Genomic DNA, 71,881 nt, shown 5'->3' on the forward strand with positions numbered 1-71,881 from the left:
ATAGCCCTGCCTCGCTTAAATCCAATTCAGTTGAAAGTCATGGTACCACCATCCTGATGCCATGGTCCTCTTCCAGAATGAAGGACAGACAACAACCTGTGAGTAGTATGGTCTGGTCCACTGGGGACCCAATTGTCCTAGAGGGCACAGGAAGCCCCTGGAGTAGACTGAGTCACAAGGAGTGATCTACACTTAAGGAAAATCACGTCAGCAGCAGGGCATAGGGTGGGCTGGAGTTGGGGGAGACTTGAGACAGAAAATCATTTAGGAGACTATTGCAATCACCTATGCAAGATGTTGCCCAGATTACCGAAAGAAGGTGCCTTTCATAGTAATAGGGACCTTTCAGAAGAAAGAAGGGTTTGGGGGAGAAAGATTATCAGTTCAGTTTTGGACATGTTTGGCTAGGTGGCGCCATAGTGCATAGAGTACCTGGCCTGGTGTTCAAACTGGCCCCAGACACTGATTAGCCGGGTGACCCTGGGCAAGTCACTTAACCCTGTTTACCTCAATTTCAAATGACCTTAGTATGTTTGCCAGATAGGTCACAAAAAGGCGCACATGACCGAAACGACTGACCAATAGTAACAACAAAACGGTTTTCTCAGTAAAATAAGAGACAAGGTCCTCAGCTGTGATAGAGGCAAGAGGTGGAGATGGGGGTGGTTGTTGTTTGTCCTTCATGCCTGAAGAGGACCAATGACATTGTGACGGTGATGTCCTGACTTGCAAATGAATTGGATTTAAGTGAAGCAGAGTAACAAAAAGTTACCAGCCCCTCTCTCTCCTCTCAGGGGAGCTGTGAGGGGCTTGAAGAGGAAAGGAAAGGTTTGGAATAGCTTCTTTGGGCAGTGAATCAGTTAGGGAGGAATGAAAGAACTGAAGGGGGCTAAGGGGAGTAGAATGGTGAGAGTAACGAAGGGCTGAAGTTTGGTAGATGAATTGGGATAGGATGATTCTATGAACACTTATTTAGCACCTACTATGTGCTGGGCATTGTGTTAAGGGCCGGAGATACAAAAAAAAAAAGACAGCCCCTGCTTTCAAAAACGTTCCATGGAGTTGAAACCAACTGTGATAATGGAGAGTTACCTAGAAAGTCCTTTCCCTAGTTAGAGACTTGTGTCAGCGTCTGTAACTAGGGAAGTGGAAGACCCATGGCCAATGATGAGATCTAGAATGGGACCATCTTGATGCAAGAATGAATTGGGAGGTTAGCAAGCTTGAGGAAGAGCATTAATATAAAGCTATTAAAGTTCTTTAATGTAAAGGTAGGAGGGGTATATTAGAAATAGGATGTTATAAAAGATAGCCCTAACATTGTTGACAAGTCTCTACCTGGGGGATAATGTGATGATGGTTCAGGCTATTGTGGATTGGTTATCGGGTTTGCCCTTGGTCTATAGAAAGGGTCAGACAAAGACTATTTAGAAAGATTCAGAGAAAGCTGAGACCAGGATCGTGAGAGCAGACATTGGCTCCTAGGGGTGAAGCCTGAGCTGAGATTGGCGCCTCTTCAGTCCCAGTCATGACAGCTGTGGAAAGGCTCTGGCAGAGCCTCTCAGTCTGTAAGTCAGCAACAGACAGAGCTAATGATTGAGTAACAAGTGTTTCAGCTCCTCAAATTCCCAGAATGAGCTGTGAGGAGCCAGAAACCTGCCCTAGAGCGGGGTGATTAGGGGAGTTCTCAGACTCCAGTCTTCTGAGAAAAGTGTCAAGAGTTCTGGGACTCAGTGTTCTAGAGAGAAGAAGGGGGTATGCCTAGGCTGAGAGATGGAGAGAAGTGGGGAGCAGTGAGGAAAGCACTGAGCATGTGGCCCCAGAGCTGAGGGATGCGGCCAAGGACAGAGCCATGATGTGGGGAAGCAAACCTGACTGTGAACTATTCAAACAGTGCAGATCTGATGGGAAGGAGGGTTGCCTCTTGAGCACCCTCAAGTTCCTGTTCCTTCTGGAAGGCATTCCAAGTCCACAGAATCTGTATTAGTCCCTGGAGTAAAGTTAGGGCCACCTGGAATGACTAGATTTGTATGAGAATGGTGGATCACTGGGATTCCGTTCTGTTTTTTTGTACACAGTGTTGTGGCATGAAGTCAAGGCTGTCCTTTGCAACCAGAGTCAGAGCTTGGGCTTCTTGGCTTCCGGCCACACCTGGAATACATCCTTCTTTCTCACATCAGCCTCTTCAAAACTCAACTCAAGCATCACCTTCTCCTCTGAGCTTTCTCTGATTTCCCCTCCTGTCATCCTTAGCACTTTCCCCTCTCTCAAATTAGCTTGAATTACCGTTTCTGTTTCCGTGCTGGGATATCCTCGGTAGAATAGAAGTTCCCTGAAATCCAGGACTATTTTTCCTTTTAGTCTCTGAAACTCCAGTAGTGAGTGCAATGCCGTCTTTGTTAAAGGCGATTAACAGATGCTTGTAGAATTAAACTGGCTGTCACTTTGTTTGATTCTCAGTTTCTTCCTCTGTAAAAATAACAGGTAACATTTCTATAGACTTTAAAGCCTGCAGAGTGCTTTAAATGTAATCTCATTTGATCCTCACAACAACCTTGGGAAATGTGTGTTGTGACCAGATTATAAGCTCCTTGAGAGCAGGGGACTGGGTTTGTGTTTTTTTGCCTCTTTTTGCATCCCTGATGCTTAGCTCAGTACCTGGAACATAGTAGGCACTTAATAAATGTTTATTGATTGATTATTCCTATTTTACAGATGAGGAAACTGGGGCTGAGAAAGCTTAAGTGACTTCAGAACAACCTGTGAGGTGGGTGCTATACTAAGTGGAGATGTAGGTAACAGTGTTGGAGTCAGGAAGACCTGACTTTGGTCTCAGATACTTTACTAGCTGTATGACTCTGAGCAAGACGCACAACCTTTCTCAGTCTTGGTTTCCTCATCTATAAAATGCGGACAATACCTTACAGCACCGTCAGTCAATAAACATTTTTAAGTGCCCACTATGTGCCAAGGACTGTGCTAAGCCCCGAGGACACAAAAAGAGGCAAAAGACAGCCCCGGTCCTCCTGATGGAGGAGACAACATGCAAAAAAAAAAATGCTTTAAGCAAAATACCAGATAAATAGGAAATAATTAAAAGGAGGAAGGCACTGGAATTATGAGGGCTTGGGCAGAAGGACACTGCACACGGTGATAGCAATATTGTACCATGAGCAATGTGAGTGACTTAGCTATTCTCAGCAATGCAATGATCCAAGACAATACCAAAGGACTCATGATGAAAAATGCCATCCACCTCCAGAGAGAACTGATACAGTCTGAATGCAGATCAAAGCATACTTAAAAAAATTCTTTTTTGTTCCTTTGGTCCGTGTTTTCTATCACAACATGACAAATAGGGAAATGTTTTGCCATGACTGCACGTGTATAACCTATATAAAATTGCTTGCCTTCTCAATGAAGGGGGGAGGGGAGAGAAGAAGAGAATTTTGAACTCAAAAAATTTTTTTAAAAAGAATGTTCAAATTCTGTACATGTAATTGGAAAAAATAAAATATTAAAAAAGAGATTGGGGAAAGCTTTCCGTAGAAAATGGGATTTTAGTTGAGATTTGAAGGAAGGCAGTAGGTGGAGACGAGGAGGGGAGCATTTCAGGCACGTGGGGCAGACAGAAAATTTGTTGAGTGGGTGGGGGGTGACATGATCAGACCTGTATTTTGGGAAAATTATTTTAGTGGCTGAATGGAGGATGGATTGGAGTAAAGAGAAACTTCAGGCAGGCAGGTAGGCTCACCAGCAACTATTGCAATGGACAAGCATAAGGTGATGAAAGTCTGTATTAGGATTGCTGTGTCAGAGAGAAGAGGGGTACTGGAGAGCTGCTGTAGAAGCGAAGTCGACAAGAGATGCAGCAGAGGTGAAACCGACAAGAGATGCTGCACAGGTGAAATCGACAAGCTTTGGCAACAGTTCCGGCATTGGGGGGCGGGGCTGAGAAAGATAGTGAGGAATCCAAGACTCCTAGGTTGTGAGCCCAAGGGACTGAGACAATGGTGTTACCTTTGTAATAATAGGGATGGGGCAGGAAAGGCAGAGAGAGTTTAGGGGGAAAGATGATGAGTTCCGTTTTGGACATACGGTATAAGGTGCCTACTGGACATCCAGTTTGAGATGTCTGGAAGGCAGTTTGAGATGCGAGACTGGAGGGCAGCAGAGAGGTTGGGGCTGGAAAGGTAGATTTGAGAGTTATCAGCATAGAGATGGTAATTAAATCTATGGGAGCTGGTCAAATCACCAAGTAAAACAGTATAGAGGGAGAAGAGGAGAAGGGCCAGGACGGAAAGTAGAGAGAACAGAGCGGAAAGTGCTTTGCAAGGCTTAATGAGCTATCTGGCTATCTACTCGTTATTATTTTACAGCGAAGAAAAGTGGCTGAAAGACGCTCATTACCACCCTGTAAGGTGGGTGTTGTAATCATTCTTATTTCATAGAAGAAACTGAGGCTCAGTGTCTCCCCAAGGCTAATAAGCATCTTAGGTAGGATTGGAACTCAGGTCCTCCCGACTTGGAACTCAGGGGTCTATCCGCCCCGCCACCCGGGGGACGGTCAGACCCTCTCTACTCTAACAGTCTGAAACCCTTCCAGGCTCCCCCAGTCCCTCAGGGCTCTCCTAGCTCCTCCTCCTTCCCTCCCTTTACGCCTTCCCCCCTCCAGGGGGCGTGGCCACCTTGCTCGGGTTGGGAGGAGGTCTTCATCCGCTCCGCTCCCTGTGGTTCCCATGGTACTACGCAGGCGCCGACAACAAACTGTGCCTCCGACAGTCGAGCCGGTCAAATGCCAAAAAAAGTAGTTCCCTGGCAACCGGGCTTCTTTCGCGTGGGGCGGGGCCGGGGGCGGGCCCTCACGTCCTCGGCGATCCCTGGGCGCCGGAAGTCGAGCGGGGCCCGGCGGAAGGATCTCTCTGCGCGGCGCTCCGCCCCACTTGAGCGTTTTTGTCGGTGGCGGGGAGCAGGAGGTGCGACCGGCGGTTGCTGTGGAGGCGGCTTGGAGGAGGCGGCGGAGGCGGAGGCGGAGCGGGAGCAGCGGTTGACGGCTGTGGTGCCGGCAGGGCGAGACGCTGCCGAGGCGGCGGCTGGAGCGGAGGCCCCTGGGAGCCGCGCACGCAGCGTCGCGGCCGCTTGAGCCGCCGGGCACCCAGCTCCCCGCGCGGAGCCGCCTCGGGGCCTAGGCCGGCCCTGGCCCGTGGAGGGCGAGGCCGGAGCGGCCGCCGGCGCGATGTTCAAGAACACTTTCCAGAGCGGCTTCCTCTCCATCCTCTACAGCATCGGGAGCAAGCCCCTTCAGATCTGGGACAAGAAGGTGCGGGACTGCGGGGACCCCCGGCCCCTCCCCCCCAACCCTACCATCCCCCACCAGTCCTATAATCCTCTCCCATCCCTACCACCTCTCCTCTATCTCTACCATTCCCCGCTCCATCTCTACCATTCCCTCCTCCAGCCCTACCATCCCCCTCCATCCTTACCATCCCCCCTCCATCCCAACCATCCCCTCATCTTCCACTCTCTTCTCCATTCTTTTTTACCACCCTCATCCTTCTATTCCTCCATCCTCTCAGTCTCCCTTCTCTCTCTCCATCCTCCTGGCCCCCTTTTTCTGCATCCCCTCCTTCATCCCCCTCCATCCTTCTCACCTCCCTCATCCTGTCCACTCCCCCTTTCCCACAAAAACCTCGCCTTCCCAGAATTCTTTCTGAGGTCTGAGAAAGTCCAGTTTTATAACTAATAACTTCTTAAGTCTATCTATGACCCGTGGTAATTACTTTCTTCATGCCTCGGTTTCCTCATCTGTAAATGAGGATACTTGCTCACTCTGCCTCCCGAAGGGTGGGGATGGAGATGGGCGGAGATAGCATGAAAAGTCGGCGTGTAACTTATCCAGCCTTTGGTAAGGGAGGGAAGATCTTGTGGTCGTGGCATCTTGTGAAGCTTTATAATCCAGATGGTTGGAGAAGATGTGACATACAGCAGTGAGCAGGTAACTGTGGAAGGAGGCATTGTGGTCCAGTGAAGGCAGAAGAGCTCGTTGCACATTCCCCCTCCCTTTAACACCAGTGTGATCTCCACTAAGTACCTTAACTTCTCTGGGCTTCCGTTTCCTCATCTTTAAAATGAAAAGGTTGGACTAGGTGCCTTTTTAAGATCTTTTCCATCTCCAGGTCTCTGATCCTAAGTTACTTATCTTGTCTGACAGTGAAGGGATTAGACCAGAGGATCTTGGAGGCCCCTTCCTATTCCCTGCCTGTCGTGACTAGCATACCCCTTGGGGGAGGGGCTCAGCTTGTGGCCATTTGACATAGTCGAAGACGGCAGTGTTTTTCTCAGCCTTTAGTCATTTTTGGCAGTAGAGTTAGTAGGGGTTAGAGATTGGTCCAGTACCCTAATTTTACAGATCAAGAAAGAGATCCTGAATGGTCACGGTCCAAGTTAGGTGTTTTTCTTAGCCCCCAGTTCCTATTGGGCTTTCTTCTGCATAGCTTTTCCTATCTTTATAAAATTGCAGGTTGGAACCAACTCTCTCCCTTTCTACATAGGGGTTTCAGTTATTTATTCCTTGCTTTTCGCTGATTCTGGAAATAATCCCAAACTATAACTGGAGGCTGACCTGTTTTACGATGAGCAGCTGGGAAGTGCAGTGGAATTAGCCTGAGAAGGGGAGGAGGGGAAGGGGCTGGTTTCTGGGAACGTAGGGCCGGGACCCAGCTCCGCAATTGACTAGCCGAGTAGCCTTGGGCAAGACGAAGTTTGCTCGTCCTTAACTCAAGGGGACTAGAATAGGGGACTCTTAAGGTCTCTTCCGCTGCTATTCGATTGCATGATTCTGTAGGCTGGGGATCTGAACGGAACCATTTGTGCCTTAGTATTGTCTGCATTAAAAAAAAAAAAAGGAAAATGGTGAAAGAAAAAGTCACCAAGGGCGTAAGTTCTGAGCTTAATGCAAGACCCGGTTTGAATGGCTACTGCTTGTTGCATCGGCTTGGGAGGACGGAGCTGGAGGATGTGGAAGAGAAGCTTCAAGCTCCGGCTTTCTTTGGCTGGGTTTTCACAGGGTGGATTTTGTTTTGTTTTGAATATGTGTCCCCAGAATGTCACTCACATATATGCAAACGTAAATACAAAATAAACATCCTGAGGCAAATAAAAATGATTTAGATTATACACAATATGGCCCCCCTCTATTAGCAGGGATCCCTGAGAAGTGAATGTGCACATCCATGGTCTCTGTCCTCACTCAGAAACTTTTCTCATCAAAAATGTGAAACTTATTTTTGTAGTCCTTTTTTTTGTTTTTCTTTAACTTTCTCTGATTTTGCTCAAGCAGAATAATCTTGCTTTTTTCTGTAGATTTGAGCAAACTTCATATTGAAAAGCAACATTTAGGGAGACTGAATATCTACTTTAATATAGTAGGACCACTTTCAAATGCTGTTGTCCACAGACAGGTCTCAGACCGGCTTCACAGGTGTAGGTGCACCTGGTTACATCAGGCTTTCACAGTCCAGTGTTATGCTTTGAGGTATATAATTGGATTTATGTAGCTGAATCCATGGGATGATCCATGCTGGAACAGTATTCTACAGTCTCCTTGATCTGTCTCAGATTTCCTTTCAATTACTGCTATGGTTGTTACTCCCTGGTTGTCTGCATCAGACTGTACTACTGATGAGAGGACGTGCACAGCCTGGGATGGCTTGATGTGACCGAAATTAAGCTTGCAGATTTGTTTCTCATCTGGTTCATTTTGCTTTGCACAGAGGAGAATTCTGGTCCCCTAAGCAAGCAGAACTTGTTAGATACAAATTCTTGGTCACAGAGTGGTTAAAGAAATTAAGTGTAGATGGCCTAGGACAGCTCATTGAACTGTGTACTGTACACATTCTCCTTCACGGTGAGTCAGAGGTATCATCTTTGTATGTGAATGCTAGTTGAGAGGGATTTGAAAAGCTTTAAAAATGATAGGACTGTGCATGTGAAATTTGACCAGCCCCTTTCTTATACTAATGTAAGAATTCATTCCATCGATGCTGCTATTGCTAAAAGTTAGTAGTAAACAGCTGGATGTACCCCTAGTTACCAGTGAATTAGAGAGAGGTAGATGTGAGCCAATAACAGGAAGTAGCTAGGTCTGGTTAGCTTATCCAGCTTAGAAACTGTTGGACTAGAAGTGTGCACATAATGGAATTGAGGGGAAGAATGCAATAAAATTGTGGGAAGGAGAGAGATTCGGATGAATGTCAGGGAGCTTGAGGAAAGTTCCAAGAGCCCTCTTGGTTTTGGAAGTTTCAGCATTTTGGTGGGGGCAAGGCCACAAAAAGCTTTAATGAAATCTTTGTTAGAGAAATGTTTCAGTGTTTTTATTTTGGGCTTGATCCCCTCAGATCCTGTTCCTTTGAGTTTCACTTTTTACATCCTAGTATGTTGACAGTCAACATGTTTACATGTAAATTATAAAAGCTAGTTACCATGGTGCACTGTGCGTCCTGTAACATTGCCACTAGAGGTCAGATAATAATACCCTGACGATATAAACACACACACACACACACACACACACAAAATCTCTACATCCACCAGGATTACAAATGGTAAATTAAACAACAGATGAATGTAATAAATCTAAAATATCCACATTAATAAAAAACTTTTAGAACCACAAAACTTTTTGAAAAAGACCATTACAACAGTAAAAATTTTCAGTGTTTTTACAGTACCCTTTTAAATATACAGGATTTAAAAGTACTTGGGGATTTTTTTTTAAAGCTCTAAGCGTGCAGAGAGCTGAGTGCATAGAATAACCATACTAAGATTATAGAGGATATACGTAATCATTGATTCAGTGCCATGGCCAGAACAGGCTGGATTTCTGGAAGCATGTTGAAATCGAAAACATCTTGAAAATAGTCCTGTATCAGGAATAAGAATGAGATGTGAGGAGCTCATGGAAGAGCTGGTACGTGACCTGAATTTGTACCTGTTTGGTAAATATCCACTTAGATAATTAGAGCATGATTGCAGTTATATTAACATTTAACACTTACATACGTCAACGGACTGAGATCTCACCATCATGGCCACTAGCGCAGATCAGTTACACACTGTCTTCCTCTGTGGTAGCTGATTCACTGAGTGTCAGCATCTTACAGCAAGACATGCTCACCAGAGATGTTTGCCAGTGTCATGGGAGGAGATTCCCCTTGGATGGAGAAGGTGGTTCTGCTTGTGGAGGAAGTTGTGCTCATTATAGTTGAACCCTGATAGACCGTTGAGATCTACTTCTAGTAGAAGCGGGAGGGAACTGGATGGGAATCACACCTTGCCCTTATTAATAGAGCGTGTCCCAGAAGTCTTAGTGCTGTTTTAAGCTGTTCATGGAGTTAGTTTCTCTCTTCCTTTGGTATGGTGTTAGGCCCATCATAGGGAACTGGGTACTTTGGCCTCTGGCTGATAACCTCAATGTGAAGTGTGGAGAGCATTGATAGAATTCATGCTTCATTTAAGGCTTTCTCCAAGATCATCTGTTTCATCTACAAATAACCCCCGCTTGATGGTGTAGCTTTTTCTTGAGGATATTAATAACATCATCATTTTTGTTAGCATTCTTATCTTTGTTACTATGTTTGAGGCGGTTACCTGCCTAGAAGAAGAAACTCAGAAACTTATTTTGGTAACTACTCATAGCTAATCAAGCTAGGACGATGTGTTCTGACTCCTTAAGAGTATTGAGTCTATCTAAGTCCCAGGTGTAAAACCCGAGTTCAGACTCCAGTTAACTGAATCTCAATAAGTGGTCACCATATACATTATTTTTATTGGATAAAAAAAGTTTAAAATATTTTGTTCTAAATTTGCAGAGATTTGTGATCAGAGATCATGTCTTAAACCTCTGAGTCCAACAGAGTTAATTCTTACCTGATAAATAGTGAATAGTTAAGATACTAATTTCATTTAATTGCAGGTGGGAAGTTGAAGGATGCCTGTAGTTGTGAAAGTGCTACATGCTTAACCACAAGATGGAGTTGTTACTCCATGAAGGTCTTTCTGGCCCATTTGCTCCAACTGGGTCTGAGTGTTTTTTCTAATTGGTTTTCCCCCTCTTTTCTTCTCCCTTAGTTGGTCATGATATAGAACAGAAGACCATGGTGGCCTTTTTTTTTTTTGGTCATGCTTAATGAGTAGTGTCTTATATTTTCTGTTTTGCTTCATAAAAGCAGATGCATGGATATTTTAAATATTTTTTTCCAATTCTCTTTTACCTCTAAAGTATAGAAAAAGTTCCCTATTCCACCTTTAAATAGTGATCACTATGTACTTTTAAAAGCAGTTTGCATTTATTGAGTGTTTGACATTTGATCAAATGTTGTACTGATGGGGGGGGGGGTCAGGAATTGGAGTATATTCCCATTTTATAGATGAGGCCGCGGAAGCTCAGAAGGGTTAAGTGACCTGCACAAAGTCACAGGGGAAATAATTGGCCAAATTGGTAAATGAACCAAAATTCCGTATAAACAGGTTTTCAGCAGCCTGTATACAGAGGAAGGCCAGGCACGTTCTAATTATGTGAAAGCAAAATAGATTTCTTTAAGAAACCTACTTCTGCTAAGTTAACACTTATCATTCTAAACTAGGAAGATTTTACCGTAAGTTAACGAGAATCTTGTTAACTGTCACGTGGATATATAACCTCACAAGGCTGGCCTTTACTTTCTGAAGCAAAAATCCAGTTAGCTTCTTTTGCACTGGGTGGTTTATCTGATTATTTATATTTGCTGATTGAAGAGTTGCAAGGTGAAAATGCATGTTAGATTTGTGCCCTGAGTAATTATTAAGTAATGATGCCTAGCTGTCTGCAGAGGTCTCCCTCAGCATGTTTCTTCATTTGAACAGGCTCTAATCTAGGGCTAACTTCTATTGGGACTTTGATTCTGGCTGACCGTGAATCTGAACATGTCATTTAGTTGGCTTGGATGGCTGTGGGGTTCAGCTGCTGGGAGAGTTGGGTGGGGCTAGAAAGAAGAAGCAAGGGGGGGAAAATATGTGGAGTAGATTCAACTGATTTTATTTTTAGAGTACTTTTATAAGTGCAAAGCATTCAACAGATCCTTTTCCTGTTTTTCCCTTCCTACTGACCTCCTTCCTTGGTGGTCAAATTTTTAAAAATCAGTGTTCTCCCACTGTTTGCTCTAGCATAACTTGTTATCCAAAGACGGGACTGTTTGCAAGATATGAGTTTAAAGGTTGTTTTCCTCCCGTACAACTTGACAGAATCTCTTGTTGGCATTAGGAAGGTTGGGTATCACTGTTAAGTGATATTAAATGATTTGAAGACTTGGTTTTAAGATATGTGGGGTATCTCTAATTTATTTCAAAGTGCATCAAAAAGTTAGCAAAGTAAATTTAATTTGCCACACTGCATTTCTGGTCTTGGGGTCTTCAAATTAAATGATGTATGGCAACTCCCCCCCCAAAAAATTCAAAGTCAGTCATTTAGATGGAGGGAGTCAGAAAAACTGCTTCCAGAATGGATAGTTTTAACTGATGAGTGATCTGTCTTTGGTGCAAGTTAACTCAGTGACCTGATCTGTGAAGAGTTTAAGAAAAGAAATAAATATTTTCCAAGAACCAATAGCATATTAGTGCCCCTGAGGGAGATATAAAGGTGTTCTTTGGAAGTTGTTTCCTTATGCGACTCTTAATCTTATTTTTGAATTAACGGGCAAAGCAGGTAACTAATTTTTCCAATTGCTTTGGAGGTCAGTTTAGTTAGTCTTTTGCACAGTTGATAGTAAGATCATAGATTTGGAACTAAAGGAGTCCTTAGCCATGGCTTTGTCCAGCATTTTACAGGTGACAAAAGTGGGGGCGGGGAGGGAGCGGCAATTTGAGTGACTTGAAGTTAGACGAGCTTATTAAGTTAACGGGGTTCAAATCCATGTCTTTGGAACCAAATCCAACCCTCTTTTCCAGTATGTAGAGCAGAGAATAGCAGATACAGTTAAACTAGTAATCCTGGAGAGCTGTCATTTGGTAGGTTTCTTCCTGTTCCTTTTTCTCCTTTCCTCTTACTAGTTAGTACTAATTCACATTCCATAGCACTTTAAGGTGGACAGAAGGCTTTCTTAAAACCACATTGAGCTAGATCATGAGTATGAGTATTCATATTAGACACATCAGAAAGCTCAGGATCTGAAAGGTTAAATGACTTGCCTGTGGTTACACACTTAATGAAGATCTTAGGTGGGATTGGAACCCGGTTTTCCTAACTCCAGGTCCAGTAGTCTTTCCACTTTGCCATGATGGCTGTCTCTCAGGTTAGTCTTAGTCAGTTTTACCTCTGCAGTTCTTGGAATATTTTGAAGTGAGGAAATAAGCTTTCACTAATGAACCTTAGTCATTTGAATTCCGTTTAGAAATCCTTTACTAAGTGGCATCAGCATTCTCCATTTCAGTTGAGCACTCTTGAATTAAATGGGCAGTGGAGAAGGAGGTGCCAGTCTCCCTTCAGAGATGAAACCGAACTCATCAGGACAGGTTGAGGTAACCCTGCCAGCAGCCAGGTTGTATGACTGGGACCTGGGAGATGGTGTCTGGCTCTACCCCCTTCTGCTTGTCCTCAAACAAAAACTCTTCTGCTAGCTTCACTTCCAGAACCTTTCTTGTCTTCAGATCTTGATCAGCTGGATTCTAAGTGTCACTTGTCAGGGTTATCACCCAAAGTCCCTCAGGAAGTTATAGCCAAACCAGAAATATCGGAATGCAGTTGGCTAGCTGTAGCTTCCTGTTTGTTGGCTTCTGTGTGCAGTGGAAGGCATTGCTTTTATTCTGGAAACCCTAGGAGGCTTCAGTGTCCTGGAGGACTCCTGGGAAGTCATCTACTATGAACTTGGGAGTGGGCAAAAGGCAGGGTGTTCTGTGTCCCGAGGATCCTTAAGCCTGACAGCTTTATGTGGGTCAGTGAATCAATAAACATTTATTAAGCACCTTCTGTGTGCCAGGCATAATGCTAAGCTCTAAGTAAGAGAAGCCTTATTGCTTTTGTTGACTTTGGCTCCAGTGGCCAAGGATATCTTACTTAAGTGCTCCCAAAGGCCAAACTTTAAAACCATCTTAGGTGTTTACTTGTTGTTATGGATGTGTTGATTTAAAAAAGAGACATTGGAATACTGGGCTGCTTTTCAGTAGCTAGCTCTAGAAGCCCTGAGGATATAATTCCAATTAGTCCTACCAACTTTACTAATCAGCTGTCAGATAATTTATGTTAACAAAATGTCCAAAAGTTAGGTTGTTAAGAATGATTGTGTTACTTAAATGAAGGTCTCTCTTTCCTTACTGATTTATGAAGGTCTTTGGAAGCATCGATGAGGGGGTAGTTTTCTTGGTGAATGGCACCCCAGCATGTTCCATGATTGTCAAAACAGTCATCCCTCACTCCAGACCCTCTCCTTCCCCTCAAGTCTGCATCTTGAGCTCGACTGTTCCTTATCCAGAGGCAGCCATGGTCCTGAAAGTACAGGAGATCTGGCAATGTTGGTTTGTCCTAAGGAGACTGAACCATTTGTGATTTTAACCAGAAACCTTCAGCAGCTTCATTTTTAGGAGCAATTTGGGGTTTGCTTTTTAGAGAGTGTAGAAAGTGCTGTCTTTGCTGAGGTGGAGGGTCTCTTCTACCTTTCTGTCAATAGAACTGAGCCAAGGGAGTTTTTTAGGAAAACGTGATGATTCTCCATGACACCTCTGAAAGGTTTGGGCGTCTACTAAACATCTCTAACTTCCTTTAATAACTTGTCAGTCTTAGGAGTTTATTTAAACCCCTCTTCTTGAACCCACATATGTGTGTGTATGTATATGTATACACACATATATGTATATATGTGTATATATACACACACACACACACATATATAATTATTTCCTAGAATAACATTTTTAAAATTAGATATTTGTAAAAATACTTTTGTAAACCATAAAGCTCTAAATATTAGCTATTAGTATTATTAGCCATAGGGATTACTATTGACCAAGTGTGTGTGCAAAGAAGTGTGGGAAAGAAGAATATAACTCAATTGCTGCCCATTATTAGTCTTTTGGAGAAGATGATGCTTACGTACATGAAACAGTGTTAAAAAAAAAAGACTAGATGTCGTCAGGTACTAAATTGTACAGTGTACAGACTGGTAACCATACTTGGAGGTATGGAGATGAGATGTGGTATGGTCTGGGAAGACATATCTGGGAATGTATATAGTATGCTTTTTAAGGCATGTCATTTTTTTCTTTTTCCCAAAAAACATCTGTTTTGAACTTTAAGGGTGACCCCATTTCTGCTATTCCGTGACTTGAGTCACATTAACCCTTAGAGATTTTATAAACGTAGTCCCTTTTGACATTCATCTGTGCAGGCCAGGGTCCTGATTTTTTTTAAGAAAATACATCTTCATAGGAAAATCTTTCTGTTTTGATTGTTCTCGATTTTTTATTCGATCCTTTGTTGTGGTACATTGATAAGAATCATTTCAGATATGCCAGGTGTTTACAAAGTCCACTGTGTCTAAAAGAGTGGGATGGTGTTTGCCCTTTTTAAGGTTGGGCTTCTTGACTGGGCTTGTTGCATATAGCTGATCTTCTTGTGACTCCCCAGTCCCTGTCTTGGTGTTTGGGACTCTGTTAGTAGAGGGAGCTGCTCTGTCCTCTTAGCAGTGATGCACGGAAGGCCGGTAAACCATAGATGCGGGCCTCCCTTTGCTCCTCAGAATGCTCCGTGCTTCCTCAAAGGCTCCCCTCACCCTCCTGCCACGTCGTACTGATTTCCTGATATTTCAGTTCTAACCAATTTCGTTTCCTTTCTGTCACTAGGTACGGAATGGCCACATCAAAAGGATCACGGATAATGACATCCAGTCCCTGGTGCTAGAGATTGAAGGGACAAATGTCAGGTAGCTTGCCTGAAGCTACAAATTGGGTACTGTGGGTTCCCTAGCAAAGACCAGGGTTAAGGGAAAGTGTGGGCCCAGCTCCCTGTAGTGTATGACTTGGAGTGTTTAGTGCTGTGGAGATGTCGGGGAAGGGTTTGGTGGCTCTGTGGTTTCAGGTCTGGATGAGGACCTCTATTGAGTATCCCTCTGAGTAAGGTCAATCTTTTTGGTAAGCTGGGCAATTACTTCAAATTTTTTTGGAGCGTAAACCACTTCTCCAAAAGGTTGAAGGGACCTTCTTAAGCACTGGCTTGAGACATCTAGATGAGGTCATTTCCCTTGAGTTTTCCTCAATCTAGTCTCTGGTTTATTTTCTTTGAGTATTGCCTCTGTGCTGCAGAGACACAGGGCTCATCCATCTGGGGACAGATTGAAGAGAATCCGGCCAGCAGTGGGGAAGGACAGTAACCAGGCTTGTTCTCTGTATCCTCTGTTTCCATAGTACTACATATATCACTTGCCCTGCGGACCCAAAGAAGACGCTGGGCATCAAACTTCCCTTCCTGGTCATGATAATTAAAAACTTGAAGAAGTACTTCACTTTTGAAGTGCAGGTGAGTGTGTGTGCATGTGTGTGTGTATGTGTATGTATGTATACATACGTGCATGTGCACAAGAACACAGTGCTTCTACTGCCTTGGGTTAAGGAGAATTATCCTCTCTCCCTTAGCAGCAGCATTGATTAAGCACTCTCTAGGTGCCAGGCACTGTGCTATGCCCTGGAAATAGGAAGAAAAGCAAAAAAGTTCCTGCCTTGGTTCCTTGCTGGAAGAGCTGAAATATCTCACATCAGGAGGGTGTCTCTCTCTTTGTCTTGTCTTATTTCCTCTGAACTATAGAATTTACATGATATTAGTGGTCTGAATGTGGAAATAACAGTCAAGGCATTTAAAGTTTGGTCAGAGGAACTCTAGGAATTAATTGCTGGAGAAGTCAGTGTTCATTCTGTGATTCATAGCTCTTGACTGGGTTACTGATGGCCTCAGCTCTTCACTGGGTGTTCAGTGGAGAGAAGGTTCATGAACTCATCCTGTGGTCTGCGTGCCCCCTCCCATGATGTCACATGCAGATGGTGTTGTCTTGGCCACTTGACAGGATAAACTTCTTGCTACTTCCTGGCCATCTGTATCCAGTATGGACTTTCTCTGGGCTGTTCATTTCTCCTCCACGCTCAGATTGTGGGAAAACCAGTTTTTGTGTTCAGGAGCTCGCCTCACTGGCTTTGGTTCCACTGTTTTAAGAGGCCATTCACTTTCTTCCTCTCCTCTTCCCCTCCCTCCTGCCCCATTCACCTGATGACAGGTTCTGGATGACAAGAATGTGCGTCGACGGTTCCGGGCCAGTAACTACCAGAGCACCACTCGAGTCAAGCCCTTCATCTGCACCATGCCCATGCGGCTGGATGACGGTTGGAACCAGATCCAGTTCAATCTGTCCGACTTCACCCGCAGGGCGTATGGCACAAACTACATAGAAACCCTCAGGGTGCAGGTATGCCCTCTTTTCCCGGGTGTAAATCAGAAAAGCCCCAGGGAAGGAATCTGCTCTGTCTTCTAGGCCTGACTATGGACCCTGAACTAGTGTCAAGCATTTTCAAGGGGCTTCTGCCTTTAAGAGACCCAGACAGTGGGATGGGGGGTGGGGAGAGCAAGCAAGGCAGTTTTGAATTCTCAGGGAAAGCAGAGGGCCTGGAGAGAGACAAGGCCAAGAATAAAAGAAATTAATTTGAGGCCAGGATCTGTTTTAGAGCCAAACTGTTTCCAGAGGAGTAGAAATGTAGCACCCCCACAGAAGGGTTAGGAGTCAGGAAGAGGAAGAAAGAAGAGACAGGGCCACCTTTTTATCCTTTGAAATGAAGTTTTGCATCTGCAGATCCACGCGAACTGTCGTATCCGGCGAGTTTACTTCTCAGACAGACTCTACTCAGAGGATGAGCTCCCAGCTGAGTTCAAGCTCTATCTCCCTGTTCAGAACAAGGCAAAGGTGAGCTGGCCTTCCCCCCCCCCCCCCCCCCCGCAAGAGAACGGAGAAGGAGTTGTGGAAAGGGTATTTTGAGTGTTCAGGCTAGTTTAAGATTCCGCTCCATCAGTGCAAGTATTTCTGCTTCCTGCAGGCCCTCTCCAAACTGATTTTAGTAATAAGAATCTTTACTTTTACTGGTTCTGAATGGCAAAACTGCATTGTGGCATTAAGGCAGCATTATGGCCTCAGGGCCTGGAAGACCTTTTGGGTGACCCCCGGGCAGGTCACTTACCTCTCAGGGCCTTGAGCAGTTGCAGATTTGTCTTGGTGAAGGGTTGGGGGTGGTGCAGGGAGGGTCCTCACCAGGCAATCCCTGTACTAACGAAATCACAGGCATGGCCAAAAAAGGATTCTCAGTGCCCTTTGATCATAAGATTTCAGATGAAGTGATGTGCCAGGGATGGTCTGAGAATCAGGTTTGTTTTAGTAGCATCACTGTCAGGCCACTTCTGACCCTTAAAAGTTGGAACTTGGGGGAGTGGGTGGGAAGGGCGGCTGAGCTTACTGATGTTCAACTCTTGGCCCTCTTCCTCCTCTCCCTCACTTGATGAGGGTCTCCTGTCTCATGCCCAGAAGACAAACGCAGGCATTCTTACCACTCTTTTCAGATGGGGAAAGACTTTTTTCTCTAAAGCCTGGAAAATTTGCCCCTCTCACCAGTATGTAATTTATGTTAACAGCTTAATCCAGAATGAAAAGCATGTGGGTCTCCATATTCCTTCTGTATAGTAGCAGGGGCCCTTCATGCTAAGTCACTTGTCTAGACAAATAAGCTAGGCTTGCCCTCCATGCTCTGGGCAAGTCGCGCCAGAGGTGATGGGGTCAGGCAGCTTGGGTTTTTTAGAACTCTCTATATGCTTGGTCACTTAAATGGTGCTTGTATATGTCATATATGTGTTTTTTCTTTCTTCCCCCAGCAATAACCCAGTACTGGAACACAACATGAGGAATAAGCCCTGGGCCTGATGCTTAATTTAAAAAGGAAAATAGCTGGAGGACAATGTGAAATACAGAAATATTTAGATAAATTCACTGTGATAGGGTCCTTTTATGTAATAATTTGGTGTCCCTTGTTTTAGGACACCAATAACCATGTAATAACTCCGTAATTGCATTGTAAGTGTAGTGGGAGATGAGCAGTTTCTGGACACGGGATGTTTATCCAGCACTTTACTAAAAACCTGCCCACTGTGTGATAACCCAGCACGGGAGTTTACCTTTCTGCCCATCCCAGGACAAGCGGAAGTGGTATTTACCATGAAATTACAGAGTTAAGTGCGCCCTGTAAAGCAAATCCATTCCAATATTTTCTCTTACTGGTTTCTTGTCTTTTTGTTTTATATATTATCTAAATATATATGTATGTCATATGGAATACTTACAATCTTGAAGTGAATAAAATGTTTTATTCTGTTTTTAAGTTTGTTTCTAGCCTGTACCTTTTTGAACGGTGAAATTTTCTCTTCTCTCTGATTTAACCCTCCCCCCCCAAAAAATTCAAAAGCTAATTCCTGAGACCATTGTCAGTGGACATTGTCTGAGGGTTTGGTTTTGCCCTGTGGTGGCCAGATTGGAAGTATTGCATTTAGTCGTTTGGATTTTGGAAAGAAGAAAGAGATACAGATGTCAGACGTTAGCCTCAGCTAACATCATTTCAACCTTGTTGAAAGCCAGAGCATGTAGCCAAAATAAGGCCTCATCCTACCTCTGAAGTGACCCTCGAGAGGGCTCTAGGTAGGCATTAGCTCATCCCTGTGCTTGTGAGCATTGGCCTTGGCGCTGCCTCTCCTTTGGGGGTCTCTCTTGGTGTTCTAGTGTTCCGAAAGCTTCGGCTGCCTTTCTAAGAGCAGTCTCCACTGACCACAGTCCCTATACCTCTCTGTCAGGGAACGGCTCTAGGCAGGCATTGGCTCATCCTGTGCTTGTGACCATTGGCCTTGGCGCCGCCTCTCCTTTGGGGTCCCTCTCAGTGTTCTAGTGTCCGAGAGCTTTGGCTGCCTTTCCAAGAGCAGTCCCTGCTGACCCTGGTCCCTGTAGCTCTCTGTCAGAGAATGGCAGTGCTTCCCAACTTTTCCACTCTTTAGTACCATGCGAAGTCAGGCCTCTGGGCCCTCTGTCCCCTTCGTGGAGGTGCAGTGGACGTCTTTGGGGAAAATGGGTGTAGCACGATCCCCTGACCCTGCCTGCTGTAAGTGAAAATCCTCTTCTGGGCTTTGGAGGGGGTAGTCAGATGAATGAGGCTTTTGTCAAACAAAAATGGGTTCACATTCCTCTCATTTCAATTTAGATGCCTTCTGGAAATCCAGGGCAGGAGAACCAGTCATGCCCACTCTTACAGAGAGTGCCTGTCTCCCTCCACACCCTGTGACCCACTATGTATAGGGATGACCTCACCATCCTTGCTGGTGCGGAGGGGGGCAGCTCTTGACTTCCTCGTCTCTGCATGGCCTTCAGAGAGGGAATAAGGGAGTGTGGAGGCTGATGGGCTGTATTTATCTCAAGTGGCCTCGGAGGGGCAAGGACGCCTCTGCTAGTTGGGGGTCCTTCAGAATGAGGAAGGTGAAAGAGAACCGAGTTGATTTTGGCTTTTGAATATCAGAGAATACCTTTTTGTTAACAGAGCATCGGACTTCAGGCTGGAAGAGGCATTAGAGGTCTAAGTCTGTGCTCTACCTGGAGGGTTATTTGCCCAAGCTAATTTCCACTTCGGATTTCTTTTATGATTGGAGTTGCCGCCACCTGGCTCTTTGGGCTTCTTCTAGGCTGGATGGCCTTGGGGATTAGAGAGAGAGCTTGTCCAACTTGACCAGTGCTAGGGGTGAGGAGCAGGGGCAAAATGCTCCCGAGGGCTTGAGTCTGGGAGAGAGAAGGGAATTTACTTTAGTCTCGATTTCCTGGGAAACTATTCCATGGGTTCAGTCAAAGGGCCAAACTTGAGGACCTAGACCTAGAAGGCCACATGTAGCCTTGAGGCCACAGGTTCCCCACCCCTGTGCCAAGGACTCTGAGGAAAGTACTTTGTAAACCTTAAAGTACCATATAGTTCATTTCAACAAACATTAAAGGGGCAATATTATATGGGTCCCTGCTCTTTAGAAACTGCCTGGGGTGTAAAGGTGAGACCAGATAGAGCCCTTACACAAATGAGGATAAAACAACCTGAGTTACTGTCAGAACAAAGACGAGGTGAAGGTAACGTACTTGGGGAAATTAGAAGGAAAGAGCCCTGGGGGAATCAGGGAAGGCTTCACAGAAGAGGCAGCACCCGGACCAGACTGAGGATTCTGAAAATTGGAAATGAGGGCTTCTGTTCCCTATGTTCACTTCATACTACAGCTGGTGGGCCAGTTTGGCCAGACTCTGCTTTGTAGGGGAGGTGAAAGTCTGTTGTGCTATATTCTAGAGGCTATACTAGGAAGCCATGAAAGGTTTTTGAATGTCAGAATAAGGTGTCAGGCCTTGGCCTTAGGAAGATTATTTTGACTGCCAGGTAAAGGGGATTGGAGAAGGGAGACCTGGCGTCATGGAGACCGTTGAGTTAGATGAATTCTTACGTATTTATCACAGGGTCAGGGACTTGAAACGTACTATTTTCTTGAACAAGTTGTAGTGGACTGATATAATTTCCCATGTAATGTAGTAATAGGCAATGCTGTGGACGGTAAAAGGAGAGACTGTGGCTAAGCCAGATTGCCATTGTCAGGTCCTGGAAGAGGAACTTAAGAGATGGTTGGTAGATACTAAGATGGGGCCCAAGTAGATTTTGGTGTGATTGTGGATAGCGGGGTTAGCTGCAGGCTTACAGTTCATCAGAATTACTGGAAGGGTGAGAGGTCACATTCCTCATGCACTTCTGTGCTGAACGAGGCTCCGGGGGAATGAGAAAGTCGAGATAACCTAAGTACAAGTTCTACATCCTCATGGAACTTACTATATAGTAGGCTAAGACACAGATAACCAAAACATAGAAGAATATTTGAAAGGCAAAACCCAAAAGTTTTACGTGAAATCAGAGGGAGTAACTGAGTGATAACTCTGTATGGTTAAGAATTCACAAGTCAGAGGTTAGGAAGACAGTACTTCATGTATGTGGCACTCAAAGCAGTTTTCTCACATCCCTGTGAAGTAAGTGTGCAGGGATTATTACTGAACCTGAGAACCAGGAGAAAACCCAGTTTATTGAGTGAAGAGGCCTAGCATGCCTTCTTAATTGTTTAGTGACTGACAGGAAATGTCAAGTGTCAGTCATTTAAACTAGTGCCCATTCCTGGGGCAGCTAGGGGGCACAGTGAGTAGAGCACTGGCCCTGGGGTCAGGAGGACCTGAGTTCAAATGCAGCCTCAGACACTTGACACACTAGCTGTGTGACCTTGGGCAAGTCACTTAACCCCAATTGCCCTGCCTTCCTCCCTGCAAAAAACAAAAACCCAGAAAAATAAAATGGTACCCGTTCCTGAGGTTTGTAAATAAATTAGGTAGCTGTTGTGTAGGAAGCAGTAATAAGACATTTGGCCCAAACCAAGGGTCCCCTTGGATTCCGGCCAAGATTGCCCATCCGCCCCTTTTATTTTAGCACATAGAGTTGGGGATGGGGGAGGTAGGGAAAAGGTATGGCAGAAACAACGGATCGGGCAGTTCTTCAGGGTTTCCCGAGGCAGCCAAGGCCAGTGTCCAGGTGGAAAGGGCTAATCCCGTCACATCCCTAGTTCAGCTCCCCTCTGGGGCCTGTGAGTGGGACAAATGCACTTTTTTCAGAGGGGCCTGGGCTATCACTAGAAGCTTCAGAGCTGCGTTCTGGCTTCCAACCTCATCATCTAACTGAAAATGCTTTCTCCAGTGATCTTTTAATGAACAAATCTAGCAGCCTTTTCTTGTTCTTCCTTCTTGATTTCTCTGCTGTCTTTTGACACTCTGCTTCTCACCTTCTGCATGCATGCTCTCCTTCCCATGTTTTACTTTTTCTAGGCCCTCTTTCTACCTATCTGAATGCTTTCTTAGTTTCTTTTTCTGAACCTTCCTGCAGATTACATCTTCTCTTCCTAACCATGGGCCTCCCCCAAGGGTCTGTCATTGGCTTTCTTTTTTTCTCCTGTATCAGGGTCAATGGAAACCCCTCTCCCAGGTGGTCAGTGGATAGATTATGAGGAGTCTTTGAACTTGGAGAAAGGAAAAAAGACTTCTGTTTTCACTAGAACTCAAATTTAAAATTTCCTTCAGTTGTTGATTTTAAAAAACCATTAGTCTGAGAAAGGGGACCATGACAAAAAAAATGTAAAAACCTCTTCTCACTGTTGTTGGGTGACCCCATCAACTGCTATGAGTTCAAATAATCATGATTCTCAAATCTGTTTATCTACCCCTAATTTCCAGTCTTGCATCTCCCCCTTGGCCCCACCCACCTCTAGATGGTAGATCCATAATAATGACTTTGTGCTGCTGGTTTGGAGAGTGGGAGTGTGTCAGGTCTGTCCTGAGCTCTGAGACCGTATCAGATTTGAGGAAGAGAGGTTGTCTCTTGGGTCTATAGAAGTTGTCTTAAGACCAGCAGCGCCCTCTGCCTGGAAGTTAATAGCAGAGCTCATGCTGCCACAGGGGCTTTGGGTCTCCCTAGTTTTCTGGCCCCAAGGAAGGGAGGTCTTTGAATCAGACAGTGTGGATGGGAGAGGAAGGCTGGCGGTTTGTTTACTGAGAGTTGCTTTCTAGCCGAGGTGACTGGAGTCAATCTCTGGTCATGATTACAGGACTGTGAAAATCAAAGTCATAGATTAAACTCCCCTCCCACCACTACCACACCCCCAGCTAGTGCTTTGTACACTATGCCATGTTGCCTCATGGCAGCTAGGTGGCACTGCAGTGGATAGAGTGCCAGGTCTGGAGTCAGGAGAACTCATCTTTGTGAGTTCAAATCTAGCTTCAGACACTTTCTAGCTGTGTGACCCTGGGCAAGTTGCTTAAGCCTACTTGGCTTAGTTTCCCTATCTATAAAATGAACTGGAAAAGGAAATGGCAAACCGCTCCAATATCTTTGCCAGGAACACCCCAATTGGGGTCACAGGGTCAGACACGACTGAACAACAAAAATATTGCCTCTGGTATCTACCCTGTGTTTTTTAGTGGAGTACATTGCTGGATAGTGGCCTGCTCACCCAGCATATACTAAAAAAAAGCTCTGAGGCTTTTATACCTCCCACTCATCTAAATCGCCAGTCCCCTGTTAGTAGTAGTAACTGCCATCCATTGTTCCAAAGCTGGGGGAGACTTTCCCCTCCTCCTTTCACCCCTAAACTTAGACTGTGTTTTAGGGGTTTATTTTCCACTTCCAGGCTGTTCTGGATGGTTTCTAAACTGGTTTTCCTTCGATGTCAGTCTGGGGTAAGGGTGGTAGTACCTGGCACTTTCCCTCCCTAGGGATGGCCTTGGGCTCTGTACAGCCTGGAGAGAGAGGAGAGTCTTTCCTGTCTTGTAGGGAGGGAAACCACTCAAGTGCTTAGGGCTCTCCTTCCTGGTCTGTCTGTGTGCAGGCTTTGATCAGGGCTCTGAGGGCAGGGTCTCTACTTCAAAGGCCAAGCTTTCCTTTGAAGCCTTAGCTGGGGGCATTGCTGGAGCCTGGCCTAGAGTTCTGGGGTGGGAGGCGATCTTCAGAAAGAGCCAATAAAGAAGGAAGGAGCAGGGCACTCGGAAGAGCTGCCTTTTAGCTAGTCTCTTTCTCCCTTGGGTCATTTGGCAGCTCCCTAGAGGTGATGACATATTTAGTGTGGCTTTGTGCTAGGCTGGGGAGTGGGAATGGGTCAGGTCAAGCCAGCCTCACCTGGGGAAGCTGCTGAAGCAAGAGAAGGCTAAATCGGTTCTGTGGTGGAAGTACTTTTGGGCATTTGCTTGCTGTTTTTCCCCATGGCCCTTCTCCTCATACCATCTCGTGTGGTGATTTCATCAGCTCCCATGTGTTCATTTATCTCTGTGCTGATGATTCCCAAATCCGTTTATAGATTCAGCCCTTATTCCTCCTGAACTACAATCCTGAATCATCGCTGTATTTTGGACATCTTCAATCCTATGTCCCATAGACAGCTCAAATTCAGTCTCTTTTCTCCCAAGTCTTTCCCCTCTTCCCAGTCTCCCCACTGGCATCTCCATTCCCCTAGTCGCCTAGACTCTCATCCTATGAATCCGATCTGTTGTCAAATCTTTTCATTTCTCCCTTCACAATCCCTCCTACCTAGGTACCTCTCTCTCCACTCATGCAGCTGTCACCATGGTTCATCACCATGGCCTTCACCACCCCTCACCTATACTATTGGCAATAACCTGACCTGCTGGTTGGGCTCCCTACCTCACATTTCTCATCTCTCCATCCATCCCAATTCAGCTGCCAATGTGATTTTCCTAAATTGCAGGTATGACCATGTAACACACACACACACACACACACACACACACACACACAAATTCCAATGATTCCCTTACCTCCAGGATCAAATTGCAAAGTCCTTTGGGGCATTTAAAGCTTTTCATAACCTGCTCCTCTCATACCTTTCCATTTTTCTTGCACTTTCTTCCCTCCCATTGTATCATTCAGCTGCAGTGGCCTATTTGCTGCCTCCAATCTCTGTCTGTGCATTCACTGTCCTCCCATGCCTTGAATGCCCTCCCCCTTCACTTCTAGCATCTTTCAACACTGAGCTTGAATCTCACCATTGTAAGAGGTCTTTCCCTAACCCTTCTTCCCCATTCCCTCTCAGATTACCTCCTGTGGGAACTACGTGTCTTGTGTGTATATAATTGTTTGCATGCTCTCTCCCCTGTTAGAATGTGAGGCGGGGGACTCAGTTTTTGCCCGTTTTTGTATCTCCAGCATTTAGCTCAGTGCCCAAAGAAGTGCTTAATAAATGTTAGTTGCCCGGGGGGGCAGGAGCAGGACAGGTGGGTAGAGGGAAATGGGGGTGGGGGTGGAGGTGAAACAGGATGGAACTATATGCCACTCCCCAACTAACCTGAGGGAAAGAGCCCAGGATCCAGTTGGGGCTGGTTTTGTCTTCCCAAACATCCCTGGGAGGCAGAGACCTAGGGAGTCAGAATGTGAACAACAAGGGAAAATGCTGCTGGAAGACAGAAATCCCAGAGATCTCAGAAGGAAAAAAAACTCAGTTAAAGACCCTGAACACAAGCAGATAAACTGATAGGGAAGATATCAATAACAAGGGGAAATGGCCTCTAGAGCTGGGGAGTGAATCCAGGCATCTATGAATAATTGCTGCCCAACAAAGGGAAATGAGTTGGATTTGGAAGAAGGCATAGACCCACAGCAATGGTCTTGAATGATTTAAAAGAGAAATAAAAATTTTCAAAGCAGAACTTATGGCCTGCACAGTAGAAATAATTAATACTTGAGTCCATGGTGGTAAGTCCCAGAGTGTATTTGTCTCTTCTCTCAGAGAAACAAAAAGAGAGACTGACAGATTGTGAATGCAAATACATGGAAGTGAAGGATAGAAACAAAATACAGGAAAAAAAAAAAAGAAAAAAATGGGGCAGCAAGGTGGCGCAATGAGTAGAGAACACCGGCCCCTGGAGTCAGGAGGACCTGAGTTCAAGTGTGGCCACAGACACTTGACACATTTACTAGCTGTGTGACCTTGGGCAACTCACTTAGCCCCAAATGCCCTGCCTTCCCCCCTCCAAAAAAAGAGAAAAAGAAACAAAATACATGTGACCTTAAAAGAAAGCACAATCTCCATATAAGCAAAACATTGATCTTGAAGACAGGATGCAGAGGGACAATTTAAGACTCCCAGAAGAAAAACAGTCAAAAACCTTGAAACCATAATGCAAGAAATAATACAAGAAAACTGCCCAGAATCTGTGAAAGCAGAAATCAATGCTGGTTGACTAGGGACTTTAGAGATCACCTAGTGCCAAAGAGCCCAAAAGACCACTTTGTCAAAGGCCGTTGTACATTCATGGAGAGGTCAGAGTTCAGCTCCCTGGAGGATGCATGAGTTTAGCTCTGGTGGTCTTCCCTGTTTCCTGAAGGCTGACATTGCCCTTAATATGTGTTCCCTAGAGATAACTTCTGGATCATATCCTCTAAGCTGATATTCAGCCTTTGAATGTTGTCTTTGGGTTACGGAGTTTGAAATTGGGGGTGGGGGTAGGGAAGGGATGGTCTTCAACAGGTACACCTCCCTGGTCCCCCTCTTCCAGGATGTAATGGAGATTGGATTGTTCCAATTAGGAGGCTCCAACATCTGAGGGTCTTCTGTGTTAGGAAAGACCTATGCTTCCTTCAAAATCTTTGAATGGGACCATTTTCCTCTGTACTTTTTGAATTTTGGGGCTGGGGGTTTCTCTCTTTTTAACTTTTCCTTCTTAATCCTTTGCAGCTGTTATCTTGCCCAGAGAAGACAGTTGTGTGGAATGGGATGGAAATATTTATTTTGAGTTGGGTTTGCTGGCTTTGGACCAGGAAAAGTGAATGACCATATTGGGGCCTCTGTCTTGTTTCTGAAAATGAGGTGGTTGGGGGGCAGGGTTAGGAATGGGGAGAGGCTTAACCGGTGAGACTGATCCAGGCCTGGAGATCTGGTCAGGGGAGACCACCCAAGCAGAGGTGAAAAGAATGGTGGCGTCCTGGGCAGGGACACAGGAAGAGGTAACTGAAAGGGATTGTAGGCATTGGGGGTAATGCTCAGAAGGTGAACTAGAGAATATTGGGCATTGGATAAATTTGGCGGGGTGGGGGGTGAGGGCTGGATCGAGCTAATCTGCAACACTTCGGGCCCCCACCCAACCCCCGGTATTGGCAATGATGTGTCTCAATCCCAACAAGCAGTTCCTTAAATTTGATGTTTCTGGAAAAAGCCTGTTTATGAAAATCCTGTCCATTAATGCTTAATGTTGGACCTTGTTTCTTCATGCCAGAGTGCCTTTGGTTTTGTGATATGGGGAAAATTAAGGCTGAAAGTCAGGATAGCTAGTTCTGGTCCTGATTCTGCCACTCGTTTACACAGGAATGGAATCATTCCCTATGGAAGGGAAATCTAGTGGGACTGTGAATAGCAGGGAGGGGAAGCCCAACCCCGCTCGCTGATAATTCTCCATGAAGGGGCAGGAAGCCAAGGAAGAAACCAGATTCTTAGGAAATGCAAACATCAGAGGACATCCTGTGGCAGAGAGTAGGTTAGGGCCAGCTCCCAAATTAGGAAACCCTGTGATGAGACGGAGCACAACCTTTCTGGAAAGGGAAAAACAGTCACTGCAATGTATCCCTCCTCCTTGGCCTGCCAGTCCTTAGAAAGTCCTGCCCTTTGAGTACTCCTCTTGTGGAGGGAGGGAGAGGAGATTGGTCCTCTGAACAGTTGGCTTCCCAGGTGTGCCAAAGTGCTTGTATAGCTACTAGTAAAGGCAGGAGACACTGGTGAAGGCTTGGTCAACATCGGGTGTGGCAAGAGTACCTTGGGGCCACAATGGGAAACAGAGCTGAGACAGTAGGATGTAAGCATGTGTATCAGCCCTACCCTTGCTATTCTTAACCCTGGACCAAGAGCATTATACTGTGCCATCTTGGGTGGGGGAGGAGAAATACCTGGAGCCCTGATTCTGCTGCTGAAAGACTACATGGTGTCTTACCCCTACTATACCACAGTGGGGCCACACAAGATGGCGGCTGACACAACCATAAAGAACCATAAGTCATCATTTCCTTCAATGAGTCTGTTGAATACCTATGATGTTGACCTCAGGCTTGTGTCAGGCCGGGCAGGGAAATAAGAGAAAGTGAAGTGCCTCCCCTTGAGGTTCTCACTGGCTGGGGAAGCAAGACAGGGGATTTATTTCAGTAACCGTACTTGACAGTATTGTATATAATGGAGTGCAGACAAGGAGCTGAAATAATAAATCAAACCCTCCAACCTTCCGTGGCTTCACAGTCCCATGATAGCAACCAAATGATGAGTTCTTACTTGTTTTTGTACTCACCAGTGTGGAGCAGGGAGCGCCGCAGAGCATCAGACGAATCTTCAGTAGAATCATGGCTCTTCTTACCGCTCCCCAGTTGGAAATTATTGGGTTACTGGACAGAAAGAAGATGGCATGGTGGAAAAAACTCTGGGCTGGCGGGTCCTAACTATGCCACTGACTAGATGTGGGATCATGGCAAATCCCTTGACCTGCTTCTCTGGGCCTCACTTTCTCTTTGTGGAAGATTAGGGAGTCTTCCAACTCTAAAATTTTCTTTTAAATCTGAGGAAATAATGGGATACGGTTGTGTAAGGAGAAGAGACAGGAAGATAATCCCCACTGGGATTTAACCCACCTTGCTTCCCGAACTTGGAGGTTAGGAGCACTAAATTCCTCCAGGGCAGGGACTGTGTCTTCTATTCTATGGATTTTTTTTTTAAAGTTTGGGTCAAGCAGCCCAGTGTAAGATAAGGGCAGGGGCCTGGGGAGATAAGAGAAGGAAGTATGCCCTTGGCTCTTAGGGCTCTCTCTCCAATCTCTGCTTACTGGGGGAGGCTGAGGCTGGCGGCTTGCTTGAGTTTGAGAGTTCTGAGCCACAGTAGGGCTAAAGCGGATGGTGTCCAAGCTAAGTCCAGCACAGTATGTCCATTCCTCAGGAGAGGAGGCCACCAGGTTGCCTGAGAAAGGGAGAACAGCCCAGGTTGGAAAAATAAAGTAGATTGGCAGTGAGAATTGGGATGAGTCTGGCTGCAGTACTTCAGCAGGGTCAAGATACAGGAATCTAGCCTTCAAAAACAACAATGGATATTAAGCATTTAGTATGTGTCAAACCCTGTGCTAAGCCCTGGGTATATAAATACAAGTGAGCAAAAGGGTCCCTGCCCTCAGGAAGCTTAGGTTCTGATAGGGGAAGGCAACAAACACATGCAAGGGCCTCTAGGTGGCGCCATAGGTACATAGAATACTTGACCAGGAATCAGGAACACTTATTTTTGTGAGTTCAAATCTGGTCTCGGATGCTTACTAGCTGTATGACCCTGGGCAAGTCACTTGCTAACGCTATTGGACTCGGTTTCTTCATCTGTAAGATGATCTGGAGAAGGAAGTGGCAAACTACCCCAATATCTTTGCCAAGAGTCATACACAACTGAAAACAACTGAGCAAAAAACACATACACCGGAGGTGGGATGGGGTGGGAAATGGGGGCAGCACGGCTTTGAAATGACCGGGAAGTAGAGTGGTGGGCCTGAGACTAGACAGGTATGGTGGAAGCTCACCCGTTAGGGCCTAGGGTCCCAGGGACAGGACTGAAGGTCTGGTGGGGAAGGAAGAGGACCAGCATATCCACCACTATGAGGCTGCCTCGTGGGTATCACTGAGACTCGGTGGGGTGGGACTGGGGACTGGACAATGGCTTCCCAAGGGGTACCTTCTTTTTAAAAGAACAAGACAAGTGTGTGCTTTGGTGGGGCTTTGGGAGTGGGGGGGGGGAGAAGATTGGCAGAATATCATCATTATATGAAGAAAATGCGATTTTGAGGAGCAAGCAACCAGAGGAGGAAATATGGATAAACGTGGGTAATGGGTAGATGGGAAGCATTCGGGTGAAGAAGAGGAGCAGAGGCAGAAATGGTAACAGCACTGTCATGGGTGTATGCGACGGCCCACTTTGCCAGGAAGAGGAAACAGATGGCCTATGAGAATCAGAAGGCACGATGGGATGATGTAGTAGGGATAAAGGTACTTCAGTTAACCAGAAGTCCTCTGGAAGGCCTCCTCTGGCAAAAGCAGAGAGTAAGTAATAGTTTCTTGACTTGCCTCCTTCAGAAGCTAGAAGGAGAAGTGGGGAGGGGGGGACCACCCTGGTGAACCTGGGCTTTACCGAAAGGAGAGCAGTCCATTGTTGAAATAGAAACATCAGGGATCTTGGCAGGGGTGTGGCCATCGTACAATGTAGAATTGGAAAGGAAAGAAAAAGCCAGGTATACGCAGTCTGACATACACTCTCGATTTTAGGAGAGCTGATTTCAGAGGGTTCAGAGACAGGAAGGACTCCCACCAACTAACATTCTTCCCAGGGAAGTCAGCCCGTGAAGGGTAGTAAACCGAATGAATTGTGGAAGAATTTACAAGAATGAGATATGAAGACCCAAAGAGGAACTGTCATGACAAGAAAAAGGGAAGCTGTCTAAAGAGACTCGCCTTGGTCCTCAGGCTTCCCCTTCACCTACCATTTGAAAAAGGTGAGTCCAGAATTCAACAAGCCTGAGAACGTCAGGACAAGGCAGTAAGAAGATCTGTGTTCAAATCCCAGTTCTGAAGCTTAGTACCTGTATGACCTTAGATACAACCTTTCTGGGCCTCAGTCTCATTTGATTAGGTTGGACTAGATGGCTAGGTGGTGGGCTTGGAATCAGGAAGACTCATCTTCATGAATTCAAATCCAGTCTCAGACACTAACTAGCTGTGGGACCCTGGGCAAGTCACTTAGCCTGTTTACCTCAGTTTCCTCACCTGTCAAATGAGCTGGAGGAGGAAATGGCAAACCACTCCAGTGTCTCTGCCGTGCAAACCCCAAATGAGGTCACCAAGAGTTGGACACAACTACAAATGGCCTAGATAGCCCAAGAGTAATACGACTTGACCACAATGAAACACTTAGCGGCTCACTGTTTCAATTTAAACCCAGATCTTCTGACTCTGGTTCGGGTACTTTTTTTTTTAATTTATTTTTTATTTTTAGTTTACAACACTCAGTTCCACAAGTTTTTGAGTTCCTGGGGTACTCTTTCTACCATAAGCCTGCTATTAGAAGAGGCTCCAATTTGTGCCTCATTACTCTCACTAAACTAGGAGATCTCCCTGAGATAATTATGCCCTGTGTTGCTCATAGCACCTAACAGTGCCGGAGAGTCAGACTCCAAAATGCTAACGACACGTCTTACCTGACTAACCTATCGGTAATATTTCAGGGGCACAGGAGTAGACGGTGCCCTGAACAGACAGCCTAGAGACTTGAGCTCTAATTCTGGACCTTCAGCAAATTACCCTGGGCCTCAGTTTCTCCTGCTGTCCAAGGAAGGTGTTTGACCAGATGCTCTTTATGATTCAATTCAGGAATTGACATTTTGTGATTCAAAGATACTTGGGTGTGGGGGGTTGGTTTTGCAGAGTATGGCTAAGCCTGAGTCTCCCTAAGATCACCCGTGGGATGCAGTGTCCTAGGGAGGCACCTTCCCTGAGAGGGCTAGCCTCCTGTGTAGTTCTGGAAAGAGATTTTCAGGCCTTTCCACCTCAGTTTGGAGTTTCCATCTCCCATCTCTCACCTTTCCCTAAGGTCAGTGTGATACGATGGAAAGAATCCTAGTCTATGAGTTATAAGGCTTGTTTTTTTTTTTTTAATTTTTAATGATCAAAGAGTCCTGGTTATGTGACCTTGGATAAATCACTTCTAGGGCCTCTTCTAGGGCCCAGTTTCCTTTTTTGGGGGGAAGCAATTGGCGTTAAGTGACTTGCCCATGGTCATACAGCTAGTAAGTATCTAAGTCCAGATTTGAACTCAGGTCCACTTGACTCCAGGGCTGGTGCTCTACCCACTGTACCAGCTTGCTGCCCCCATCAGTTCCCTTTAAGAAAAAAATTAGTGTGGAAGATTAGGTAATTTCTAAGGGCTCTTTCTGCTTTGATATTCAAGGAGTCGGTAATTCTTGGCTCTTATGCTGATCACTAAAGGGTTAATGAACTCCAGCACCCACCCTCCAGTCCTCTGATCCACCTTCATAGCTCCCTCTATATTCCAATCTCTCTGGCTTTGCCAGATGTGTCCACGCCCCGGCCTTCAGATGTGGCAGGCTGGCTTGTTCAAATTTCCTTGAAGCCCTAAGGGGTTGCTGGCTGGGTGCCTGAGAGTTTTCTTTCATGGGTGTCCCTGGAGTGGGGGGGTTGCGGGTGGGGAGGGCTCCCCGACTCTCTCTCCCTCCAGGCTGAAGGGTGTGTCAGGCAGCTGGCCCACAGCCAGACCACTGGAGGGACTGGACCCTCCGTGTCCTCTCCTTCCCCCTGCTAAGGGGAGGATTCCAAGTCCAGCAGAGAGACTCTGGTGACAGATGACTTTTTGGAGCGCTCCTAGCCCAGCCCAATAGAAGGTGATGGCTGAAAGGACACCTGGAAGGGGAGAGGAGGGGGGATTGTGGGTCCAAGGCTGTTTCCTGGATGTCAGCCCAAAGAAGAGGGGTTATACAGCCCCCTATCCCCCTGTCCTGGCAGATGCAAAGGGCTGAGGGGAGGAAGATGCCAAGTTCTCCTTTTGTGATGGAAAGCTGTTGCTGTGGGGATAGGTTGTGGAGTCAGCCTGGAGCTGTCAAGCCTCACCTCCCGATTTCAATAGTTACTTTTCATGAGTGATAGTTTCCAGATGGCCCCTGGCCTGGCAGCCACTTGCTAGCGCAGCAACCATTTCTGCCTCGCCTCCCCCCACTCCAGGCCTGTCCTTTCCAAAGCACCCCCACAGCTCCTGGGAGAAGGTCAAAGAAGACCTATCAACTAGATGCATCTCGGCTCTGATAAAGGGACAGTCCCCACCTCTCCCTCATCTTTCTCCTGTTTCCTAGGGAGGGTCTGGTGTCTTTGGCTCTAAGGGGCACTCAGGTTCTGCCTAGGGAGGTGACCATTAGTCAGCAGGGAGACAGCAGCTGTTGAAAGTCCCATTCTTCTTCAACATGCCCTTCTCCCTGTTCTCAGAACCCCTCCAGCACTGAGTCCCCTCACTTCTCTGGCATCCTCTTCCCCTACCCCCATGCATCCATTTCGTGCCACAGAGCCAAAATCCTAAGGAAATCATGAATAGGAACCAGTCGCTTAGCTCAGCTAGGATTTCACTGATACAAGGAACTCGCAGATGAGGCTCCCTCTCTACCAACGCATGTAGGTACCCTCTCTACAACTTAAAGAATCTTACCCTAGAGCATTTAGAAGTTCTTGGCTCCTAGTCAGCTGCCTGTCAGAGATCAGGCCTTTCTTAAAGCCTACCCCCTAACCCTGTTGGTCACCATAGTTGGGAAGGAGAAGGGAAAGACCCCTGAGGGGATTCACTTTGACCTGGATTCAGATATCCTCTTCCCAGCAAAGCAATATGATGGTGGGTTAAGGCATAGCTTCACCAGAATGGTTACAGCTGAGTTTAGCACCTAGCTAGAAGACTCATCAGTTAAAATAACAAACACCCCACCAGTGGAAAGCCGAGTTCAGTTCAGAAGAGGGGAAGTTTTTTGGGGGAGTAATGGTCTCTGTTTTGGATATGCTGAATTTGAGGTGCTAGTGGGACATTTAGTCTGAAATGTCCAATAGACAGATGATGATGTGATTCAGAAGCTTGGGAGAGAGACAAAAGACAGAAACAGCCAAGCTAAGGGTACAGTTGTCCAGGGAGAGGGGATGGTCTGCCCCTGGTCTTATAGGATATACAAGATAAGGGGACCCTACAGGGAAGGGACCAAGTGGACGGGAACCTGGGTAGAGGGAGGGGGTGGTGATAGTGGTTGTGATTATTCCTGTGACATGGAGGAGGAGAGCCTAGGCATTGAAGGAACAGGCTCCTCAGGTGAGCCCTGAGGAGAAAGTAGACCCCCTAAATGTCAGCACCCTGGAGCAAAGGCCAGATAACCCCCTGCTACTTCCAGATCTGGCTAGGTAGTACTCCTGGTCCCTGGTAGAGAGCCTGTCCCTCCTTCATTTTAAACATTGGTTTTGTTTTTAGACACCACTTTTAAACCATTAGATTCACTTTTGACTTTATTTTCCAAAGCTCTTGCTTTTAGTAGGTGGCAGTGATACCACCATCACCTGATTCCCTAAGGTGTTTAGTTTCTTGCTCCAGACTTAATAATTCCTTGTGATGTTTTGATTAGAATGTAGAATTGTTGAAGGGGAGTTATATGACAACAGGTTGAAAAAGTAGAGTGGTGTCAGGTTGGGGAGGGCCTTGCATGCCTATCAAAGGGGTTTGATCTTTATTTGGGAGCTAAAGGGTTGTAGGTAAAGAGAAAAATTGTTCTGATAGTGGGTGAAGAACGGATTGAAAGAGGGAGAGAAGAAGAAAAGAAGGCTAGTGAATAGGTTGTGCCAGCAGCCTTGAGGGAATAATAGAGGTCAATATTAGGAGGTATAGTAGATAGAGTTCCAGGCCTTCCTCTTCCAGGACTCTTCAGGTTCCTCATCTGTCAAATGAACTGGAGAAGGAAATGGCAAACCACTCTGGTATCTTTGCCAAAGAAAACCTCAAATGGAGTCAAGAAGAATCAGACACAACTGAAAACAACTGAACAACAATAAAAACATATTAGGGTGATGCCAACGGAAAAGGAAAGAAAGGGATGGATGGGAGAGTATGAGAAGTATGAGGAAGATGGCACCGGCTGGATCTGGTAATGGGATATGAGAGGAGAAGGGAAAGTCAAAGAAAACCCGCCCAGCCCGCCATTTTGAACATGGGAGAAAGGCCACTGGTGTTGCCCCGGATGGAAAAAGTACACAAGGACCTGTTGAACTTGAGATCTTGTTAGGATATTTAAAATAGCTGGAGATGCAAGTCTGGAACTCAGAAGAGAGGCAAGGACTGGAGAAATAGATATGGGAGTTTTTTGCTTAGAAGTGGTCACTGAAACCATGAGAATGAATGAGATAGAAGAGCATCGAGAGGTAACCCCTGGGGAAGACCCACAGGAAGATGGTCATGAAGAGATAAGGAACAGCCTAAAATAACTGAGGTTTCCCCCTTGAATGCATCAGTTGTGTAAACTTGATAAAAGACAGGAATGGTAAGTGTTGGAGAGGCCTTGGGGAGACTGATCTATGGGTGGGGCTGTAAATTAGTCCATCTCTTCTGGAATTGTGCTAGAAAAAGGAACTAAATTTTGCCTCAATGAAACCACCCCTAGGACCCTAGAGGAGCCTAAAGACCAAGGATGAAGGCTTGTGTGTACTGTTTATTCATTGACATTATCAGAACCAGGAAAAGAATTTTCACAGTGACCTCAATAATGTAAAGGTAAATATTAGAAGACTTAAGAACTCCATACAATGTAGTCAATTGTGATAAGAAAGAATTACCAGTCAGTCAATAAACATTAGGCATTTGCTATGTGCCAGGTTCTGGGCATATGAAGAAAGGCAAAAGACAGTCCCCATTCTTAAAGAGCTCCCATTGGAATCGGGAATCGGGAAGGCAATTTGTGAAGAATTACTGAGTACATAGATATATATATGTATATTTTAATATATATGATATATTGGATATATGATATATATAGATGTATATGATATATTATATGATATATATGATATATGACATCCAATACATATGATATATTGGAGATAATCAGTAGAGAGAAAGCTCTAGCATTAAATAGGAGGTCAGGAAAAGCTTCTAGTAGAAGATGGGATTTTAACTGGGACTTGAAGGAAGCCAAAGAGGTATCAATCAATTATTCAATCAACCAGCTTTATTAAGCACCAGCTATGTGTGCCAGGCACTATCCTAGACCCTGGGGATGCAAGTACGATGAATAGAACAATCCATCTTGTTCCTCTTTCTCTCAAGTAACTTAGATTCCAGTGGGATGGATGGTAAGCAAAGCTCTCTCTTTACAAGTAGCAAGCTGGGGACTCTAGCTTTGGAGGGAGGCAAACATTGTCAGATGTGGCCAATGTTCATTTCTTTTGCTTGATTCTACTTTGTTACGAGGAAGAGTTCTGCAGCCATTTGTATTGGGTGGTGGATGTATAACCATTGGGAAGTGAAAGTGATATTTTTAAAGGGTATTAAAATATTTTAAAAACATTTAAAAGGCTATTGAAATTCTTTTAAATGCACACAAGAAAACAGAAGGGGATTCACAAGGAGGCACAGACAGGTAGAAGTTTTGAAAGTAACCATGTAGAATTTATGTACTTTAAAAAAAAGGAGGGGCAGTTAAGTGGCACTGTAATGGATACGGTGCTGGCTTAGAGTCAGAAGACTCATCTTCCTGAGTTCAAATCCAGCCTCAGACACTTATAAGCTGTATGACCCTGGGCAAGTCACTGAACCCTGTTTGTCTCAGTTTCCCCATCTGTCAAATGAGCTGGAGAAATAACCACTCCAGTATCTCTCCCAAGGGAACCCCAAATAGGGTCATGAGAGTCGGACACAACTGAAAATAACTGGACAACAAATAACAAGAAAATGTTCGTAGGTTAGTAAGAAAGAGCCAGCCAGTGGCAAAGACAATACTGAAGATGCAGAGTGAGGAAGGATGATTTTAAAGTCCTAGAGAAGGCAGAAAGGAAGAGGATTGAAACTACAGGCAGAATAGGAAAGAGGGAAAATTTATCTTCAATGACTTCAGTCCCGGGAGGACTAAAGAGAAGATATTCTTGCTGAGGTGGTTGGAGGGGTGAAGGAGGACAGCTGGGAGGCTTCACACTGGATTGCCTGGCCATAGAAGGATGTGGGTGGAACAGACTTTATGGGGAATGAGATAAACAGTCTATGAGAGTTGAAAAGAAGGATTGTTGGACAACAATAAGGGCCTTACTGAATTTGCAGTGAGTGAAATGAGTTTGATTCTATTGACTTTCTCCAGTACATTCATCTAAGTTGGGGCAGGAGTGGGGGATGGTAGGGGTTACCCAAGGATGGGAATTTACATATTTTACATGTGAGGAAACATGGATGGTCAGGGGCTCAGGGCAAGGTATGGAGGTAATTAAAACTAGGATGGGAAAATGGCCTGGGAAAATAGGGATGGGTCAAAGGGTCAAGGGAGCAAAGGGTGAAGAGCAGGTTTAATGTGAGCTGGAGAAGTGAAAGAATGGATGATCATAGTAGGAAATTAGAATTTCAATGCTGCATACATTGGAGGTGCATGACAGTGAGGGCTTAATGTGGTCCCTTGACTTGTGAAAGAATAGTTAAGGAACTCAGAGACAATGTTGCTAGGAATCCCTGAAGATAATGACAGGAGAAGGGATGAGAAGACCAGGTACAGAAATCACGGAAAATGTTGGGAGATGAGACTAAAAACGTCAGTAGATAAAAACAAGAAGGGGAAGAGAATGCTACAAGCAAGTGGATACACATTGAAAGAGGGGGATGGAAAGAGGAAGGATCTGAAATGGCAGAGATGCACTGGGAGTAGGCCCCACGAGTCTTAGACTTGTGCCAAGATGAGTTGCCACCAGTGGAGAAAAGAGTTGCAAAGCATGTGGTATCCTCAGGAGAACTTCAGATTCCTGTGAATTATTTTTCAAAATTTAAGTGTGGGTAGGATTTGAAGAGTGGAGGGTATTGGGGGATGTGTGGCAGAAGGAGCAGAGAGGGAACTATACTACTTGTGCTTGTCCTGGGTGGAATTGGGCCTCCATTGCTTGACCTCCTAGACCTAGACCCTCTACCCAATGGCCTGAATCAGTTTCACTTTTTCATTTAGCCAGCTTGGTAAAAAGGTGGCAAGTCTTAATTCTTTACCTAAGAGTTAAAAGCCAAAAGAATCCTCAAATGAACACCTACATATATGTATATGCACACATATACACACAACAGAAGCCATCAGTTACTATTCTTTTTTTAAATTTAAAAAATTTATTTAGTATTTTATTTTTCCCCAGTTACATGTAAAACTAATTTTTAACATCATTTTTAAGACTTTGAGTTCTAAATTGTCTCCCATCCTCCCTCCCTCCCCATCATCATTGAAAAGGCAAGCAATTAGATATAGGTTACACATTTGTCATCATGCAAAACATATCCATATGTGAAAGAAAACACAGACCAAAAAATCCTCAAAAAAAAAGAAAAAAGTATGCTTCAATCTGTATTCAGACACCATCAGTTCTTTCTCTGGGGATGGATCGCATTTTTCATCATAAGGCCTTCAGAGTTGCCTTGGATCCTTGTATTGCTGCGAATGGCTCGGTCATTCACAGCTGCTCATCTAACAATATTGCTGTTGCTCTGCACACAATACATTTCACTCTGCATCAGTCATTCAAGTCTTTCTAGATTTTTCCGTGAGTTACTATTCTTGAGCCGCTGATGTTCTCACCGTTTGTGTATGCTGGGGTTTGGGGGCTAAAGACCTCCAGATAGAATATAGAAATTACAGGCTTCTTTCTGGCCATTGATGGAGCGCACCTAAGAAGGTCTGGCAATGCATTTGCCCTGAATCTTCAAAAGGGCTATAAACTGAAAAGGAACAGGGAGGGGTGGGGGAAGAAAACTGCCTTTGCCTGTCTGCCAAGTGAGATATCATAGACAGGAACTACAATGTAAGAAAAAGAATACCAGTGAGGACACACTCACAAATTCACACATGCATACACACACACACACACACACACACACACACACGTGCGTGCTCCAAGAGAAAAAGAAGTCATGTCCTCAGATGTATCTGTATGCAAATGCAAATGGTATGGGTAACCAATAAAGAGAACGAGATACTGTAATATGAGGCAAATTTAATCTCATAGGTATCACTGAATCTTAAATTATGTCTCCCAAAGGTTATACCTAATTCAAAAGGAACAGGATAGGTAAGGGGGTGATAAAATAGCATGTCTGTCATGGAGAAGGGCACCTGGGTGGTGCAGTGGATAGAATGCCAGGTCTGAAGTCAGGAAGACCTGAGTTCAAATCCAGCCTCAGACACTTACTAGCTGTATGACCCTGGGCAAGTCACTTAACCCTGTTTGCCTCAGTTTCTTCATCTGTAAAATGAGCTGGAGAAGGAAATGGCAAACCACTCCAGGATCTTTGCCAAGAAAACCCCAAATGGTGTCATGAAGAGTCTGATATGACTCAACAACAATGGAGGGGGTGGGGATTGGCCAATGAGGGCCTGGCCCTTAGAGTGTGTACAATATGCCCTGTCCATAACAGTCCACGTGGAGGCTGGATAACCATGCTCTTAGAAATGCATGATGGAGGTGGTCTTTCCCTCCCCAACTTCAGAGCACCCACAGATGCCTTCTGACTGTTTCCTGTTGGCTTACTGCATGGTGACAAAAAGTCTTTTAATTGGCTGTTGAGCCAGAACTGAGTGTGGATCCTAAAGGAAGATCTCTTTTTCCCTGGTGGCTTTTGAATGGGATAAAAAGAAATGTTACGGGCCTCCAGGTTTGGGTGGAAGGGGAGGTAGCAGCAGGGTCAATGGCTCATTGTGGCTGCCTTCTCTCCCCCTTAGTTACCACGTGGCTGTGAACACATGGCACCTCTTTCCTTTGTCTCTTTGTGTTTATTATTTCTTATTCTTAGGTGAATGAGTTTCTGGGACAGAATGGACCAGGTTCAGACACTGTGACCTTTGAAAGGTCCAAAGAACCATCTAAGATCCCCTAAGCAACCAGAGCTAGTAGCAGCAGTAGCCAGGTCCAATGAGGAACTATGATCTGCTTAATTTAACCCAGCACTGAAATAACTTGCAAGTAGAGAGATGATGTCCTGCAATCAAGGGAGTAGCTTGTCCATGAGCTATAACACACCCAGAAGTAAAATTTATGGGGACTCCTCAAAGAGAGAAAAGAATTCTCAAGGCAAAAGAAGTATCTCCCCCTCCAGGGTTGGGAGCTGGAGGTGGTGGGATGTTTGCAGCAGCCAATCTAATTTTGAGTCGATTTTCCCCAGGGATTAAGTGGGTATGTGAAGGGGAGAGTACACCTCTAGGTTCTGGGCAGGGGGGATGTTTTGTATTTCAGTCCTTGCTATACCTTCTCAGTAAATATCACCTTGTAAAAGCAAATTGATGTTAAATGTTTTATTTATTTTGAAGAAATGTTAGCTGGATAAATGATATTGGGGGACTGGTTAAATGATAATGGGGGGTTGGATGGGGGGTCATTAGCAACAACAGTACTGAGAAATCCACCAGTGCCTCAAGGTTACACCTAAGATCTCGAGTGGAAAGATATTAGGGGTCCTTTGGGGATTTGACCTGCTAAGATGAGTAGGGGTGGGAAAGTAAGCCCAGAGGCTATGTGTAGCACATATCTTTAGAGGAAAGGGGCAGCTAGGTGGCCCTGTGAGTAGAGCATTGGCCCTGGAGTCAGGAGGACCTGAGTTCAAATCCGTCCTCAGACACTTGACACACTTACTAGCTGTGTGACCTTGGGCAAGTCACTTAACCCCAATTGCCCCGCCTTCCCCCTTCAAAAAAGAAAAAAAAAGAAGAAAAACCAGACCCAAGGGGAAAGCCTGGTAGAGAGCTTTTGAGTGAAGATCAGTGTTCTCAGAAACAACAATAATGCTATTAGAATATACAATAAACCACCTTAAGACAAGTAGAAATTGATGCTTGGGAAACTGATTGCAAAGTACTAGTTATTTCAACTATCTGGACATTTGCTTGAGCTCCCTACCTTTCTTGACTCGTCCTAATGATAATTTCATCTTTCCAAAAATGGAGGAACCAACAAGTTTGAAAATGGCTAATTTGGACCTAATTCTTATAAACAAGGAGGACGCGTTTGCTGGAGTGGGAATGATGGTATATATTTTTTGACGGGCGTGGGGGTTGGCCACTCTACCTCATAATTATTGTTTGATCAAGGAGAGAAAAGCTGGGCCTAGATTGAAATGTATATTGTTAGGAGAGATGTCAAAGGATTCAGAGGAAAGGTAGGATCCCACAGACTGACGTTCTATAGGACAAGTCATCCCAGAAGGGATGGGATGCTCTCAAGAATCAAATTCTGAAAAAGCTCTAAATCACCATTGAATAAAGAAATTTAAATTAAAATAACTCTGTGGTGCCACCTCACACCAATCAGATTGGCTAATAAGACAGAAAAGAGAAATGACAAATGTAGGAGGGGATGTGGGAAAATTGGGACACTAATGCAGTATTGATGGAGTTGTGAACTGATCCAACCATTTTAGAAAACAATTTGGAACCAAACCCAAAGGGCAATCAAACTGTGCATACCTTTTGATCTAGCAATACCATTCCTTGGTCTGTATCCCAAAGAGATGAAAGGAAAAGGAGCTATGTATACAAAAATATTTACAGTAGCTCTTTTTGTGGTGGCAAAGAACTGGATGTTGAGGACATGACTATTAACTGGGAATGGTTGAATAAGTTGTGGCAGGTGATTGTAATGGAATATTACTGCGAGGAATAGGATACGATAAATGAGGAATAGGATGCTTTCAAAAAAATGTGGGAAGACTTACATGAACTGATGCAGAGTGAAGTCAACAGAACCAAAAGAACATTGTACGCAGTAATGACAATATCATATGACGATCAACCGTGAATGACTTAGCTCTTCTCAGTAATACAATGATCTAAGACAATTCCGAAGGACTTATGATGAAAGATGCCATCCACCTTCAGAGAAAGAACTAATGGAATCTGAGTACGGATCGAAGTCTGCTTCTTTTACTTTATCTTTCTCGTTTTTTTGTCTGTATTTTTTTTCACAACATAGCTAATATGGAAATATGTTTTGTATGGCTGCACACGTATAGTCTATGTCAAATTGCTTGCCTTCCCAAGAAGGAGGAAGGGAAAAGAGGGAGGAAGATATTTTGAAACTCAAATTTTTAAACAAATATTAAAATTGTTTGGATATGTAATTGGAAAACATATTAATTTTTAAAAAGAATGAAATTCTAAAGGCACTGAGAAAAACAATCCAATAGGGAAGAAAAGGAGGGGTTGCCTAGAGATCACTGTGAGTGACAAATAGAACGAACCAAATGAGACAAGTAGAAATAATGGGGGATGAATTGTGGCCATGTCCTTTAAGCAGAATATCTGCAGTGTAAACCTCCAAATGAACAGAGGCTGGAAATCCTAAGTATCCACATAGAAAAACCAAGCGGCTGAAGAACACCTACTGCCTAAAGTATGATACGAACTTGAATGGATAATCCTTAGAGTTGGTCCATCATCATCCAAGGACAACCACTAATGTTTTTCAAGCTGGTTTGGTTATAAGAAATGATGGAGAAAAGATCGAGCCACTCAACACTTGGCTTCCTTTTTCTTTGCCAAAGAAGACAATATTTGGACTGGAAAGGGCAGAATAGAAATAGCTAATGGGAAATGGATATCATATATAAGAAGAGAGAGAGGAAGTGAGACCTTGAGGCTCGATCTCCTGATTCTGGGTACTTTCTCTGGCTGTCTTCCATGCCTGGAATTCTCTCTGTTTCTGATTTTTCTGGCTTTCTTCAAGTCCAAGCTAAAATCCTACTTTCTGCAAGAAACCTTTCATGATTCCCCTTAATTCTAGTGCTTTCCCTCCAAATAATCTCCAATTTATCCTGTCTATACTTGTTCATATGTAGTTGTTTGTATGCTGTCTGTGAGCTCCCCTGAGTTTGAGATTTTGGATTTTGGTTTTTGGTTTTGCTTTTTTTCGGTCTTTCTTTGTCCCAGCAGCACTTAGCACAGCGCCCGACCCATAGCAGGCACTTAATAAATGCCTGTTGACTGACTGACTTGAGTTCAAATCACTGAGCTCATTTGGAGTACTTGGGTATTGAAAGAACGGAGAGATGTGATTGTGGTACTATTGTCAGTGGTCTTTAAAAGATAATTGAGGGCCGGAGAGATACCATATGATCAGAGAAGGGCAAGTATTCTGATTTTAAAAAAGGGGGTGGAAGAGAATAGAGTCTTTAAGGTTAGGGAGCTGCACTTAATTGCTTGGCAATATTCTAGAACATATTAGTAAAGAGATTTTTAGTGGGTACTTTAAAAAAAGGAAGAAGTTATCTCAAAGGGGCAGCATAACTTCTCAAGAACAGGTTATGCTAGACTAACCACATTTCCCTTTATGCTAGGGTTATTAGACTGCTATTCTGAAGTGAGGCATCGTGGTGCAGTGGACAAAAGAGCTTAGCCTCAAAGACAGGGAGATCTGCGTTCAAGTCCTGTTTCTCACTGGTCATGTCAACAAGCATTTATTGAGTACCTACTGTGTGCCAGGAACTGTGCTAAACAACAGGAACATAAAGAAAGGCAAAAGACAGCTCCTACTCCAGAGCAGCTCACAGCCATATCGACTGCATGACCACAGCAGGTCACTTATCCTCTCAGTACTCTAGACTTGGGGCAGCTAGGTGGAGCCATAGTGCACACGGCGCCATAGTGCACACAGCGCCAGGCTGGAGTCCGAAAGACTCTTAACTTCCTGAGTTCAAATCCAGCCTCCCACACTTACTAGCTGTGTGACCCTGGGCAAGTCAATTAACCCTGTAGACCTCAGTTTCCTCATCTGTCAAATAAACTGAAGAAGGAAATAGGAAACTACTCAAGCATCTTTGCCAAGAAAACCCCTCATGGAGTCATGAATTGTCAGACACTACTGAAACCACTCAACAACAACCTTAGATTTCAGAGAAGGTACCAGCCTTCATTGACTGATTCCATTCCCTGTAGGACTGAAATGAAATGAAAATACCCATCTAGTCCTTATTCCTACTAGACTGGCAGGTTAGGGGAATGGGGTAAATATAATAACTTAGCTAGATTTTAGCAAAGCGTTTGACAAAGTCTCTCAAGCTATCCTTGTGGGAAAAGATGGCTAGACCAATGTGCCCCAAGGAACCTTGAAACACCCCAATCTGGGTGTTTTGTTTTTTTTTTTAAATAAATTTCATATTGTTTGTTAACACACACTAAAAAGAATAATTTTAGAGGATTTTACTATAAGGGTTCTACCAAAGGCTTGTTTAAACTGAAGGGTTTTTACCATTTTGGAAAATGTTGAGAACCACTGGGCTAGACAATCATTCAATTAATAATTTCAGTGCTTTCTGTTTTCCAGGCATTGTGCTAGACACTGGGAATACAAGTACAAAGAATGAAATCATCCCTACCTACTGGAAAAACACTTGAATGTCCAGACCCAGAGAGAAGTCATTAATGGGTCAATGTCATTGAGGATGGAATTCTCTGGAGAAAGGCTTCAGGGATCCATACCTGGGTCTGTGCCATGTAACATTTTTATCAATGACTCAGATGACCTGACAATCAAATTTGAAGATGATGCAAAACTGGAAGAAATAGCCAACACTTCTTATGACACAGTCAGGATCAAAAAAAATCTTGGCAGGCTAGAATGTTGGGTGGAATCTGGTAACATGAAATGTAATAGAGATAAATGTCAAATCAGTTGTTAGACCATCTATAAACATTAACAGACTTTGTCTCTCTAAACATGAGATAATCATACAATGACTAATAATAATAATTATTGAGTGCTTATTATATGCTGGGCAGATTTTCAAGAGAGAAGATAGCAGAAGACTAATGGAAATTCCAATGAAGTTGTAGGACAGCTCAGAGGTTCTTTGTGGATAAACAAATACAGTAAAAGAGTTGGTAGTGTTGGTTTAATCTTATGTTCAAAGGCAACAAAACCTACTATTTCCTGAGATATTCAGTCATCTTGTACTGCGTTGTTCATGAGTATTTGCATTTAATTTTCTTATTTTATCTATCTATCTATCTATTTATTTATTTGTTTTAGCTTATGCACTGACAAGTGTTGTAGAGGATGAAAAGTCAGAGAAATTCCATAAAGAATTCCATAGGCTGTCCAAATTAAACCAACGTATTATTTAATATCTAGTGGTTTCAATAAAAAGGTGGGTATAGACAAGGATAGTGACAAATATATTGGCAAATATGGCAAATAAGAAGTGAAAGGCTTGCGGTCTACACAGGATCTTCACATCTGTATTTCATTCTTTGAAAGAGTTAGGAGGTGCTAGACATGGTGAGTGCCAAGTAACATCATAAAAAAAGATATTGATTGTATTTTGATACGCGGGAAATGACTGGTTACTGATGTGGGTGTCATTTTCAAATCCATTTCTAGGTACAGTCAGACCACTGCCTTGTTAGAGAAAAATCAATACCAAACCAAAAGAAAGAATAAAAATGAAAACATGTGACATACGATAGAAGTGGCTCAAATATGATTTATTTCAAAGGCTATGAACAGGTAGTTTTGAAAGGAAGAAATGCAAACTATCAGTTTGCAAATTTTCAAATGCTCCACATGAATACTAATTAGAGAAAAGCAAATGAATGCAATACTACCTGACAATAATTGGATCGGCAAAATTGGCCAAAAAAAAAAAAAAGGAAAATAACAAATGTTGGTGAGGCTGAGGGAAAATAAGGCCCATCAATTCACTGTCAGTGGAATTGTGAATTGGTCCAGCCATTGTGGAAAGCAATTTGAACCTATGCCCCCCAAAATCTCTAAACTGTATATCCCCTTTGACTCAATGATACCACTACTAGGCCTATACTCTGAAGAGATCAAAGAAAGAAGAAAAGGACATACATCTACAATAATACTTTGGGCAGTTCTTTTTGTAGTGGCAAAGAATGGGAAACTAAAGAGATCCCCATCAACTGGGGAAATGTCTAAAGAAATCATGGCGTGTGAATGCAATGGTACACTCATATTTTTCTTTATGTTTTATATCATTATTTTATATTTATGCTTTATATTTTTCTTATATTTTTTGAACATGGCTAATACATGAATTTGTCTTGTTTGACTATGCATATTTGTTACAATGGGTTTGTTTTAATTTTTTCCCCAATGGATTGAAAGGTAGGAGGGAGAGAAAGTAGATTTTTGTTAACAGACAAAATTTTGTTAATAGATAAAAATTAAATTAAAAACAAACATGACTTATTTAAACATGCAATTGATGCTGAAATAGGGAAATGGATAAAAGAAAAGACAGAGTATGACCATTAACAAAGAAATTGAACTGATAAAAATCAATCTCCATAACAAGGAAACCAAAAGAGTCTAATAACTATGCCATCCAAATGGAAAGATATGACAGGCAAAGGTCATATCAGTTTTGAATATAGATTCATTTGTAAAATTTCACGGAGGTGGTTACTGGATGATTATGAGCAGTATGACCTTACACAACATCATGAGCATGATGGAGTACTACTGTGCCATAAAAAAATGATGAGTTTGATGATCTTAGAAAAACATGGAAGGACTTGCATGAAATAATGAAGAGTGAAATGAGCAGAACCAAGGGAACATTGTATACAGTTAACAGCAATATTTATTCATTTTATTTTTAATTTATGGAATAAAACAAGCATTTCCATAACATAGTATAGTAAAAAAGATGATTGCACATGAAACTGCAAATCTACTATGCACAACTTGCTATTCCTTTCAAATATACAACAAAATCATCTTGTAAATCTCTTTTCTTTTCTTCCTCTCCCCCCTACCCTGGAGATGGCTACCATTAGACCCAAATAGGTGTGTGTGTGTGTGTGTGTGTGTGTGTGTGTGTGTATAAAATACACACATATATACATATACATATATATATGTAAAATTATTCTACATATACTTCAATTTATCAGTTCCTTCTCTACATGCAGGTAGATCTTTCTTCACATTCCATAGACCATATAGTTCTTAAAATAATATTACTGTTAGTGTGTACAATATTGTTTTGGTTCTGCTCATTTCACTCTCCATTATTTTGTGTAAGTCTTTCCATGTTTTTCTAAACTTATTGAGCTCATTATTTCTTTTAGCATAGTAGCATTCCATCAGAATCATATACCACAACTTGTCCAGCCATTCTCCAATTGATGAAATTTCCAGTTTTTTGCTACCGCAGAGAGAGCTGCTATAAACATTTTAGAACATATAGGTTCTTTTTCTTTTTCCCTAATTATCTTCTGAAATAGACTAAGTAGTGGTATTGCTAGGTCAAAGTTAATATAGTTTATTAACTTATATATGATTTATATATATAATGGTATATATACTATATATATGAACTATATATACATATAGTTTAATAACTATATAGAGTTTAATAACTCTTTGGGCATAATTCCAGATTGCTCTCCAGAATGACTGGATTGGTTTACAATTCCACCAACAATGAATTAGTGTCCCAATTTTTCCACATCCCTTCCAATATTTGTCACTTTTCCTTTCTATCATTTTAGGCAATCAGATAGATGTAAAATGATATCTCAAGGTTGTTTTAATTGGCATTTCTCTAATCAATAATGATGTAGAGCATTTTTTTCATGACAACAATATTGTTCTAAGAACAACTTTAAGCAACTAAGTCATTTTGACTATTATAAATACCCAAAACAACTACAAAGGACATATGGAGGAAGATGCTATCTGAATCCAGAGAAAGAGCTACTAAATAAAAGTATGTACAGAATGGTTTTACATATATATATATATATACATATATATATATATATGTATATATATTTGTGTCTAATGGTAGCCATCTCTAGGGTGGGGGGTATGGCAGAGGGTGAAGGAAGAAAAACATAAATTTACGTGATAACTTTATTATATATTTAAAAGGAAAAGCAAGTTGTACATAATAGATTTGCAGTTTCATGTGCAAACATCTTTTTTAATTCTACTTTGTTATGGAAAAACTCGTTTGATTTCACAAATTAAAAATAAAATAAATAATTTTTTTAAAAAAAGCATTGGAAGAGAAGAAAAGTTTCTAGAAAGTTTGACAAGAGACCCAATAAAGAAACTGGAAGGCGGACAAAAAAAGTGAAAACTGCAAAAGCTCTACAAAATATTGTATTAAAAATTCCTTTTCCCTCTCAGCAATAGTGAAGTCATCACATTTGTACTCTAACATCATAGTCCCAGATATGCCTTGAAGAAGACAGAGGTAGAGAGAACAACTGAACTAGACCAAGTATACATAGAAGTCTGTGCTGGGGGTGACACAGTTTTGAGGGTGTTGGGTACCGATTCTCAAGATACGCATGTAAAAGTGGATGATGCCCAAGGCATAGAAAAATCTTTTACATTTTACATTATTGTAAAAAAATGGCCATGAGAATATCCATAGCTGCCAATTTACATTTCTACTTTCTTAGTTCTCTAAAAGCTTTATGAGAATAGACTACTCATAAAGGGGATTCTTGAAGAAGTTTTGAGAAGGGTACAGGAAGTCTTGAAAATGATGATCCAGGGGCAAGTAGGTGGTGGAGTCAGGAGGACTTGAGTTCAGATCCAGTCTCAGATACTTATTAGCTGTGTGACTCTGGGCAAGTCACTTAACCCCAATTACCTCCCTCCCCCCAAAATAAATAAAAATCTTGAAAAAAGAGAAAATGGTGACCCACAGCCAACCCCATTCTTTAAGTCAGTAAGTTGACTGAAAGGTCCAGAGAATGCAAGATTCCTACTGTGCTTGTTTGTTGACTATTAAAAAGCACTTGATTAGGCAAAGCAATATGGCACCCTAAAGGCTTTCTTCCCAGCAAATTGTCTCCCATGCAGGTGTCAAAAATTAAACAAGAAGATATGACAAAGATGACTGTTTAGTTCCCTTATTGTTTTGGCCATGTGAAACACAAAACAGGGAGGAAAATGCTTAGGAAAGGTATTTACGGCCATCATGGCGGATGTCCAGTGCAGAGTCCAAATGGGATCATAGTAGTGATGATGGAAATTAAGATTTATATAGTACATGCTGTGTGTCAGGCACTGTGGTGGTGGTTTGTCCTTCCTTCTCGAAGAGGACCATGACATCAGGGAGATGATGACATGACTTCCAATTGACTTTGACTTTGAGGCACCGTGGTGAGCACTCTACAGATATCTCACCTAATCCTCACAGCTATTACTATATCCATTTTACAGATGAGGAAACTGAGGCAAACTGAGATTAAGTGGATTAAGACCCCCTGTTGCCTAGACAATGATATATAGTTGAGTGGATAATCTTTAGAGTTAGCCCATCAGCATGAATCTCTTGGACAATCTCTACAAACAAATGAACTGGGTCAAGAACGGAACAAGAGAAAAAGGAGTGGGTCTTCAGAAAATTGTTTGGTTTTCTAAAAAAAAAAGGGGGATCAACTCACTTCTCCCTGAAACAAAGGCCCATCTTTTAAATATTTAATTAAATTTAATTACATTTAATTAAAATTAAATTAATAATATTCTTCCAGGGGTGCCATATGGCTTAGAGTCAATGGAATAGCATAAGGATGTTTTCCTGAGATGTAGAGAAAGACATTTCTTTGCCTGTGGTTCCTTCTTTCTCCTGAGATTTAGAATGGAAGTGAAAACTGGATGGGATCTTAGGGAAGTTATAGACTAATTCCTATATTTTACAGAAGAAGAAACTGAGGGGAGAGGACTCGCCCAATGAAGCTTTGGCAGAGCCATGCCCAGGTCCCCTGATTCCATAGCTGTTTCCCCTCTCTTCCTCAGCCCCTGACCCTCTATAGGGACCCAGCCTTTGAGAGAGTCCATGCCCCACCCCGTTCTGCTGAAGGGGCCGAGCTCCTGGCCTTTCAAGTTTTTACAAAATGGTGAAACAGAGGCTGGTGTATGAAGAAGTGAAGTCGGTAGTATGGTCTGTGTCTTCCGGTCACACTGGGAGAGGCTCATTTTATGTTCTCTCTCCAGCAAATATACATATACTTATACACACACACACATACATATATGTATATACACATACATATGGTCTAGAGAGCTAGAAAGCAAGATGATATATATATATATATATATATACATACATATATATATGAAATATTTTGTCGTGTTATTTTTCAATCATGTCTGTCTGTGACTTCATTTGGGGTTTTCATGACAAAGACACTGGAGTGGTTTTCCATTTCCTTCTCCAGCTCATTTTACAGATGAGGAAACTGAGGCAACCAGGGTTAAGTGACTTGTTCAGGGTCACACAGCTAGTAACTGTCTGAGACTGGATTTGAACTCAAGTCCTCCTGATTCCAAGCTTGGTAGGCTATCCAATGTTCCACTTGGTTGCCCATAAAAATTATCAGAATCTCTAAATTGTATAAGGTAGCTTGCATTATATGTCTCCCTTTCACTTTTTAAAAAATTTAATGTGAAAAAATTTAACTTCTTTTTAGTCAGAATACTTTCTTCTTGAGTCCCACTGTCCCTTTAAATCCAGGGAAAGCTCAAATTGTCTTTTAAATGGGGGAATTATCCCCCAAAACCAGAGGTTTCAGGGAATTTGAAGAAGTCATCTGTCTAGGACAGGTCCTTGCCCAAAGTAGGACCCACAACAATCCGGATGAGACATCTGTCTGCTTTTCTCCATTCCAGTGTTTAACAGCCTTTAGACTTAAGGAAATTATTCTTCATGTCTAGTCTGAGTCCACTGTGCTGTAGTTTGGATCAATCTTTTCTTCAGCCCCCTCCACATTTCCCCGTTCCTAAATCATTCTGAGGCTGGAAGCTGGCTTCCTCCCTCCCTCTTCCTTATTACCTCCTTTCTCATCATCAGACTAGAATCTGCACACCCATCTCAGTGGGGTGGGGGTGGGGGAAGGAAGGAAGGAAAGGGGGCTGAGGAGGCAGCAGGAGGGACGCAGGTCTCTTTTTTAATTCAGGAGAGCGTTTTGGTGGGGAGAGAGGTCGCTTGAAGAGAAGGCAATGTCAGTCCACTATCATAAAGATGCTTTTTTCCTATTGGGCTCCCCGGGCTGGTCTGAGAGGAGGAGGGGTGGTAGAGAGAGGGAGAGAGAAGTTGTCCTTCCCTTTTAAAGTAATTAGTGACTCTCCAGCCAGCCCCAAATAACGGCTGGGATTTACAGCCTCTGCTCTGCGGGAGCCAAGCTCCAGACTCGGCTCCAGCCTGAATGGCATGGGATTGGGGCAGCCTGGGCATCCCCCAGCGCAGCCAACAGTCTTCCCCCTCCTTTCCTTCTAGGGGAGCAAAGGAAACAAAAACAAGGAGAGGAAGTCCCAGCGAGGGAACCCAGTGGACACAAAGCTACTCCCTCTGGATATCTTAGAGCTGTGATGTCAGATTCAAAGAGAAAGGAAGGCTGCTAAGCCCTAAGTAAGGATCCCAGCAGTCCACATATTGACTTAGAAAACCACATATTAACATCATCTATGTTCTATTGTATTTTTATTTATCTTGTTAAGTATTTCTCAATTTGGTTCCTGCAAATCTGACCACTCTGTCTTAGAGCATCCTAAGTTTAGTTGGGAAGGGCATTAAACGTCATTGTATCTAATGAGAAAACTGAAGCCCAGATGAGTGATGTGATTTGCCCAAGAACCCACAGGTGATAAGAGGAAAAGCTGGGATTTGAACCCACTTCTTCTTACTCCAAATCCAGTGTTCTCTGTACTGTCCCTGAAATTCTAACCCTTCCTTGGACAGAAGGAAAAAACGAACCCCAAAGAGATCAAGGTGACTGGCCCAAGTTCCCACAGGTGGTAAGTACAAGAGTCAGGACTGGAACCCAGGGTCTCTCCCTCCAAGGCCTATCTTCTCTTCTGCTACTTCCCATTACTTCCTTTCTGAGGTTAAAGTACTTGGCCTGAGTTAGAGGGTGAGTGGGGAAAATCAGCTTATAGACTCACTCTGGTAGCTCCCCAGGGACCCAGGATCCTGGCTAGAGTGGCCTTCAATTCCTCTGCTTCCTGTTAGGGAGATAGCCCTAAAAGAGAAAGGGGCAAGGAAGGAATTCAATCCACACCGGGAGAAGCTTCTCTAAATTGCCCCCCTAGGAGGGAAATAGGGGTAGATTGGAGGAGGGGAAGGGCTGACACTTCAGTGGGGGATAAAGTAAAAATGACCATTTAGAAGACCCTCTGGCCTCCATTTTGTAGTTTCTTCCCACATGTTTCTCCCCCTTAGCTAGGGAGATACAGCAGTGGCTTATTTGGGGGGCGAGTGGGTGGCAGGGAGACCGAGAAGAAAAGGAAAGATGCCAACCAGATGCTCTCCAATAACACAGGGTACCAGGAAATGGAAATGAATATAACACACAGAACCTTCTCAATTTTTACTTCAATATTTGTTCCTTTCACCTTTCAACTCTTCCACACCTTAGTAAACAGTTCGATGAGTTCCTGTCAGAGCTATAACTGGGGCAGGGTGACATGGCCTTTGCCCCAGGGTGCTAAATTTAGATAGGGCTGATATCACTTGTAGGCTTTCAGTGAGACAGAAACAATAGCAAGAAGATTCAAATAGATCTGGGATCCACTTGATTTGGGAGTTCCTTCTAACAATCGATCCATGTCTGCCCATCCTTTGTGACTGTTACCCACATACTTGCCAAATTTTAACACAGGGGAGCTTGTGCCATGCTGGTGGCTTTCCTTGCTTTTTCTCAACCTAGGGAGGGTACCAATGGAGCATTCTGACCAGCCTCTTGTCACCCTTTGCTCTTGCTGCAAGATCAGCCCATAATCTCTTTCTATCATAAAATTCCCTGGGGATATCCTTTACATAATCTTGTTCTGTGAATCCTGGTTGGTTATTTGTGGCAGCCTGCTCGTACCCACCATGTATGTGCATCTCCATTGCCCTTTGTGATGCGCTCACCAAGTTCCATTCTGAATACGATAAATGTTTGTATTTAAAAAATGGACTTTACTTTTATGAGGTCAGTAAAAGAGCTTCTTAATTTTCTGAAAGCAACCTAGGTTATTCTCCCTCCCCTTTACAACTGTGAAGTTGTACCCAGCTCACTGTCTATCTCTACCATCTGTCCTATAGGGTGTTCATTCCTATTTATGTTGAAATCTGGGCCATGACATTCTTCATCCATTCGAAATGCCCTATGTGAATTGTCAAACTAAACTTCGAATGCTGATGGATCTTTTTTAGATGGTTCTTCAATGTCTTGGGTGGAGCTTGATGCAATCAGTCCAACACCATACACAAACAGGAGCATCTGGAGCACCTCCCTATCTGTACTCTACATTGGATCTCTTCCATCATAAAGATAAATCTTTTACCCAGTTTACATCTCCCTATTTTATGCTTCACTGATATTATTATGGAGGGTCATGGAATAGGGTTATTTCCTTATTTAAATTTATTTTTTTTCCTGAATTACATGTAAACAATATTTTTAACATTCTTTTTTAAAATTTTGGGTTTGTAATTCTCTCCCTCCCTTCCTCACTTTTTGAGAAGGCGAGTAATTCGACATAGATTATACATGTGTAGTCGAGCAAAACATTTCCATATTAGTCATGTTGCAAAAGAAAACAGACCAAAAAAAGAATAATAAAGAAAGTTTTAAAAAAGTATGCTTCAGGCTGCATTCATAAGCCATCAGTTCCTTTTCTGGAAATGGAGCATTTTTTGTCACAAGTCCTTTGGAATTGTCTTGAATTGTTGTATTGCTGAAAATAGCTAAATCATTCACAGTTGATCATTGTACAATGTTGCTGTTACTGTGTACAGCGTTCTCCTGGTTCTGATCATTTCACTTTGCATCAGTTCATGTAAGTTTTCCCATGTTTTTCTGAAAGCATACTGATCATCATTTCTTATAGTACAACAGTATTCCAACACATTCATATACTGCAGCTTGTTCGGCCAATCTCCAATGATGGACATCCCCTCAGTTTCCAAATCTTTGTTACCACAAAAAGAGCTGCTGTAAATATTTTTGTACATGGGTCCTTTTCCTTTTTCTTTACTCTCTTGACCTAGATGGTATTGCTGGGTCAAAGGGTATGCATAGTTTTATAGCCCTTTAGGATTAACTGGTCTGCAGAATGGTTGGATCAGTTCACAACTTCACCAACAGTGCATTAGTGTCTCATATTCCCTCCCACATTTGTCATTTTCCTTTTCCGTAATATTAGTTAATCTGATAGGTGTGGGAGTTCTTTTAATTTGCATTTCTCTAATCAATAGTGATTTAGAGAATTTTTATATGACTATAGATAGCTTTAGTTTCTTCTTCTGAAAACTGCCTGTTAATACCCTGTGACCATTTATCAATTGAGAATGACTTGTATTTTTAATAAATTTGACCCAGTTCTCTATATATTTGAGAAATGAGGCCTTTATCATAGAAAACTGCTGCAAATCCCCCCCTCCCGCCCCAGTTTATTGCTTGCCTTCTAATCTTACCTGCATTGGTTTTGTTGGTTTTGTTTCTGCAAAACCTTTTAAACTTAATGTAATCAAAATAATCCATAGGGGTTATTTCTCTTCTTATACCTTCTAAGCATTCTTGAATGATTTTGATGTATGGATGGGATACATCTTGTATAGGAGCCTGTAAGGCAGAATTTTGTTCTAAGTAATGCAATGCCTTTCTATAATTAGCAAACAAATACGATAGGATCTTGTATTGTCTAGATCCTTCAGTCAGTTGTGAGATGGCAAAGGTGTGGTCCCTTGTTAAATACTATTTATGAAAGCCAACTTGTTCCCTACTCTTTGAGGAGGTTCTCAAAGAATGAATTGATAGTCTTCATAAAGATCTTGTTTAGATGGAAGAGTGGTCATGTAGGTTGGTGGTTACCGATGCCCTCTCAGTCACTATTTGAGTATCAACAAGTTCAAGAAAATAGTTCAAATAAGAAGCTGCCAACTCTTCCCCTATCCTGGCATGCTCTTCTTTCTGTCTACAAATGAGGGTATGAGTATGCTTTGTGCTGGTTTTTTGGTATTTACCTTGAATGCAAAAAACTTCTCTAGTTCCTGTAGCCAAAATAACTGTCATCAAGACACAAATCCTCTGGTGATGAGCTGCTGTACTTAAGAAGACTGATTCTTGGATGATACTTCCAATAGTGAACTCATTATCTTTCCCTCCATACTCTCTCCTTTTCGAAAGTTCTGTATTTCCGCCAAAGGCATCACCATTCTTCCAATTTCTCAGGCTCATAATCTTTATGTTGTCTTTTTATTCCCGACCTCCCCTTTATTATTATTATTCCCTTTATCTCCCCGACCTCCTGTATCTAAATCAATTGCTAAATGTTATCTTTTCTGTCTCCAAAAATCTCTTTCATCCATTCCCTTCTCTCTCCTTATATAGCCACCATCTTAGTTTACATCCTCATCGCCTCTAGTCCAGTTCATGAACAGTCTCCTCATTGGTCTCTCTGCCTCAAGCCTCTTCCCATCCTGTCCATCCTTCAGTCAACTGCCAAAGTGATTTTCTCAAAGCCTGGATCTGACCATGTTATTTCCTTACTCAACAAAGTCCAATGGCTTCCAATTTGCTCTAGGATAATATAAATTCCTGTTTAGCTTTTAAAACCCTTAACAGCCTGACCCCAATCCATCTTTGCAGCCTCATTGCATATTATTTCCCTTCTCATACTCCGTTATCCCTCCCTCTCTGTTCTCCACACTCAGTACTTCATCTCCCAGCTCCAGGTCTTTGTTCTAGCCACCTCACATTCCTGGAATGAACCCTCTTTTCACCTTTGCTTCTTAGAATCTCTCTGTACTTTCAAGATGCAACATCTTCTGTTTGAAGACTCCGCTGATCCTTCCCAGGAGTAGTGCTATCTCTTGCCTACCTTACATTTCACTACTTTGCATTCATTCTCTCTGTATTTTTACTTAAATATGTCTTCATTGTCTCCACTCACAGAAGGTAACTGCCTGGTAGACACTGCTTCATTCTTTGTAGCAAGGACTTAGCACAGTGACTGGCACATAGTAGGCATTTAATAAATGCTTATTAAATTATTTCAGACAAATAATCTCATTGGCTTCTTGCAGAGGCAGTCTTGGTAGAAGCCAGTCAAGCTTGGCCTCCATTTAACAACTATTAAGCCTATACCCCAAAGAGACCAAAGAAAGAGGAAAAGGGCTCATATGCACAAAATACTTCCAAAAATACCCTGTTTATGGAGGCAAAGAACTGGAAGCTGAAGGAATGCCCAACAATTAAGAAAATGCCTGAACAAATGATGGTATATGAATATGATGCAATTCTATGGAAATCTATTCTATGATGGAATGAGTGCCCATTAATTAAGAAAATGACTGAACAAATTATGGCATATAAATATGCTGGAATTCTATTGGGCTGTAAGAAATGGCGAAGAGGATGGTTTCAGAGAAGCCTGCTACAGTGAAGCAAGAAGAACCAGGAGGACAATTTATACAATAACAGTGATATTGCAAAGATGAACAACTTTGAAAGACTTAAGATCTCTGAACAATGTGATAACCAACCATGATTCCAGAGGCCTGCTGATGAACCACGCTACCCACCTCCTTTCCAGAGATGATGGAATGACACACACATTTTTGGATGCAGCCGAAGAAGGGATTTGTTTTACCTGACAATGCATATTTGTCAGGTTTTGATAAGTCTTTCTTCTTTTTTCTGTTGGGGGTGGGGGGGGAGTAAGAGGAAAAGAAAATAAACACTTTTTAATTGGAAAAAAATAAAACTAAACAAAACAACAACACCCTGGGTCACCTCCATGTCACTATAAAGCAGGATTTTGAAGTTTCAGTAGTTCGATTTCTTGACTTTGCTGTTCAGTTGTATATTTCTTTTTGTGGCAAAGATACTGGAATGGTTTGCCATTTCCTCCTCCGGCTCATTTTACAGATGAGGCAAACAGGGGGAAGTGACTTGCCCAGGGTCACACTAAAGTGTCTGAGGCCAGATTTGAACTCATGAAGATGAATCTTTCTGATTCCAAGCCCAATGCTCTACCCGCTACACTCCTATCTGCCCCTTGACTCTCAGGATGATTAAATAAATAGTAAAAACTGGTTGATGTAGAGGGAAGAGTTCTCAAAAAATAAGATAGCTAGCTGTCTGACTTGAGGGTTGAGGTGAAGACCTGCTCAACACAGGAGACTTCCTCATCCTACCCAAGTCAAGTGCACAAGCATTTATTAAACGCCTACCATGTGCCAGACTCTGGGCTCATATTCTAATGCCTGTCTTCCTCTGCGATTCTCCACGGCAGCACCTTAGTGGAACTTAACTTCCTGTCCCGCATCTCTGCTTCTCCACCTATAAAAAGGGGCCAAGTTCCTTTGACTGTTTCCCGGGGCTATAGTCGCTTTGGGTTAGGAAGTGGTCAGCATTAGATAGTAAATAACAGAGACCATGATGAAAAGGGCGCTGCCAAACAGCTGCTGGGTGGTTGAAACCTCCCAGCCCTTTGCTGGTTGGCAGCCCCTTGTAGACTGAGTGGGCACAATCCGCCCTGCTCTCCTCCCCCACCTGGCCCTTTCTCAACCCTTCTGTCAGGCAGCCCTTTGGATTCTCATGTGCCCTGAGATTCTTGATTCCTGGCACTGAGGCCGGCTGGGGCGGGGATTCCAAGATTATTTCCAAGGAAAAACTATCCTTCCACTGAACTAACACCCCCTTTGTCCTCCTCCTTTTGGTGAAGTCAGTCAGACCTTAGACTGGAGATTGGAAAATTGACTCTATTTCCAGCTCCCCCGCCCCCGCTCCCAGCTTCAGCATCTTAGTTCCTTCTCTGCCTGGGGAAAGTAACCCCAGCAGACCTTTCTTGGTCTTTTGTTTAATCCTACTAATTAAGTTTGCAGGTGCTACATGGTCAACAAGGAAGGGAATGAGAGGGGAGAAAGTAGATGTACCTAGAAGGCAGTCTTTTTTCCCAAGGAGTTTAGCAAAGTAAAAGAAAAATATAGCTGGGGGGTTGGTACGATCAAGTGGGAGAAGCATGAATATGTATGTGGGCAGTGGGAAAGGAGCTCGTTGATGGGGATAGATTGAAGATAAGGAAGGAGAGTATCCTGGTATTGGGTAAATAACAGCTACCAGAATGAATAAACCTCAAAGGAAGAGAAGTTACCAAGAGATGATGACAGGGGAAGATCTGGGAAGTAGCTTCTGGAGCAAGGGGGTGTTTATTAGGTCTTCCTGGCTAGGATAGGTGAGCTTGTATAGGGGAGCAAGTTTAGCCAGAGTTGGAAAGGGTGGTCAGGGAAGCACCTTCATCAGGAAGGAGCCAGGTCCCAGTGAGTATCAAAAGATGGAAGGAATGAGAAAGGAAGGGCTTTAGGATGAAGGGAAGTTGGCTAATTATGGAGCAGGCATTCTAGAGGTGACAGTGAAGTAGAAAATGGGGGGTTAGGGTCGAATGGATTGGGAGTAAGGAGGAAAACAATATGTCCAAGGAATCCAGGAAGGGAGGTCAGAGGGCATTGGAGCAATTGGAGTCACGGGGTGGTTTATTGACATGACACTTCCATTGATTTGGTTCCTATTCTCAGAGCAAGAGTTGGAAATTGGAGAAGGTACAGGAAGGGCTGGGTTGAGTTCTAGGTCAGAGGTAGAGGCTGGATGGGGATGGCCAAAAAGCAGTAGGGAGGGCAGAAGGACTGTGAGGGATCAAACAGGGAGTGGGTGGAAAAGACTGGATCAAAACCTGGGGCCCCAGGCTCCCAGGCCTGGGGAGTTCTTTCTATTATGCCATAAGCCAGAGGGCTCTCTGTGAAAGGGTCCAAGGCTCTGCCCTGGAGTCCATTCAACAGCTTTATTGACCCTAGTTTGTTCTGGTTGCTATTGGTCAGAAAGACTGCTCCACCCCTGGCTGAGAGGTCTGCCTGCTCTCCTTGGCATCACAACTGCCAGTCATGGTACGTAGGGCTGGGGTTGGTGTCTACATTAGACAAGAAAGAGATGAAAGAGATAGTGTCACAGAATGGGAGCGTCAGAGGAGTTCAACCTCTTTGAGTTACCAATGGGTAGACTGAGGCCCAGAGAGGGGAAGATACTTCTCCAAGGTGACTGTGAGTTAGCAAGACCCAAATCTATTCCTCTTCTGGAAGGGACTCTGGAGTTCCAAAGCAGAGGCAAAGGAAACACCATCCCTCTCTGGGTACCAGGCTGGGTCCCTCTTGGTGCTGACCATAGGGTTCTATATCTGGAGCTAGAAGGGGCCTTGTAGACCACTGAATCCAAACCCTTTGCATTACAGATGATGATAATGAGTCATAGAGAGGGTCACACATTTAGTGTCTCAGGCAGCATTTGAACTCGGGCTTTTCTGACTCCGCATCAAACAGATTGAACAACCCAAGGGCTCACTGGAATGCTCTGGAGTCAGGCCTCTTTGGAAAGTGAAAAAAACTGACCCCATTTCCCCACCTAACAAACCTTGTGCCTCCATGGGAGAGTCCTTCCTCTTGGTCACTAGTTCCCACAGTAGAGAAGCTTGGAGATGCTCATCCCCACCCCCAGCCTGATCTCTCTGTCCTTAGCATCGGCTCCTATATAAACACAGCTTTCCTCCTCAGGATGAGCCTGAGTGAGACTGCCGGTCCCATCTCCCTTCCCCAAACCTCCCTGACCACGGATCCGATCTGGTTCCATCCCTGGCAGGGGAAAATGATTCAGTCCCACCCCCTTCCCTAGGCAGCAGCCCCCTCCCATCCCTGCCTGTCCCCTTCCCTGAGGACACCCTTAAGAGAGTTGCCAATTTCTCTTCTCCAGCTGAATGTTAACCCTTTTCTTCTGCTCCAGGACAATCAAACACCACTGGGTTGGATTAATTGGGCACAAGGCCCAGATAAATTGGCAGAAAGCACACATGAGAAAATATTTTAGAAGAAATGCAGCTGTGTTATTTTCAGTACATACGGCAACTACAATTAGCTTAACAGTGTTGCCTAATAGAGAACTTAAGGGGCCTACTTTAATGAACTGATAACCACTGTACACACAGCCATTGTCTGTGCGTATGTGTTATGAATTTTTTTGCATTTGCCAAACCAGGTTGGAGATCCAGAGTTCCCCATTTTTTTTTCCGTAGGAAGGAGAAGGAAGCTAAGGATAGGGTTGTCTGATAAAAAAAGAAAGAAAAAGTAAAGAATAAAAAGAGAGTCAGTGAAACTTTTTTTTTAAATGCACAGAATAGACCTGAAGGAGCTACAGACAAGCAGGACAGCTTTGAAAGCTGAAGGTTGAATTTATCATATGCCTTAAAAGAAAAGTCGGAGCCGTGTGTAATAAAAACCTGCAGTTTCATGCACACCCCTCTCTTTTTCTTCTGTTGTATTCATGGAAGCTCTCATTTTGGTTGAGAAGAATGTCAGAGTTTAAAATAATAATAATAATAATAATTTAAGACAGTGTTATAGAAAAGAATGACCACTATGTGCCAAGGACCATGCTAAGTGCTTTATAAATGTCATCTCATTTGGGAAGGGAAGAGGAGGTTTGGGATAATCACTATGGGATACAGTATAGAGCCAGTTAGTCAGTCAACAAGCATGAATGAAATCCTTGTTATGTACCAGACCCTGGGCTCAGCACTGGGCAACAGCAACATCGTTGACATTAGACAACATACATTTGTACTGGATTTGGTTGGCACGATTGGGGCCTTATTCGCTGGCATCCAGTTGCCCAAGTGTAGGAATGGATAAGGACAATAGTGGGACCAGCTCAGGGTTAGAATTTGGCAAGACATAAGTAGCAAAAGGACAAGGGGCCAGGGGTTCAAGGGCAGAAAACACTCCATAGGACGAAGGACTGGGATAGGACCAAGCCAACAATGAGAGGAGAATGGAGTCAGGGCAGTGGAACTGGACAGAGGGGTCTGGGAGGGTGGCTGGGCAGAGGAGCCAGAGTTTGCAGGGGGCCAAGTAAGTGTAGGCATGACAGAGGGAGAGACGGAAGGACAGTGGGCTGGGATCAGAGAGAATTCCAAGTTCTGGACCATGGAGGTAGAACACTTGGGGGTATCGATGGGATCAAGGGCCTAAGCCTCCCTGAGTGTGGCTGAGGCATCATCAGGTGGAGTAGGTTGAAGGAAAGGGTGGCCTGGGTCACCTGAGGGGATGTCAGGATGCCTACTGATCTCCAAGCATGAGGGTGAAGGTCCAGGAGGAGAGAGACGATGGAGCCAGGTACTGAACTCCTTGAGAAAGGAAAGGGGATAACTCGGGGTCCAATAGATGCCTGAAACAAAGACGGGGATAGGAGGACATTCACCTAAGTGGTAAAACTCGCGGGAAGAGAGAGGTTACTGGACAAAGTTGAGAGAGGGAACATTAGGGAGTTCTGCCTACCTTCTGAAATGAAGATACACTCATGTACACAGGCAACTCACACACATCCACAAAACACATACCACATTACATTGCATACATGTGAACCTGCCGGTCCATGTAGGCACACATGTATGTGCATGTATACCTAAAATGCCCAGTATGTAGTATGTAACTATAACACATGCATGCGTGTGCATGTTGTGTCCATGCACACACAGAGACCTACATATGCCTACATGTGTGTATGTATGCATACTTGTTTCTCACTCCTTCCTGTAACCGAGCCTGGCCACGGGGGTCACTTGGGCTATCCAGCTAGACTTGTCCGTAGAGGAAGGGGGTGGGACAAGTTCTGAAACAAAGTCCCGATTGAGGATAACTCCATCTGGGGCCATGCATCTTTGGAATGCAGGGAGTGGGATCCTTGCCAGTGATGGTCAGGCAAGGGGCAGAACAGTTTGGGAGCGAGATGGCATTTTAGTCTGAATGGACAACAGAGTCGAGACTACACGAGCAGCCTGACTCAGAATCATGGTCACGGAACCGCAGATTTATAGAAGTCTAGATTGTGCAACCAGGCAGCTAGGTTTTGCTGTGCATAGAGGGCTGGGCCTGGAGTCAGGAAGACTTGAATTCAAATCCAGCCTCAGACATTTCCTAGCTGTGTGACCTTGGGCAAGTCACTTCATCCTGTTTGCCTCGGTTTCCTCATCTGTCAAAAGAGCTGGAGAAGAAAATGTCAAACCACACATGACTACACAACAATGCTATTGTGGAATGTCAGAGCTGGAAGGGTTGAGAAGGGGAGATAAAACCCAGGCACAGTGGAGGTGCAAAGTGTTCTGAGGATTGGTGGGATTTATCTCCGAGTCGGCCTTTCTCTGGTGACCCTCCTGGATAGATATATCACTCTCCCATCCCAGAGGTAGAGGGATAATTAACAATGATATTGTCTCTCCCACTCTTTGAGGGCAGGGACTTTCTTTTGGACCTTTGTATCCTTGAGAGCTTAATACGATGCCTAGTATATAGTAGGTGCTTAATAAATGTTGCTTGTGGATTGACTGTGTACTGTGGGTGGAGCCAAAGAGGCCCTTGGGAATCCTCTGGAGGATGGGACAGAGTACAATATTGGACTGCCCACTGAGGAAAGCTGCTATTGTGACCCATAAATAGACCAGCGGACAAGGGAAAGAGGAAATCCTGAAAAACAATATGGGTTTGGTTTTCAGGATTTTCCTCCTGGCTGAGATGTTGAATCCAGAATTGCCCTCTTTGGGCCCAAAGCCCAGGAGAAGCAAAACTTCACCAGCCTGCAGGAATATCAACCTGCTCACCTGGGCCTCCCGAGGCCAGTCTCCCATGTCTTGGGGGTGGTCACCTAACGTGCTCCCCGGGGTCAGAGAGGAGAAATTCATTAGAGTTTTACAACAGCCCTGCCCACACCTGCATACAACACATGTCTAGTGTGGCCCAGGCCAGCGCAGGGGCTGGTTCAGGATACCAGCCGGAAGGCTGATTTCCTAGAGGAGGAGATCTAGACCTTGGCCTTTTGTCTGACCCAGCTGAATGTAGTCCAGCAATAGAGGTGATGTAAGCTGCAGCTAGGTCGTACGAGGCCCTCCCAAATCCCAGAATTGTCTCACAGACTCCTGCTGCTTCGTGGTCAACAGCTGGCCATGGACTGAGAGGCAAGGCGGTAGAGGAGGAGGAGCAGAAGTGAGGTGGTGTGGATGCCTGTGGTCTTTAGAGTGCTACCACTCTGTATTAATCATCTATAAAGGGGGGTGGGGATTTGGTTCCTGCCCCCAGACAAGCAGGTGTGCACAGTCTCCCACAATTAAATTAAATTCAACAAGCATTTTATTCTGTTTTATTTAGTTTTAAATTTTTGCATCCTTTTGTTTTAAATAATTTCCAAATATTCCCACCTCCCCTGTCTACTCAGAGAAGTTACCAGAGTTACTTGCCCCTGTAACAAAGAATAAAAATGAAGGAGGGAGAGAGAAGAGTAGTTCAGCTAAACTAAGCAATACAACAACCAAGTCTGGCTGTATATGTGACACTCCATACCTGTGTCCCCCACCCCTGCAAAGAAAGAAGCTAAGCATTTATTAAGTGTCTTCTGTGTGCCAGGATCTGGGCTGAGCACTGGGGATACACAGAAAGTAAAAACCATGGTCCCTGCCCTCTTAAAAGCTCACAGTCTAATGGGGGAGACAATATGCAAACAACCTGGGACACACAGGATAAAGACAGTTTAAGTGGGAGACATCAGCAGAGTCCACCCTTACTTCCCTGGACCAACACAGTCCTCATAACTCACAATACCAGTGAAGGACGGCAGGTTTTGCTCCTTGCCATCATGGATCTGTCTGGTGTTGCTCTCAGCTCTAGCTCGATTCATCACTTCTTTGTTAAGGTTTCTGCCTGTCTAGACTTATCTTAGGACCTAGCAGACATTTCTTGCCTTTTGTAGTCACTGGGGATGACACCAGTCCGTGGGAGGGGCCATTCGGCTCTGGGAAGCCCAATCTGACCAGGCTCTCTCTGCGTGCCCTCAGAGCTCTTGTCTATATGATTCCTCCTTTTAAAAGCCACCTTCAATCGTGTTTGTTCAGGTGTGTGAAATAGTCATGAATTAGTTAACCATCTCAATGAACATGTCTACTGGGGCAACCCAGGACAAGACAAGTAATTCACACCTCTACAGGGAAGCATCGCCAAGGTCCAGACAAGGGCCGATCTCAGAACAGTCATCCCTCTCAGAACTAAGTTCTCCTGCAATAAGAAGCCAGGAAGTTTACAAGGATCATAAAAATAACTCACTTCTATAGGAGTGACTACCACAGTGCTCTGCACACAGCTGGTGCTTAATAAATGTTTGTTTCTTAAACTTTAAAAAAAATCTTTCTCTTTTTTTTTTCATCACAAATTCAACTATCATTGAAACCACAGACATTTTAAGACTTGAAGAATAGGAAGGGAGACTGAACAATATTAGCGACACCAATAATAGCTAGCACTTACTTAGTGATTCAAAGTTTGCAAAGTGCTTTACATACGCTGACTCATTTGATCCTTACGGCTCTGAGGCAGGTACTATTATCATCCTCATTTTACAGATGAGGAAACTGAGGCACAGAGCAGTTAAGTGACTTGCCCAGGGTCACACAGCTAGGCAGGATTTGAATGCAGGTCTTCCTGGCTCCAAGTCCCATGCTCTGGCCAGTGCTACACCCCACCTGTCTCTACATGACTTTCTACCAAGTGCAGTGTTTTGTTTTTGAAATAAATAAATGTTTGTTGGACGGAATCACAGATGTGAATATGATTTAAAGTGCTCTGCAGGTGTGAGGGATGAAGATAACTACTGATTTCTGAGGGATCAAAGTGGTAGAATATTAGAGGATGGATGAAGAGACCCTTCCCTTCATTCAGATCCCTCTGTGTTAAAGTTTTCTGTATACTTCTGAAATACTGCAAAATTCAGTTCCTGCCCTCGGGGAGCTTACAGTCTAAACTGTGTTTCCCATCAGGCAGTTAATAAAAGATGGTCATTGTATCTCGTAGTTCCCCAGTCCATCTTACAGAAGAGAAAACAATTCCCCAGAGAGAGAAAGAGACCGACTTGTGGCCACGTGGTGAATTCTCTGCCAAGCAGGACCAGACTCGTAGAAATACGGTTGAAAGGACCTTGGGTGGTGGCCATCTGGTCCATCCCCCTCATTATATATGTAACTGGCATAAGTTTTCAGAACCATATCCCAGCGCCTGCTGTCATGGAAGAATTGGGTCCCCAGAGCTTGGCTACCAACTCACTATTATGGACAAACAGTGGCGGGCCAGAGGCAGCTCTTCCTGCAGCCTATTGTTAAATTTTCAATGTGGTCATTTACACCTTGGAAATGAGCAAATTTTACAAATCAAGGCTCGATTTGTGGTTTTGTTGATTGTCTAGATTTAAGAAATTAATGCAGAAAATTTTGATAATAAAAATTAAGCTTAAAGGTGTAGGCTGTGCCCGCCCCCCATTCATCAAAAGCCATTGTTAAACATTTACCAGCATGCTACGTCATACCCAAACAGGAAATTTGGGCCCAGAGAGTTTGAGTGATTTCTCCACGTTCACACAGGTAGTAAGGAGCAGAGTTGGCTTTGAACCCAGGACTTTTAGTTATTATTAGTTATTACTTCCTATCCTCCCAATTCTTGCTCCAAATTGAGCAATCTCTCCCCTGCACCAGGAGTCTTTTGCCCTGTCCTGGGGTGATTTTCCTCCTGTTTTGCAGCTGGAAAAACTAACCTGGGACTGGGGGGAGCAAATTCCCAGGTGTCTGATAGCCTGGTGGTGTCACTCTGAACTAAGCCAAACCGGAGGCCCCTGTGGGGAGTGGGAGGAAGGGAAGAGGGAAGGGGCCAGCAAACAGCTTGAACCGAAACACAAACAATCCCAAGAGAGGGGCCGAAACTCCCAAGTTGGTACAAACAAGTTTATCGGGTTTATTTCCTTTCCCCTGGGTAGGGGGGGAGGGGAGGAAGGGCATTTTTCTTTCAGGTTACCTTGGCCTGACCAGGGCTGTTGGGTGACTTCAAGCCGTATCAGATCTCCAGATCAATGAAAAAAAGGCCAGAGTTACTGAGAAAAAAAGCTCTCACTGGCCTCTTGGCTGCTGGGAATGTGTCTCCTGTCCCCAAGCTGTCACTGGCACCTCAGAGGCTTTGGGGGGGCAGGGTGGGGGGAAAGGGCAGGTATGTTTTCCAGCCTTCTTAGGAAAGAAAAGGCCAAGGGGAGATGTTCTCAGCATGGGGTCAACTAGCTCCCCAGGCTGAGTGGCTGGAACCTGGCTATTTCTTTCCATCAGCACTCCCCTCCCCCACCAAGTTAACCTTAACTGGTTGCTCAGAAGGAGCCCTTCCCTACAGAAAGCCCTGCTCCCATTTTCCCCTCCCCCCCACCAGGAATTTTTAGCCTAGGGTTTATGAACTTGGATTTTTAAAATATATTTTGATAAGTATTTCAATTCAACAGGCTTCCAATTGGGACACTAATGCACTGTTGGTGGAGTTGTGAACTGTTCCAACTATTCTGGAGAGCAATTTGGAACTATGCCCAAAGGGTTATAAAACTATATACCCTTTGACCCAGCAATACCACTACTGGACTTGTATCCAAAAGAGATCACAGAAAAAGGAAAAGGAACTTTTGCCAAAATTACCTTGTACAAAAGTATTTATAGCAGCTTTTTTGTGGGAAATTGAGGGGATATCCATCGATTGGGGAATGGCTGAACAAGTTATGGTATATGATTGTGATGGAGTACTATTGTGCTATAAGAAATGATGAGCAAGAGGGTTTCAGAAAAATGAGGGAAGACTTACATGAACTGATGCAAAGTGAAGTGAGCAGAACCAAGAGAACACTGTACACAGTAACAGCAACATTGTACAAAGATCAACTGTGAATGACAACTATTCTCAGCAATGCAAGGATCCAAGACAATTTCAAAGGCCTCATGGTGAAAAATGCTCCCCACCTCCAGAGAACAAACTGATGGAGTCTGAATGCAGATCAAAGCATACTTTTTTACTTTATTTTTCTTGTTTTTTGGAGGGGGTTTGATCCCAAGCTGGCAAGCGGCCAACACAAAGCAGACAGTGTTTTGCGTGACCAAGGCAGGACCTAAAAGAACCGGGCAGCCTTAAATGCCAGGATTAACCTGATGCCTGATTGTAATAAGACCAGGAATCAGGAAAGCCTGGGTCCAAATCGCCTCTGACACGATTACTGATTGGCCAACGATGGTCAAGTCTCTCTACTCCTCTGAGGCTCAATTTTCTCAGCAGAGTCGAAGGGGTGAATGAGGCTCACGTGAGATCATGAAGAACTCTGCAAATTTTAAGGTGTCCTACCAGTGTCAGTTATTATTATTTATATTATTAAATAGAGATCAATGAAAAGCTATATACTTGGGGTACAAAATCATCTTCGCATGTGCAGGATGGGAGGGCCTGTCTAGACAGCTCATCACCTGAAGGAAACCTGAGGGTTTGAGTGGTCTGCAAGGACAACAAGAATCAGCAATGACATTAGGCGGCTTAAAACATGCATTTGATTTAGAAAAAGAAGCTTAACAGAGGCAGCTGCATGGCACATTGGATAAAGGCCCGGGCCTGGAGTCAGGAAGACTCATCTTTTTGAGTTCAAATGTGGACTCAGACACTTCTCAGCTCTGTGACCCTGGGCAAGTCACTTAACCTTATTTGCCTCAGTTTCCTTATTTGTTAAATGAGTTGGAGAAGGAAATGGCAAACTGCTCCAGTATCTCTGTTAATAAAACCCCAAATGGGGTCACAAGGGCCAGACTGAAACAATTGATTAACAAAAAAAGAGAAGCTTGGTGTCAAGAACAAAGAAGGTACTTCCCCTCTCTACCTTTCCAGTGTTTCTACACTTTATTTCTCTCCCCTCCTCCCAGGCATTCTGCCATCTGGTGACACCAAATTCCTCAAACAAGACATTCCATCTCTCAGTGTGGGCATTCTCTCTGGCTGATACACTGGCCTTCTTTCCTTCGAAAAGCCCCTCCCTACCTCTCTTAATTCTAACGCCTTCCCTTTGTTGACTACTTCCAACTTATCCTATCTATACCTTGTCTATATTGGTTATTTATATGTTGTCTTCCCCATCGTCATCGGCTCCCTCAAAGCAATAGCAAAGATTATCTTTTATTTTTCTCTGTACTCCAGCTCTTACCATGGTGCCTGGAATACAGCAGACCCTTAATAAATGTCTATTGACTGACCCATTGATGGATGATCCCAATGCACTCTGTGTCTGGGTGGAACCCTGTCTAAAAGATTGTGTTCAGGTTTCTTCATCATGGAGACAGTAATAAACTGCAGGGCCTCCAGAGGAAGGTGTCCAGGACAGTAAAGGGCTATCGGTACATCCCACGTGTGACTTTTTTGAAGAACTGAGGACGTTTAGTCTGAAGCAGAATCATTGACTGTCTTTCAAGGATTTGAAGGGCTTTCTAGTGGAAAAGAATTTCTCCTTCTCCTAGAAGTGACAGATAAAAGTTGAAGAGGCTTGGTGTCTGGGGGAAAAAATCACAGCTTCCTAACAATGAAAGACGTCCCAAAGTGGATGCCAAAAAAGGTGTTGGGTTCTCTTACACTGTTGCTTTTCAGTCATTTTTTCAGTCATGTCTGACTCTCCATGACCCCATTTGGGGTTTTCTTGGCAAAGGTACTGAAGTGGTTTGCCATTTCCTCCTCCGGCTCATTTGACAGAAGAGGAAACTGAGGCAAACAGGGTCCAATGACTTGCCCAGGGTCACACAAATAGGATGTATCTGAGGCTGGATTTGAACTTACAGAGATGAGTCTTCCTGACTACAGGCCCAGCTCTCTACCACTGCACCACCTACTTCCTACACTGGAGGCCTTCAAATAAAAGATGAACTACCTCTCATCCAGGTGTGTCTTCGGTGGGCATTCTTGTTTAGGTATGGGTTGGCATTATTCTCCAAACTTCTGCTCACAGCACCACCTCTGCCTGGAATACACTTCTCCCTCCTCTCTTTATTCCCCTAGTTTGTTCAAGGTCCTTTTCAAGTCCTTCCTTCTTTGTCTGCCCAGTGCTGGACACTCATGTTGTCTCTTATTCATACATCGTTTTTCATAAACTATATCATCCATAAAAGTCTAGTTTCTTTAGCCAGACTGGAAGCTTCCTGAGAGCCTTTTTTCCTGAGAGATTTTTTTTCTATACATGTGCTCTCTTCCCCTCTTCTCCCCCCATAGCTTAGCAGAGGGTTCAGAGGGGAACAGGAATTCAGGAAGGTAGAAGGCAGAAATCCAAGAACATTGGATTTGGGGTTAGATGATTCAGATTGTGACTCCCTGCTCTGCCACTTGTTAGCTGTGTGATCTTGGACTGATCTGGGCCTCAGTTTCCTTATCTGTAAAGTGAAAAGTGACTTCTACTAAGTCCTAAATCTATGATTAAATCCCGGCTCAATTGGATTGCATTGGCTAGTTCCGGTCCTCAGGGTAGGAGGAAAATCTGCAAGTTTACCCCTCTTCCCCATGGAACAAAGCTGCCTTCTCTGGGGCTCATTCTTCTGGAGAGATAAAGTCTGAGCTGGGCCTGGTGGGCTGGGAGTAAAGGGCTGAGGGTAGGAGCCAAACACTGGGTTCCTTTGTTCACTTTGTCTGGACTATCTCTCCATTAATTGCTGATGAGTAAGAGGATGTGGAGGGAGCTCAGGAGGAGCCGGGGGACCAGGGCAAGCCCCCATCCCAGCTGGGGGTAGAGCTCAGCAATATCCCTCCCCCCCTGGGGTCAGTGCTGACCATATGCCTGCAGTCAGTTCTAGGGAGGTTCCATCGACCAGTCCTCCACTAAGTCGGAGGGCAAGGAAGAGAGCTTTGGCCCCTCTCTGTGGGTCCTTGACAAAGTTCTAGCCTAGTCCCCTCCTCTCTCTCTCTCTCTCTCTCTCTCTCTCTCTCTCTCTCTCTCTCTCTCTCTTTCTGTCCCTTGTCTCTCTTTTTATATCTCTCTGTCTCTTTCTGTCTCGCTGTCCTTTGTCTCTCTGTGTTTCTCTGTGACTGTCTCTGTCTACATGTCTCGGTCTCTTGGTCTCTGTGTGTATCTTTCTCTGTCTCTCTCTCTCTCATCTCCCATCAAGGCTCCCCAGGTCTAATTATCATCTGTATGCCCTTTGGTTCATGACTCCCAGATCTCTATATCCAGCCCCAGACTCTTCCCTGAGTTTCAATCTTGCCTCCCCAGTTAGTTGCCTTGGACATTTCTTTTTGTTGTTGTTTTTGGCAGGGCAATTGGGGTTAAGTGACTTGCCCAAGGTCACACAGCTAGTACATGTGTCAAGTGTCTCAGGACGGATTTGAACTCAGGTCCTCCTGACTCCAGGGCTGGTGTTCTACTCACTGCGCCACCTAGCTGCCCCTGCCTTGGACATTTCAAACTGGATGCCCGGAGACATCTCACGTTCCACCTGCCCCAAACTGAGCTCATTCTCTCCTCTTGTCCTTCCCCCACTCCCCACCACGCCAACCCCTTTCCCAAACTTCCCTGTTTCTGTCAAAGGCACTGCCATCCTTCCAGTCTCCGGGGTTCGAAACCTTGGCATTGCCCTTGGATCTTCATTTTGCCTTACTCAGTACATCCAAGCAGTTGCCAAATCTTGCCCTTTAGCACGTTGCATCTAAACTCTTCTCTACTCCCAGAACTGCCACCTTCAAGCCCTCCCCCCCATTTGGCCTAAATCATTGCAGCAGCCTCTTAAACGGGCTCCCTACCTACAGTATCCTCCATCACTCCAAAGTGATTTTCCTCAGACCTAGGTCTGGCCATATTCAATTAACTTCAAAATCAAAGGAAAAGTCTTCAGCTCCCAATCTTACCCCAGCCTGTCTTCCTCGCCTTGTTGTACATCACTCGTGTGGCGCTATCCAGCCACGCTGGCCTTTTCTCTGCCTCTGACACCTGGCATCCTCTCTCCCATCACCAGGCTTTCGCACTTGGTGTATCCCATGCCTAGAATGCACTCCCTCCCTACTTCTGTCTCATAGAATCCCTCTTTTTCTTCAAGATACAGTTTGGGCCTCGCCTTTTGCATCAAGTTTTTCCTAATCCCCTCAACTTTAGCAACCCGCGCCTCAATAGTTTGCATTTAGTTAATTTGTCCATATTTGCATTTCTTTTCACAGTTATTCTCTACATTCTTCAAATTATCCTTGCTCTCTCGGGGCCATCTCCAGTCGTCCTAATCTATATCTTGCCACTGGACCCAGATGGCCCTGAAGGAGAAAGTGAGGCTGGCAACGTTTCATAGCCCTCACTCACTTAAATACAAGTCATGGCATCACCTTCCTGGTGTCATGGTCCTCTCTGAGACCGAAGGACAAACGATAACCTTTCTGCCTCATTAGAACTTTAGCTTCTCTCAAGGAGGAAAAGTTTCATTCTTTGTCTTTGTAATCCCAGTGCTGGTACAGAGCCGGGCCCACAGTAGGCGCTTAATAAGTGCTGGTTGATTTCTTGGCCCTCTTGACTCCCCCCCACCTACGTCAGCAGGAACCTCCTCACTCCTTGGGGGCACGTCGGTCCTTGCTCGCAGAGATCAGGCGTGCTGACTGGGGGCTTGCAGGAAGAAGGATGTTAGTCTCAGAGGATTTCCTGAAAATTCATTCTGCCAAGGCCAGTGGGATCCAAAATCAACTCCTTCCCCCTCTCCTCCCCCGGCTCCCCCCTATCTTCCCAAGGCAACCTTTGACCTCACTCTTTGAGGCAGCAGCAGAGGGGAGGTGACTGTCCGCCCTCACAGTTCATTAAGGAGATGGATGAGGAGCTGAGAATAAAGTTCTGGTTCAAGCCGCCCGCCATATTGAGTCTTCTGGACACTGTTTCCTAAGCCTACGTCTGGTGAGATAAAGGAAGTCCTACCCCCAGCCAGAATCTTTACATGGAAGCAGTGAATAAAAACCTCAGCCTCCCCGCCTTGGGAAGCCAAACTTTCTTCCTCCATCAAGTGAAGGACAAGCCAAGACAGCAATGATTTTTCCCACCAGAAGTTGCCATCTCAATGCCCTGCTAAAAGTTCTGTGTGGCACATATTTATTTTAAAATTAAGATGAATAGAAACTCATTTAATCAGTAACATGGAGTAGAAGTGCAGTAGATAGGGTGCTGGGCCTGCAGTTAGGAAGATTGCTGTTCCTGAGTTCAAATCCAGCCTTCTAGCTACATTTATCAGCTGTGTGACCCTGGGCAAGTCACTGTTTGCCTCAGTTTCCTCATCTGTAAAATGAGCTGGAGAAGGAAATGACAAAACACTCCAGTATCTTTGCCAAGAAAAACCCAAATGGGGTCATGAAGCCTTGGACACAACTGAACGACAACAGTAACAATAAAGAACTTTGGAACTGGGAATCAGGACCCGGGTTCAAGGTCACTTACTGTCTTTTCCTTAAGAAAGTCACTTAACCACTTGATCTCAGTTTCCTTTTCTGTAAAATGAGGCAGTTGAACTCCTAGATGACTTCAATCTATGACCCCCA

At 44.1% G+C, this 71,881-nt stretch overlaps 1 protein-coding gene across 1 annotated transcript; it reads left to right on the plus strand.

The window, feature by feature from the left end:
* Positions 1 to 5,023: 5,023 nt before the first annotated feature.
* Positions 5,024 to 18,429, plus strand: CFAP20 (cilia and flagella associated protein 20). The gene is made up of 6 exons (XM_036751000.1): positions 5,024 to 5,320; positions 14,869 to 14,948; positions 15,430 to 15,541; positions 16,290 to 16,478; positions 16,860 to 16,970; positions 17,927 to 18,429. Exons 1-6 carry the CDS (start codon positions 5,237 to 5,239, stop codon positions 17,930 to 17,932), a joined length of 582 nt encoding a protein of 193 aa, XP_036606895.1. The 5' UTR covers positions 5,024 to 5,236; the 3' UTR covers positions 17,933 to 18,429.
* The last annotated feature ends 53,452 nt before the right edge of the window (positions 18,430 to 71,881 follow it).

The sequence above is a fragment of the Trichosurus vulpecula genome, chromosome 3 (genome assembly GCF_011100635.1).
Source record: "Trichosurus vulpecula isolate mTriVul1 chromosome 3, mTriVul1.pri, whole genome shotgun sequence".
Taxonomy (NCBI): Eukaryota; Metazoa; Chordata; class Mammalia; order Diprotodontia; family Phalangeridae; genus Trichosurus; species Trichosurus vulpecula.

Excerpts from the sequence above, each read along its gene's own strand:
- CFAP20 (XM_036751000.1), top strand. The coding sequence starts at position 5,237 with ATGTTCAAGAACACTTTCCAGAGCGGCTTCCTCTCCATCCTCTACAGC. Across the intron at positions 5,321-14,868 it reads TTCAGATCTGGGACAAGAAG|GTACGGAATGGCCACATCAA; the intron begins GTGCGGGACTGC and ends TTCTGTCACTAG. Across the intron at positions 15,542-16,289 it reads ACTTCACTTTTGAAGTGCAG|GTTCTGGATGACAAGAATGT; the intron begins GTGAGTGTGTGT and ends ACCTGATGACAG.